Raw genomic sequence first — 71,405 nt, forward strand, 5'->3', positions numbered from 1 at the left:
CCATGAGGCCGCTTCCAACAGCCGAAGCCCCTCTTTGAGGCTCCAAACACCTGAATTTCTGGGCCTGCCCAGGCTCGGATCTCTCCCCTAAGTTAGACAGCTTTTTCCTCCAGCTATACCCATGGGGCCCTGTGGGGTTCTTCTTGGAGTGCTTTCTCTTGCTGAGGCCATCAGAACACTGAGGGGCTCTGGGCCAGCTGAGCCGGGAGCCTATGGAGAGTAGGAGGCTGTGTCGTGTGGGGTAGACGCTGGGATGAGTGGCCTGGCACTCTCTTGTGCTCCAGAAATGTTTGGTGAGAGAATAAATGATAGCAAGGGTGTACTGGAAAATGAGCTATTAGAGTACAGTAGTGGGAGGTCTGCTGGGAGGTAGAAGGTTGACTTTGCCTCCTTGGCTGTTACATACATGGCTGGGTCTGCCGTGTGGAGTTCGAGATGAAAGAAGGAGTTTGTGTTTTGTGAAGGCATGGGCTGGTCAGTCTTGCTGATCTGCCAGATCTAGAGTAGACTGTATGTCGAGTGAATGAATAAATGAAGATCTAAGGGGAGCAATGCAGTGCCTGAAGCCCTTCCTCTCTACCTTGTCCTTGGAATGGCTTTGTGGATGACTCACGTCCTGCTGCCCACTCACTTTCTCAGCCTAAAACCACATGTCCTGGGGTGTGGTGGCAGTGAGCTGACCTTCCCCTCCCAACCCTCCCTGTCTGCCACAGGATCTTCATTGTACACAGTTCCTGAGTTTCCAGCAAGTTGCCTTTCTGGGTAAGAGCTGAGAAATGTGGTCCTTGGAGAAAATGGAGACCCAGTTTAGGTCTCCAGAGAGGTCTTTCTGAACAAGTGTTCAAGAACACTGGGCTGTCCTGAAGCTGGCTCAGAGGAGAACCAGAGACTTCAGGACCATTTCAAGCTCTAAGAACTGTTGTTCTGCCCCCTGTCTGGGTCCTAGGCTACTCACACCCAAACATGTGAACTCAAAACCAAAGGAAAGAGACCAGGCGATGAGAAGTCAGGGAGAAGCCACATAAAGTGTGGAGTGGGTGGCCTTGTCCCCTACTCCTTGGGCGGGCAGAGGAATGGACTGACCCATTTGCCTGATGCAACCAAAATACGGCTCTTTACTGCTATGGGATACTGGCCTGAGACCAGTCTCAACCACTGTCTCCACATCAGAGCTTGGCTTTCTGGATGCTTGAAAGCACCCTCCCTGTATATTCCTTCTTTGTCTGGAACTTTCCCTGGACCTGGTGAGGGCATAGCTGTGGATACTGGGTGCCCAGTCCTATTTGATGGGAAGTGAGGAAGTGTTTGAAGGCAGAGGCCAGCCATATCCACAGCAGGTGGGAAATTGGAGGTGGTGATGATGATGTGTGGTCCTTACTTTATTATTTATTATTAATTAATTAATTCTGAACCTATTGCCTATAGGAATTGACTACAGGTGTGTGTAAGACAGATTTCCTTTCTTGAGAAATCTTAAGAGAATAGAGTTTTCAGTAACTGAGACATGGTCAGGCTACTCCATCAACTTTATTTCTGGAGAGACCAAGTGCCCCTGACTTCTTGCCTCTTCTTACGCTGGAGAAACTGGGGACAGCCTTGAGTCAGCTCTCCTAGAAATGCCCTTTCTATTCCAAAAGGGTTTGAGGAGACTTAACATGCCGGCTGTAAAAGCAACAGAGTTTATGAAAATTAGGAAGAAAGAAGGGGGGAAGTAGATTTGTTAAGTGCAAATAAGAGTTAACACCCAAGGGCATCATAGCTGCCTCTGCACTTACTGACGGCCAGGGAAAAGGCACCTACAGACTTGATGTTTGTTAGGTGCTTCACTCATTTAACTGTTGTCTCATTCTCTGGGCCTCAGTTTCTTAGTCCGCAAAATAAGGTGCATCAACTTGAAGTTTACTGAGAGTGTCATATGATATGATACACACAGAGCACCTGAAACACTGCTCGGCACATTGTAGACATTCAGTCGCAATCATAGATATTCCTACCTCGTTCATGTGTGAGCATAACCAAGTGGGAGTGCTGGGTAGAGGGGAGGCGGTTTCCCTTTATTCAAAGGCTCCTGCCTTCTCTTCCCTGCTCCATCCAAATCCTAATGGATAGCCTCTGAAATTGCCTTTGATCTTGGTCTGGTTCCACACTTTCCCATTCCACTGCAGTCCCTCCCCTCCAAGCAGACTATTTCCGGCATGCTTACTTCATGCTCATTGAACAATGACCTCAGATACATTTCCTTGACTGCAAGTCTCTTGGGCTCAGAAAGTGCAGAAGTGGTGTTGCCTCCTCCTCTTGTCCCACTTCTGCAGGCCTGGAGGGCGTGGTGGGTCTGCTTTCTCAGCTCGCGAAAGCGTAGCCTCCACCAAGTTAGTGAGAGATGGAAACATCTCCAAGAAAACACCAAGCCTGCAGTGCCTAGGTTGGTGTTTAGCAGCATGTGGTAGGTTGTATTGCTCTGTGCTCTTTGAGGATGAGGATGGGTGGGGGACCCTTGGATTTGTGAGCTTAGTGGCGGTGACTCTGGTCTACCAAAGTTCCCACAGGCACTCAGGGCCAGGCCCAGGCCTCCCACCACCAGGCCTGTGAGCCCACCATGTGTCCTCTGCTACACACTGGGGCCACAGGTTTTTGTGGCTCCTCATTTTCTTTGAGCAGAAGTGTGAAAGAACTTGCCCCAGATGGCAGCTCTGACACCTGACACACACACACACACACACACACACACGCATGCACGCACACAAACTAGGCCTTCAGCTAGTTTAAGAAGGACAGCATGAATGCTGAGGGAAGACCAGCCATGTGCGAGAACTTTAGAAGGGCTCTACAGGGGCGCCTGGGTGGCTTAGTTGGTTAAGCGTCCGACTTTCACTTAGGTCATGATCTCGTGGTTCCTGGGTTCGAGCCCCGCGTCGGGCTCTGTGCTGACTGCCAGCTCAGAGCCTGGAGCCTGTTTCAGTCTGTGACTCCCTCTCTCTCTGACCCTCCCCTGCTCACACTGTCTCTCTCTCTCTCTCTCTCTCTCTGTCTCCTAGAAATAAATAAATAAAAGAAGGGCTCTACATAACCTGAGGCCTCATAATGGCCCTGTAAAAGTAGGGGCTCTCAACATCTCCCCTTTACAGATGAAGAAAAGAAGGCAGAGAATTAGTTTGCCCATGGTCACAGGACTAGCCAAGAGCAGAGCAGGTAGTTTGGCTTTACAGTCTGTTTAACCATTAGACCAAATGCTCTCTGCCCTCTTTCCCACGTCTAGCGATAAGGTCAGAACGAGTGCCATCTGTGTGTCACCTGGGGGACCTCTTACTCTTCCTTTACAGTTATCAAGGCACTGTAAATTCTCTCATAGGCAGAGTCTTACCTCTTCTCCCCTATGGGAGGACAAAGATGTCAGGACCAAGACAAATCCAGGTCTTTAAGGACTATATCCCATTGATGCTCTCTCCCCTGGTGAGGTGGCCAGGACTCACCCTAATCCCTCATTTCTCTCTTACAGTCTGGTTGGCAGAGGCTACTCTGTTGTCCTAAGAAGGAGAGGACCAGCTTAAAGATGCTGACAGAATTCATCTGTAATGAGGAATTCTCCCTGAGTCTCTGCCTCAGGGCTCTCCCACTCTCTGCAAGCCCATCCCAAAAGGCCTGGACTGTGCTCTCTCACTGATGACTACTTACTGTGGCTGCCCCACCCCTTCACAAAGAGGTTGTCCAGCAAGTATCTGCCAACGTGAAGGGCCAAATACCACAGACCAGCAAAAGTATGCCCATGGACAAGTTGAAAACAAAACAACCCCCCCCAAAACAAAAACACATACTGCAAAAAGTCCTAAACAATTCCCTTACAAATGACTGCTTTGAAAAATGTTTTTAAAATTTTATTATTTTTTTTAAATTCAAATATAATTAACATACATTACTCAGTGCTCATCCTAAGTGTGCCCTTAATCCCCTTCACCTATTTCGAATATCCCCTCCTCCAAATTATTGTTTTAAATGGCAGAACACTAAGGACCTTTAACAGATCAGTCCTTCTATTCATTTTTTTTATAACCTTGAAAGGAACTGAAGGTGAAAGGAGGAGTATATTTTAAGGTGCCAGAATTACATCAGAATTGCATTGTAGGGTCATTGCTCCCGGATATGCACTTTTCTTTATCAGATATAACCTTGGGACCTAGAACTTTGTAACTCTGTAACTGTTACTCATAGAACTCCATCGGATGGGTGATTGAGGTAGGTCAGAGGATACTCCTGTGTAGTTCAAGCCTCCATCGGTGTCCCAGACATAGCAATGATTTACAGCACCTTTGTTCCTGCTATTCAGTGTCCTGCTGCTAGAGATGGCAAAAAGGTGGGGAGGGCTCCAGAACATTCTAAGTCTGTTAATTATTTCTGGTGAAATTCTTCAATCTCACTACAACCCTGACAAGAAACCACGACTTGAATCTCCAGACATGATTAGTTTTGATCTCAAGCTGCGTAACAGAATGCCCCCAAATGTGCACAGCAAATCTTATTAATGTCAAAGCTACATTATATACCCTGTAGGAGACCAGAAATCAATTTTCATGTCAAAAGAATAAGAAAGGTTCTGGGATGCAAAGAGAACATCCCCAATTCACTCTTTCCTACATCCTAAAACAGGCATTTTTACATTAAAAGCAAACCGGAAATCAGCGTTCAGTGCCTACTGAGCTTTGGTCTCATTCGGACACGTTAACTCATTTAAATCCTGCCACAAGGTAGATACTGATTGTTAACGTTTTACATTCGTGACGATGCAGTCTGAATGATCTGGAATTTGCTCAAGGTGACACACTGCAGCAAGCAGAAGTCAGGATTTGAATCTGAAGCACTGTCCTTCCTCCCCGCGCCACAGCCACGACGCAGAAAACACAGGTCCACTACAAGGAAATTAATGACCCACAGCCTTCCTGAGGCTCTGCGCTATAAACGGGGAGACAACCTGGTTCTCGTGACTCTTCAGTCTGTTTTCTCCCAAGTGCATGACTGCGGGAGCAAAGCGACCACGTGAGCCTCCCTCCTCCCCCGGCGAGGGGCAGTGCCTGTCTGGCCAAGGGCAAGTCACAGGTGCAACAACGTGCCAGGACTGGATCCAGAGCCAGAGGGCTCCAGCTCCCCCGCAGCGTCACTGGACGGACGGGAGGGAACTGGGCCAGGTGTGGCCTCTGGACGAGGCAGGTCTTAAGTAGGCTTTAAAGAAGGCTGGAGAAGCGGTCACCACTATGAAATAGGGTCCGCAAAGGGGACACTAGGAATGACCTTGGTAGCCACCCCTATAACTCAGCCTGACGACCTTTGGAGACACAGCTAGGGTCTTCTACGGCCTCCTCCAGTAACTAACCCGAGCGGCGAGACACTTCACGGACGCCAGGGCGAGGCTGCAAAGGAGGTCTGCCCTCCCCACGTGGACAAGCTCCCCGCCGGGGGCGTGGCCACAGGCGCGGGTCTGGCCAATGAGCGCGGCCGAAGGGCTCACCCGATTGGGCACGCTGGACCGGCGTGGGCTGCGCCATCCCCGGGGCGGGGCTCCGGAGCCGGGGCGAGGCGCTGCGGGTCACGCGGGTCGCGGCGCCGGCTATAAGTAGCGGCCGGCGGTGTGGGCCGCCAGAGTGATGGCTGCCGGCGCGCGCTGCGTGCTTTCTCTTCTCTACTGCTGACGCACCCGCGGGTGCTTCTCGGGTGGGTCGCCAGCTCTGCCGATCCATCTCCGGAGCCTCCGCCCCAGGCCGTCTGCTCACGGACCACAGGTGCGTGCGTCTGTGTCGCCGCCGCAGCCTGCGCGTTTGGTCTTCCGCTCGGCCCTTGGTTTCCTCTGGTGAGTGGTGGCGCCACCTTGGAAAGGCTTTCTTCACCCCTCCTCCCCCCCCGCCTCGGGACCAGGCGCCGACGCCGTTGGGCTGGAGGCGGTCAGGTGGGCCGGCGCGGGCGGCGGACCAGGATTCTGGCTTCGTTACTGTCTGCCTGCCTCCCTCCCTCCATTCCGCCCGCGGGCCTTTTTGGCGGTCCCCAGGCGGCGCGCGCGGGAACAGCCCTTTTCCGGTTTTCGCGGGGAGGGCGCGCGCGGGCCGGCTGCGGCCGGGGGTGTGGGGGGGGATTGCCCGGCTGGGCGCGCTCTGCCGAGGAGGTCCCTGGCGCCACGTGCCCACCACCTCGCGCGCCCTGCTCGGGACTGCGGCCGGTGGGCTGTGGGCAGGGGACAAGGCCGGAGCCCCCAGCCGCGTGGCCTGCGCCGCACGGGTTCTCCCAAGGGCGCGCTGCTATTGTTATTTTCTCTCTCCCCCCCGCCCCCCCCCCCCCAGGATGAACTTGCGTCCTTTCTCTTCTCCGCCATGGAATTCTCCTTGCTTTTAGCCCTCCAGAGCCAAAGAAACCCAAGACAACAGATGCTCATACGCAGCGTATAGCAGTAACTCCCCAGCTCGGTTTCTGTGCCGTAGTTTACAGTATTTAATTTTATATAATATATATTATTTATTATAGCATTTTTGATACCTCATACTCAGTTTACACATCTTGAAAGCCGCTCAGTAATTCTCTTATAATTCATAAAAACCACTAGTCTAGAGAATGGCATTTACCGGGGCAACGCTGACTACCAGTCCTATTGCTGCTACTGCTGCTTCTGGTCCATTGGTGGACTACCTATGGATGCTGATCCTGGGCTTCATTATTGCATTTGTCTTGGCATTCTCCGTGGGAGCCAATGATGTAGCAAATTCGTTTGGTACAGCTGTGGGCTCAGGTGTAGTGACCCTCAAGCAAGCCTGCATCCTAGCTAGTATTTTTGAAACCGTGGGCTCCGTCCTACTGGGAGCTAAAGTGAGCGAAACAATCAGGAAGGGCTTGATCGACGTGGAGATGTACAACTCTACCCAACAGCTGTTGATGGCCGGCTCTGTCAGTGCTATGTTTGGTAAGTCCTTTTTCCCTATTACCCCTTGGTGGTGGGTGAGCAAACGGGTAGTTCCATTCTTGTGCTCTCCCTTTCAGATTTTCTTCTCAGAAGGCACTGCATTCCTGAGAATTTTGCCGTTTAATAAAACTTGCCTGTGTTTCAGGTTCTGCTGTGTGGCAACTAGTGGCTTCGTTTTTGAAGCTTCCCATTTCTGGAACCCATTGTATTGTTGGTGCAACCATTGGTTTCTCCCTTGTGGCCAAGGGACAGGAAGGTGTCAAGTGGTCTGAACTGATAAAAATTGGTATGTTTAATTTTAAATGGCTTTTTAATTTTTATTCTTGTCATGTGCGACCAGGCATTATGTGAAATATATGGTGTAAAATGGAGGGATGGAAAGTTTTGAAGATAGAATACTAAAATTTAAAGTGTTTTTTGGCTCCTGATTTTCATCATTTGACATTTTTCTTTTTAATGTGTTCTGTTCCAGTGATGTCTTGGTTCATCTCTCCACTGCTTTCTGGTATTATGTCTGGAATTTTATTCTTCCTTGTTCGTGCATTCATCCTCCGTAAGGTAACCTTTCTCTCCCCTCTTTTATGGCCTTTGATGGGTCACACTGAGTGGTATTCAGACTGCTAGCATTCTTGTAGATGTGATTGATGTGGCCTTGGAAAATTAAAAATTGTCTGTGTTTGGCTACACCTCTTGTATTGTTGCTGAGCTCTCTAAAAGAGGCAAGTTTTTGATAACCCAGAACTCATTCGGGAAGGGAAAATTGAATGAATATATGATGTGCCAAGAAATAGGAGAGGCTGGAAATGAAAAATAAGGAAATTTATTCAGGGTGGTTTTGTACAGGTGTTTGTAGATTACTGTTTTCTCTAAATCACCATCGTAGGTAAACCATTTTGACTTATAAGCTTCAATAAGTCATAATGTGTCTTGACATAATGCTTTTTTTTTTTTTTAGCTAACAGTTCAATTGAGTAGTTTGGGTTTCTGTGCAGTTATTTTTGTAGTGCTGATTACCATAACCAGGCTAAAAGCTTCAGTGGGTGGGGACTCTCTCTTTCACAGTGACTTGACTCTAATTTTCCAGACGGGGTAAAAAGAGCCCGTAAAGGTGTTTTTTTGTTTTTTCCTTTGGACAAAAAAAAATAAAAATCCCACCCCAATTCCAATTAGTCCTTTTATTTCCTGTCCATTTGAAAATCCCTTTTGAGGAGCCCAATATAATTTCTTTTATCAAGAAGTCTGATTATGACTCCAGAATAAATGAAGATGACAAAGGATGTTGTCGTTGGACTGAGTTATTTAGAACAAATGCATTTTTCTTAGGAAACAAAGTTGTCCTTTTTCTGAAGTGAATGCTCTTAGCGGCCCATTGTAAGTTTGTAAAATGTTCCTAAACTGTAGAAATCTGAGTGAAGACAGATAGGTAACTTAGTCCCAAGGGGTAAGAATATACTCAGACCCACTTATTTGGTCTAGTTGTAAGCTTCTGTAGGGAACCTTTTGCACCTGTGTGGAAACATTATGGTAAATTGATTCATTAATTGCTCTTTCCTATGGCCTGAGTCTGACAGAATATAGCAACTCAATACTTTGAATACTTGGCAAATTGAAACATTTATAGATTGGTTAGGATTTGAGAGTAAATAGTTCATTGTTACTACTAATGGACTTCCAAGTTTGGTATTTTTTTTAGCAAGCAGGATTGATGAGTACCAACCCACCCAATCCCCAGAACTGCTGTAGTATATGATAACATGATGGTTAGGTTCAAAGCTCACCGGTAGTCACAGATCAGGTTTTTCAGTGTTCTTATTAGAGTCATATAGAGTACTCCATACCAGAGAATGAGGAGAATTAATAGGACCCTCTGTTATGGATTTCTGCTTTATAAAACTTTAAGTCTTTGTTGATTATTTATTGGGAAGCAGATTGTTCTGATTCTGGAGAGGCTTTGTGTGTCTCCAGATAAGATAAAACTTGTCTTCTTTCTTGGATGGGAAATGGTGCTCTGAGGTACAAAGAGGGATTTTTAGGTGCTCAGTATCTCTCATTTCAGAACTACATGGTAGGTATTTTTCTACCCACAGTTGAGAGCTCAAGTTCAATATACTTCGTAAATATACTTTCTTTATGTAGGTATGAGGATGAGAGCATGATCAAGAGTGATTGGAATAGTGTTTAATAAAAACACTGGGTGACTCAGTTGGTTGGGCGTCCGACTTTGGCTCAGGTCATGATCTCATGGTCTGGGAGTTCAAGCCCTTTAAGCCCTGTGTCAGGCTGTGTGCTGACAGCTTGGGAGCCTAGAGCCTGCTTCAGATTCTGTGTCTTCCTCTCTCTCTCTGTCTGTTCCCACTCATGCGCTGTATTTCTCTTCTTCACACAAATAAACATTAAAAACATTAAAAAACAAACCAATACTGATTTTGAGGACCTTCTTTACCAACCTCCAAACTCCCCTGTCCTCCCTGTGACTCATCATACACTTGTGTTCAGTCTGTCGGTGAGTTTTTAGATGATGAATGTGAATAGTTTTGCTTACTGTTAGATTTAAAATCTCAAAACATCCTTATGCTGGTAACCTTTGGGGGTACTGGCTGTTAAAGTCTGAATATTTGACCATTAAGTTGCTTTTTTCAACCTAAGATCTGTTTTGGAAATTAACATTAAAATTGCTTTGTAAAAATTTTCTGTTTTCTGATGTCTGTTCCAAGGGTGTTGGGTAGTCTAGTAGGAAAATCCAGAATGGAGGTGAGTTACTTCTCCTCAAAGGCTAGGCACAATAAAAAAGGAATAGGAGAGAAGGGAAAGTTACTCTATTTAAATGCTAGTCAGAGAAAATGGGTCTTTGAGCCGTCTCCCTTTTGTTAGGAATCACATTAAATCTAGGACATCTTTTCAAACTCAGAGGAGCTGTTTTTTTCAGAGGGTTATCGGAACATCCAGTATGTAAACAATGAACTATTCTGGTTGAAGATGGAGACTCCCCCCTCTTCCCCCCCAATCTCTCACATTACTGGATGATGAGATATTTACATTATTTCCAGATAAAGTTTCAAGTGTGTTGTTAGATGGGTCATACAGTAATAAAAATTTTATGAAATTGTTAGCCTTGGTTATCTCTTGACCAAGAGGAGTCTGGAGGAAATAAAAGGGAGAAGACCGTTCATGTTTTATCTTTTTCGTAGATTTGTGAACTTCGCTTTTTTTTTTAGACGATGAGCTTGTGTTTCATAATAATCCATTAGTATCATTTCATGCCCTGCCTTCCCTCCTACCAGTTAATTACTGGTTACCTCAGGGAACACATAATTGGACTATACAGAAAAATAAGACATAGGCTACTTCCTCTCAACTCTAATTAGTTTGATTTGATACCATATTACCAAATAATATTTGAAAATCTGTTAAGAGAAGTCCCTACATAATGTTTATACATACATCCCTAATGGGTTTTGCTTTGGGGAGGATCTTACGAATTTATTATGACTTTATTGACTGCCCTTGGAGTGTGTCTGACACTGTTGAGTTATTCCGAGATGCTTAACAGTTCCAGGTATAGAATAGTTCCTAGGTATAGGCTATCACTTTTATTTTGGCCATTTCTCTGTGGCACTTATTTATATTTAATGTATGGATAGGGAAGCTAAAGTTCACTTTTTTAAAAAAGTATTTATTTTGAGAGAGTGGGAGAGAAGGGCAGAAAGAGCGAGAGATGGAATCCCAAGCAGTTCCCAACAGAGCCCAAATTGTGGCTTGATCTCAGTGCTGGTGGGGTCACAACCTAACCTGAGCCATATCAAAAGTCCTGATGTTTCACCAGCTGAACCACCCAGGTATCTCATGGGAAGCTAAAATTCGATATGTTTTTCAATGAGGGCCCATCTCCACTGATTCTGAACGGCATCTTTCCTTTCTGTTCTGTTTTCATCTTTAGCCGCTGTCTCCCTCTTCCCAAGTGTTGATTATCCTAGTCAAGAAGCTTTAGGGGTGCCTGGGTGGCTTAGTTGGTTGAGCGTCCGACTTTCGCTTGGGTCATGGTCTTGTGGTTCGTGGGTTCAGGCCCCGCGTCAGGCTCTGTACTGACTGCCAGCTCAGAGCCTGGAGCCTGTTTCAGTCTGTGACTCCCTCTCTCTGTGACCCTCCCCTGTTCACGCTGTCTCTCTCTCTCTCCTGGAGATAAATAAAACATTAAAAAAATTAAAAAAAAAAAAAACAACTTTAGAAGCACTTTGGATCTTTCTTTTCTTTCCCAAGATTTTCTTTTGAATTGCTATCCAGAGAGCATTAAACCTCTGGAATAACATCTTCAAAGTTTAGCATTCCCATATATTCAAGTTGGTTTTCTCTTTAAGTGGTTAAGCTGGGTGTTTTCCTGTAGAATTAATACAGATTTGTTCTAAGTGGAACTCTTTTATTTCCAGTCACACTGGCCTCTTTGCAATTAATTCCTTCAACATTTTGAGTTTTTGCCTCAGCGTTTTTACATTTGTTGATATCTCTGTCTGGAATATTCTCTGCCTCCCCTCACCCCTTCTGTACCCTTACTTAACGTACAAGGCTTGTTGACTTAACAGGTTTGTGTCTTTGTTCCACTGATAATTCCCAGTGTGCCGCCTTCCATCACTGCCTCTTCCTTACCCCTCTTTATTTTCTTCGTAGCATTTATTGGTACTTTACATTATTCTATATTAGAATGTAAATGTTAGTTCTCTGAGGGCAGGAACTTTCTCATTCTCTCCCATATTTTAGAGCCCAGAATGGTGTTTGTTTGGTACAGTCTGTTGAATGAAGAGGTGACTTAGTGTACAATTGATTTTTATCTTAGCTCTTCGGTAAATCATTAATAATGGTGTATTTGTTGATGCCTAGATAAAATGATTGTTGGCAGGTAATTCTACATGTTTCGGTTTTAAGAAATCTTTGCAGGGATGGTGAGAAATGTCCTAACATCTCATAGTCTGGTTTGTTTTTCATAGTCTATTTCTTGATATCCTTTACAAATGTATAGTACATCTCAGGTGTGTGCTCAGATTTACATCTGGACAATCAGGTACCTTAGAACACTGGGTGTTGAAACTGATTATTTGAGACATTACCAGTCACTGGTATAGGTAACTTTGTTAGAAATATCACCCCCCAGCCCCCGAAAAAACAAACACAAATTTAAGTTCAGGTAGATGTAAAAAATGAGCTCAGCTTTGGTAAGGAGACTTTAAGGAGCAAGGCCAACTGGGCTTTTCCTACTACTATAGAGACCATTAACTGGCCTTGTGTAATTCCTGAACCTGTCCTTTTACAAGGTTCTATGGAAATAAGTTAAACACCCCCTCCATTTTTTTTTTAAATTTAAATTTAAGTTAGTTAATATATAACTTTATAACACCTCTTAAGATATTGATCTTAATCTTTTATAGACAGATCCCGTTCCTAATGGTTTGAGAGCTTTGCCAGTTTTCTATGCCTGCACAGTTGGAATAAACCTCTTTTCCATCATGTATACTGGAGCACCTTGTAAGTATATATCAAAATATTTAAATGTGAATTTAAAGTTGTTTATAAGACTTGCATTAAATGCCCAATTTACCCCTTTTTGCTTTACAGGGCTGAAATCTCCTAGAAGGTGGCTGGCCTGCGCCCATTTCAGAAGGCTGCAGGCTAGTGTATGCTGAGTTAACCTAGATAGTTTTTCAACCAAAGAGACCTGCTCAGATTCTAAATCACTACAGACCTTTACTCTTTATAGTCTTCACAGGATCCACCGATAATATGATCTTCTCCCTCCCTTTCTCCTATCTGTGCTAAAAAATAACTGGAATTGATACTGACCTCAACTACTGAAGAGTAATTAGTTATATTTGGTCTTCAATAAGCAGTCATTTAGGACTGGTTTGCTGGATATTCTCCTTTTTCTTTCCCAAATGGAGCTACTTTTGTTTTTAAGCACTAAATTTACTTCCCTGAATCTGCTTGAATGAGAAGAGTTGGGATCTTTAACACCTGATCTAAGTGCACTTGGAAGAAGAAATTCATGCAGCTAAGAGGAAAAATAATTTGTGAGGATAAAAATTGAAATGATTACTTTTATTTTCGGACTAAGGCAAAGCATGGATAAAACTATGATCCATGTTTAATTTAGCAACTGAAAAAGATTACTAACTTGTAACTTGTCAGGACAGTACATGCTTTTATCAGTTCAGGTTTGCTGTCTAGGTTCTTTTGACATGATGGTCAGGTCAGTGGCTTTTGATCTTTTGACTGTGATCCGCTGGAAAAAATCCGCTGTATGTTGCTGCCCAAGACATATATGCATGTAGAAACTGAGAGAGAAAGAGAAAGAAAACCAGAATAGAACTTTGAAGCTACTTACCTTTACTATGTGCTATTTTCTCATTTTTTCAAATAATTCTCTTAGCTTCTTTTTAATGCTCACTGGAGCCCACTAAATTGGTTTCTGAGTAATGGATTGTAACTTGGTTCTTAAACTTCACTGAAGTAATAAGTCACTGGCCAAAAAAGTATTTTTAAACTTGTCTTTATTCTTGGAATAATTCGGAAAGAAAATGAACAACTTTATGAGATTATTGATCTTACTTAGGGGATACCAGACTCCTCACCAAATGGTACAGGCAAAGAAAAGCGTGCATGCTACATTTCCAATTATGTTTTAAATTGAGTTCTTCATGCTAAACTAAAAAAGTCTCCTGTGATGCTCTGAGCACTGATGTTTTATCTGGTAGCAGCAAAGCTCATAGTTCAGTGAAATTAGAAACAAACTTAATCATTTTTGAAAAAGGAACGTGGGATATTTTTATTCTGTTCTTTGTGGATCATTGATAAGAAAAATTTCCCCTTCTCTCATTTCCCATTTTTGGCTTGGAACATAGATTTAAACTGAGACAGATATTGATTAAGCTTCATGTATATTTTAGTTTGTGTGACTAACTACAGGGTTAGAATTGATAGGAATTAAAATGGAAAGATAGTCGCTGTAGAACTTTAGTTTTGAAGGGACCACATTTATATCTGATTTTTAAATATTAATCATTTGGGGGCAGGGCAATAGATTTTCCATTTTATAAGTAATTTGTTAGTAATCAGAATAAAGCAAAAGAACTGCAGGTAGCCAAGCTATTTTTGGATGAACTACAGACAATTATAACATCTTATAGGCTTAAATAGAATTCTGTAGTGCTTTGCTTCTGTCCTTAGTATAGCCTAGTGGCTTGAAGCCTGTTGGCATTTAAGTGATAAGCACACATTCGATAACTTCCACAGAGAATTCCATCAGTATGACAAATGTGACTCTTGGCCCCTTTTTTTAAACATTAAAATCTGTACGTGCAAACAAAATGTGTGACAGCTACCACCTGGAGGCTAGGGTGTGCAATGCTTCCGTTTTTTTCATTGCTAGTTGCAGATCCTCAGAGTATAGTAGTCCTTGTCTTCTAAGCAAGGAAAGGGAAAAAAATCTAGTTTTTGAAGGAGCTTGGGAGACTTGAATCTAGCAGGCTCAAGTGGAGAGTGGGCCAGAGGTGGAGGTGTGGGTTTCAGTTGACCATTGGATGTTTCTCCTGAATTTGTGTAGTCAGTACAATAAACCATGAGGACCTAAGGCTGGCAGCAGTTATAAAGGGTGATGGGCTGGCTTGGGGGGAACCCCAGAGTCCCCCAAGGAGGGTGTACACGTTGTTGTAGGGGGCTGTTGCCCTGGGGTTTTCAAGATGCACCATTTTATCTCCTAGTGCTGGGCTTTGACAAACTTCCTCTGTGGGGCACCATCCTCATCTCGGTGGGATGTGCAGTTTTCTGTGCCCTTATCGTCTGGTTCTTTGTATGTCCCAGGATGAAGAGAAAAATTGAACGTAAGTAACAAATTGTAGCAGATTGTTTTAACTAGCAATGTGCTTGTTAACTTCTTGTGTATAAAAACTCACTATTTGGGTAGATTGGCAAAGCTAGACGTTTAAATGAGATTTCAGGATATGAGTGTATTCTTCCAAACTAGATTTTTTAATTTTTTGTTTTGAGAGAGAGCGTGTGCACGCACACACACTAGTAGGGGAAGGGGAGAGAGAGGGAGTGAGAATCCCAAGCAGGCTCCACTGCCAGCGTGGAGTCTGACATTGGGCTTTATGCACATGATCTCACAGATGCGAGATCACGACCTTAGCAGATCTGAGTGGAAGTTGGATGCTTAATCCGCTTAGCCACCCAGGTGCGCCTGTCCAAACTATGCTTCTGTTGATTTGAAATGACTGGAGACCTAGTCATAAGAAATTTTTGACATATGCTGGGGGCAAACTTGGCATTAAAAAATTATTTTTAATGTTTTATTTATGTTTGAGAGAGAGACAGAGCGCAAATGGGGGAGGGGTGAAGAGGGAGACAGATCTGGAGCAGGCTCCAGGCTCTGAACTATCAGCACAGAGACCAACGTGGGGCTTGAACTCAACAAACCGAGATCATGACCTGAGCCGAAGTCGGGTGCTCAGCCGAGCCACTCAAGCACCCTGCAAACTGAGCATTTAATGTATTTAATTTACTGTAGTTAGACATCTGTTGCTTGTGGCAGAAATATACAGAGATGTATCTTACATTATTAATTGGGAGGTGTGAAGAGGTCTTATTGTAAAATAAAAAGTAGGTACAAAATATTTTCAAGGAGAAACATTTATCTGAACTTTGTGTATAATTTCAGATTTAGACCTGCAAAGCTAAGTCATGTATTTATATCTGATTTTAGATTTGGTTAATTCTCAAAATTATAGCACAGATTCTAGAAGTAGACATTTTCCAGTGTTAATGTGAAGGAATCATTTAGATCATTACTATCACACAGTAGTAGAGAATAATTAAATACAATAAATTTTGGTTAGCATCAGTTTTAAATTTAAATCTTGTATTCATTTCCTTAGTGGATAAGAGCTCTTAAAGTAATCTTTTCTGCCCTTTATATCTGCAAATGCTTGGTTAGTGATTTCAAGTTTATTGTTCGGAAGTGGATGGATGCAGACTGCAGAGGCCTTAGGAAGAGTGCTGCGTCATGCAGCTGCACGGAGACGCCTCTGAGAGGTTCTGGCATGTGCTAGTCTGGTTGTGCCGAGCGCACAGTGGGAACGAGGCTTGCACGACTTTCTGACCTCGTTTTTCCCCCAGTCTGGGAGAAGATGAGACAAGTCTTGCTAATGTTTTACGTCCTAGTCTGTAGCCTGGTTGTGATGTCTGAATGAACATGTAAACATACTGGGTGGGCATTGGTAGGATGGGCAGAAGCGAAGCTGCCTCGTCATGGCATTTAGAGCCATAAGGTAGAGCCATAAGGCACATCTCTTTCACAGAGGTGGGAATTTAAGTTGTCATCTTTAGTTGCTTTCATTGAGCTCTGTTGCTCTATTTGAACTCCTGGACTGAAATTTGGGGGCATTTCTTTTTTAAAAAGAACATGAACTAGATGCAGTCTAAATTTTCAGTCTGTCAGCTGGAGCTAAGAATGGTTTTTACCCTTGTAAAACAAAAACCTTTGTCTTGTAAAGGACGAGAATACACAACAGAGCCCGCAAAGCCTAAAAAAATATTTTACTGTCTGGTCCTTTACTGAAAAAGCTTGTGACGCCTAAAGCATTACTGATTTCTTCACAAAGGAAAGATAGGAGATCTGACAAATGAAGTAGATAGGAATATTATCCAGAAATTTCACTGAAATATATTTTTGATTTTTTTTTTTTTTAAATGTATTTCTGAGAGAGACAGAGAGCATGAGCAGGGGAGAGTCAGAGAGGGAGGGAGACACAGAATTCAAAGCAGGCTCCAGGCTCTGAGCTAGCTGTCAGCAGAGCCAAGGCAGGGCTCGAACCTGTGATCTATGAGATCATGACCTGAGCCAAAGTCAGACGCTTAACTGACTGAGCCACCCAGGTGCCCCTGAGATACATTTTTGAGATGAGGGGAAAGGGGAAATGTAGAACAAGTTAGTTTGGTCGAAACCAAACAAAAAAATACCCTTTTTTTCCCTAGGAGAAATAAAGTCTAGTCCTTCTGAAAGTCCCTTAATGGAAAAAAAGAATAGCCTGAAAGAAGACCACGAAGAAACAAAGTTGTCTCTCAGTGATATTGAAGCCAGGAATCCCGTTTCTGAGGTAGGATCTGCCACTGTGCCTCTCCGGGCTGTGGTGGAGGAGAGAACAGTCTCATTCAAACTTGGAGACTTGGAGGAAGCTCCCGAGCGAGAGAGGCTTCCCAGCGTGGACCTGAAAGAGGAAACCAGCATCGACAGCGCCATGAATGGTGAGTGGGGTTTCTTCAGTGGGGAAAATAAGAGTTTTACTTTGTTCTCTATACTGGTGAGGAGGCTCACTGTTTGCAGCTGATGCTCTTTGTATTTAATGTGACTGTTTTTGGTCTTGGCCAGGGGCAGTGCAGCTGCCTAATGGGAACCTCGTTCAGTTCAATCAAGCCGTCAGTAACCAGATAAACTCCAGTGGCCACTATCAGTATCACACCGTGCATAAAGATTCTGGCTTATACAAAGAGCTGCTCCATAAATTACATCTTGCCAAGGTGGGAGACTGCATGGGAGACTCTGGCGACAAACCCTTGAGGCGCAATAATAGCTATACTTCCTACACCATGGCAATTTGTGGCATGCCTCTGGATTCGTTCCGTGCCAAAGAAGGTGAACAGAAAGGGGAAGAAATGGAGAAGCTGACATGGCCTAATGCAGAGAGCAAGAAGCGAATTCGAATGGATAGTTACACCAGTTACTGCAATGCTGTGTCTGATATTCACTCGGCATCCGAGATGGACATGAGTGTCAAGGCAGAGATGGGTCTGGGTGACAGAAAAGGAAGTAGCAGCTCTTTAGAAGAATGGTGTGACCAGGATAAACCAGAGGTGTCTCTGCTCTTCCAGTTCCTGCAGATCCTCACAGCCTGCTTTGGGTCATTTGCTCATGGTGGAAATGATGTCAGGTCAGTTGACTCGGAATCTCAGCTTCGCTCTTGCTTTTTTTTCTTTCCTCTTTCTTTTGCAAGCACATGCAGGGGAAGGCCAGGGAGAGGGAGAATCCCAAGCAGGCTTCTTGGCGGTCAGGGCGCAGAGCCTGACGCAGAACTCAAACTCAGGAACTGTGAAATCATGACCTGAGCCAAAATCAAGAGTCAGACACTTAGGGGCTCCTGGGTGGCTCAGTTGAGTGTCTGCCTTCAGCAGTCATGATCTTGTGGTCTGTGGGTGTGAGCCCTGCGTCAGGCTCCGTGCTGACAGCTCAGAGCCTGGAGCCTGCTTCAGATTCTGTGTCTCCCTCTCTCCTTGCCCCGCCCCCACTCTCTGTCTCAAAAGTAAATAAAAACATTTAAAATTTTTTGATTAAAAAAAAAAGAGCTGGACACTTAACTAAGCCACCCAAGCACTCCTACCACTCTTTCTATTTTTATATCACCTTATCCATTTTATAAGGCTCTGCTTGTGATTGTGCTGCTCATACCATCCCATTGGACACTAAATCTAGAAAGGATGAAGTGAGGAGTTATTGACTTAATAAAACAGGCAGTAAAGTTTTTTTCTTTAGAGAGATTACAAAGAATGGTGTTGTCTGCTTAGATAGGATCCAGTTCTTTGATAGTAAATTCTCTGAACGTAAGATGAAAAACTTAATCACTGCCCCTAGGGAATGAGTTTGTAGGTTGTTTGCCTGAGTTCTGTGGTTTGTAAACTGGCCATGGGAATCTGAGTTGTTTTAGGTTTCCTGTTGGAAGATAGGCCACCAAATGCATGGGATTCTTCTCTGAAGAGCAGCTTTTACTTTCTTCTGTGTGTTCTGTTTATTTCATTTCAGATGAGCTTAACAGCTTTGCTTTGAATAATCTAGTAGGTCATTTAGCAAATCGGGTCTTTCCGAATTCTTCTAGTTCTGCCTGAAAAATCATCTTTATCTTCTTTTTTTCAGCAATGCCATTGGTCCTCTAGTTGCTTTGTATCTGGTTTATGACACGGGAGATGTTTCTTCAAAAGTGGCAACACCGATATGGCTTCTGCTCTATGGTGGAGTTGGTATTTGTATTGGTCTGTGGGTTTGGGGAAGGAGAGTTATCCAGACCATGGGGAAAGATCTGACACCGATCACACCTTCTAGGTAAGTTGGTAAAGCAGGTCTTAGAAAGGCTAATGCTCATTTTCTTAAGGTGCGTAGTACCAGGTAGTGTTACCACACAACTCTTCAGCTAAAGTAACTCAAGCTTGTATAAGTTCCTGATAACTCTCAGTGTGTGAACTTTTAGATTTTACGTATTGTCTGGCCCTTAAACATAATTTTGGTCAAATATTCATCTCCAGTGGCTTCTTAGTATAACTTTTCTGAGAAGGGTGTGTGTGGAGTGAATAGCTGTGTATACTTATCCTTCATTTGTCTTGGGAGCTGAGACTGAGGTTTATTAAATTATTCAAAATAAAAGTGCAAACTGTAATAATGGGCTACCAGAAAACCTTACACCTCAAAACGTTAGAGAAGAGGGAAGAGAGCCTCATGTATTTATCTATTGAAAAAAAATTTTTTTAAATATTTATTTTTGAGTGTGAGTGGGGGAGGAACAGAGAGAGGGGAACAGAAGATCCAAAGCAGGCTTGCTCTGTGCTGGCACAGCAAGCCTGATGCAGGGCTTGAACTTACAAACTGAGATCATGACCTGAGCTGATGGCAAACAGAACCAACTGAGCCACCTGGGCACCCCGAGAGCCTGATTTAGAGTATATTTCAGGAGCTGTAGCAAATTAAAGATTGTTATTGAAGGTTTTGTCATAGAGTAGAGCACAGTAAGATTGTGTTAACTTTGAGGTAATGTTAGCTTATTAAAAAATCAATTTTTATTCTTGACAAGTAATCTTCTTATATTTACAGTGGCTTCAGTATTGAACTGGCATCTGCCCTCACTGTGGTAATTGCGTCAAATATTGGTCTTCCCATCAGTACAACACATTGTAAAGTAAGTAAAGTAAACATATTGGGTCTATTGAATGGCTCTAGTAATACGGAGAGGGTTTTTGTTAAGTGTGAAACTGTGGTTTAGAAAGTTTTATATAGTTGGGAGTCTTGAAGAGTTCACAAGTTTAGGACAAGTGACTGTAAGAATGTAAAGGCTTACGTGTTATAATTTTTTGGGTCTAGTACTCTTACGTAAGCAAATGATGTATGTTTTCCCCAGATGATGTAAAAGCCCTTTTGGTATTACTTAGCAAGTCCGTGAGGCTTGTTGAAGGGTTGAAGGGCAGTATATTTATAGAAAGACGATATCCAGAGCCTCTCCGAATTGAAGTATGGAGAAACTTGTTGAATTCTAACTTTGTTTGATGGCCATGCATTAACTGTGGGAAGAGGACGAAACTGCTTCTTTAAGGCAGTTTAAGTTCGTTGATCTTAAAAAGGTAGAGTTTATCAGTCATCCAGGATATCTCCAGGTGACTGGCTATGAGGTCATATCTGCCTCCCTCTGAAATGATATTTGGAAAACCTAAAACTTATTAAAGTAGTTCTATATACATACGTGTGTGTGTGTATGTATATATATACACACATTTTTTTTTTTTTAATTTAAGTTTATTTACTTTGTGGTGGGGGGTGGGGGAACAGAATCCAAAGCGGGTTCTGTGCTGCCAGTGCAGAGCCCAGCAAGGGACTCAGACTCAAAGACTGCAAGATCATGACCTGAGGCCAAGATTGAGTTGGACGCTTAACCAACTGAGCCACCCAGGAACCCAAAGTAGTTCAATATTATTAAATAGCAGTTCCTTATTAAAGTAGTTGATTAAATTCCAGTAGCTCAGAAGAGAAAAAGGAAGTGTTTTCCAATTTTACCCCAATTAGCACAGACCTAACAATTAGATTTTTATATTGTCTTTGTCTTTCTGTTAGTAATCTTATTACAACTGGTCTTTCATGGGATCGGACTCATCCAGCAGTCTGGGGCTCCTTCCCTACATAAATAAGATCATGTGTTTATTACCAAAATGCCTTTGACCTTTACTAACCAGTTTCCTTGATCCCTTTCTCTGCTAGGTGGGTTCTGTTGTATCTGTTGGCTGGCTCCGATCCAAAAAGGCTGTTGATTGGCGACTCTTCCGCAACATTTTTATGGCTTGGTTTGTTACAGTCCCCATTTCTGGCGTTATCAGTGCTGCTATTATGGCAGTCTTCAAATATGTCATCCTCAGCGTGTGAAGCTGTTTGAGATTAAACTTCCTGTCAATGTTTGGGGCCACCTTACACATTCCTGCTCCTTTGAAGAATGATCACAGTATTACAGAAGACTGACAAGAGTCTTTTTTAGTTTGGGAGCTGTGGGAGGGAAGTGTTACTTGTGCTATAATTGCTTTTGTGCTAAATATGACTTGTCTCAAAATTAGCTATGTAAAATAGCCAGGTTTCCACTGGTTCCTATTAAGGTCCCTTTTCCTTCTGGGCTGTGAATTCCTGTACATAATTCTCTACTTTTTGTATCAGCCTTCAATTCCATTATGTTTTAACGTCTCTGAAGATAACTTGTGATTTTTTTTTTTTTTTTTTTTTAAACCATTCAGAGCCATTTGACCAGTGTGCTCTGCTTTGGTAGTTTCACCAGCTTCTGCCCTAACATGCACAGGGACTTAACAACAGAAACATAACTGAAGCTTCCCTTGTAGTCTCTTAGAGAAATAGAGCCATTTGTACTCTGCCCTCCTGTCCGGTAGTGGCAGGTTCCTTGGCATATGTGGGAACTTCTTATAGGGATGAGGTTCTTTGGACACAGTGAAGATTTAAGTAGTAACTTCTTTGCAAGCAATTCATTGACTATTATTGCTAAAAAGAAGTAGGAAGAAAAAGCCTTCTGGCAGTCTTGGTTATTTCTTTAAGATTTCTGGCATTGTGGGATGGATGAATGAAGTGGAATATGAACTTTGGGCAAGTTAGATGGGACAGCCTTCCATGTTCATCTGTCTACCTCTTAACTGAATAAAAAAGCCTACACTTTTTAGAAAATTTTGTTCTCATGGTTTTTGTTCATATTTGAAGCATCTGGGCTCCAAATCAGTTAACCCTATGCCATTCTTAGGAGAGTGTGAATGTCTTAAATGAGAACTACTGACCAACTTAAACTTCCCCACTCCTTCCTGTTAAGTTTCTTGTGATCCCAGAATATACATGACATAACTCCATAGGCATTGTTATAACTATTTGACATTTTAACTTTTTTCTCCGTTTTTTAAAAAGGTTATTTATTTGTTTTGAGGAGGGGGAGGCATTTGCTAGTGCATGTTGGGGAGAGGGGGAAAGAGAATCTTAAGCAGGCTCTGGGCTGTCAGTGCAGAGCCAGACACAAGGCTCAAACTCCTCAACTGTGACATGACCTGAGCTGAAATCAAGAATATGTTGCTTAACCTACTGAACCACCCAGGTACCCCCATTTTTCCTTTTAATAGCACAGCCTAGACACTTCTACATTAGTATGTATAAATCTACTCATTGTTTGACAGCCACAAAGTTTTCCTGTTTGGAAAGACTATTTTACCAAATTCTTATTTAGATGATTCCTAGCTTTGCTATTATGAAGGATGCTACGACAGATGGGGTTTATGGAGCTCAGCTTATTTAAAAATTCTCTCTGTTCTGAGTTTTGACCCATTATCTCTTTTACCCTTGATCAGAAAACTTAACGAAAAGTACGTTGCTTTGCAAACTACGTAGATGGCTCTTGCCCTGAGAGTTAAGTTTTAGGAGGATGCTTTTGAGAAGCTACCCTGTACCAGATGAAGTTACACCTGCTTGACCTACGCCTGAGACAGATTAGATCACTGGTTGGATACATGCCATAGAATGGCTTAGTCTGTGTTCACCATTTAAGGTCGGGAACTGTGTTCAGCTTTTTATGCACCTTTAATCCTCAAGATTTCTTTGAACAGGTCTTATCATTCTTTTACAGATGGTAGAATCTGCCTGGGGAACCATATCTTTTCCCAGTATTACGTGTTAGAGAATGGACATCAGTTTAGCCTTTGGGGCTGCCTGAAAGTAGCCTTGTAACTTTTTGAGGGAGGAGGGAAGAAGGTATGTATGTTAAAGGGGAATCTAGCATTAATCTCTGAACTGAAGGTTTTGGAGGAAACCCTCCTGCATTTTGGTATTGGCTTCCTTTCCTGGTGCTATATGACCTCACACAAGCCCAGATCCTATCTTCCCTGTGATAAAATGGAGAATAGTAACCCTTCTCAATGTTTCCCCCTTGGCTTAGGAGAAAACAGTGGAGAAAATACTTGAATCAAGGATGTGCTTCTCTAGGAAGAGCAGCCAGGTCTGGGGAAGAGGAACCCTAAGAGCTAGGAAGAGACCAGAGGGAGTTTGTATTTCCATGTAGAGTAATGTCTGATATGGGCCAGGGATACATGGTTGGGAGAACCTTGTCCTGTTTCTTGAGAATAGATATTGGCTTTTTTTTTTTCAAGAGAGCAAGTGGGGAAGAAGTGGGGGTTGGGGGGCAGAATCTCAAGCAGGCTGCATGCCCATGACCTGAGTTGAAGAGTCAGAATGTCCAGTTGACTGAGCCATCCCGTCACTTGATGTTGCCTTTTTTTTTTTTTTTTTTTTTTTTTTAAGTTTATTTATTGAGAGGGAGTGGTAGGAGCAAAGAGAAAGGGAGAGAGAATCCCAAGCAGGCTCCTCACAGTCAGCATAGTGTGGAGCTTGAACTCATGAACAGCAAGATCATGACCTGAGCCAAAACCAAGAGTTGGATGCTTAACCTGACTGGCCACTTAGGTATGTTGCCTTTTTTTTTTTTTTTTAATGTTCATTTACTTTTGAGAGGGAGACAGGATCCCAAGTGGGCTCTGCAATGACAGCAGAGAGCCCGATGCGGGGCTCAAGCTCAACCTTGAAATCATGACATGAGCTGAAGTCAGATGCTTAACCGACTGAACCACCCAGCTGCCCCATTGCCTTTTTTAAACAAAAAATGTTTAGGGGCGCCTGGCTGGCTCAGTAATTCTTGATCTCTGTGTTGTAAGTTCAAGCCCCACACTGTGTATATAGATTACTGAAAAAGTAAAATCTTACAAGTTTTTAAAATCAGGGCTGTATGTGTGCATAGTAAGGAGTCCTGTGATTCAGCAAGGCTTGTAACAAATTGGTTTCCCACCACCATCTCTCCCTTTCCTGATACTGCTACACTCTGTTCTTCTGTTGGAATATTTGTATGTAGCTGAATAATTACACATTTGTATAACTACTTGGCCCTTCCCGGCTTTCAGCTCTTGACTCCCCATAGTGTAAAATGAGTTGTAGTTCTAGTTGTCTTCAACTTTTACCATACACAGACCTTAACCTGCCACCTTAACTGTATAATTGGGTCTTAATTTTGGTAAGATGATAGAGTATTTAAAAGCTGAGTCTTTTATTTTAATTAATTTTTTAAATGTTTATTTATTTTTGAGAGAGAGAGAGCATGAGCAGGGGAGGGGCAGAGAGAGAGGGAGACACAGAATCTGAAGCAGCCTCCAGGGTCTGAGTTAGCACAGAGCCCCGACATGGGGCTCAAAGTCACAAGCTGTGAGATCATGACCTGAGCTGAAGTTGGAGGCTTAACTCGCTGAGCCACCCCGGCACCCCTAGAAGCTGAGTCTTATAGTTAATACAGTGTAATCACTTTTCCTGTACAAGTTTTTGTTTTCCCCTAGAGTGGCCTTTTTTAGGTTCTTGTCACTAATCCATTCAGTACCACTTGTCTGATTTCCTCATAGGACTACCGGAAGCAATGGGAATGTTACTAATTTATTAGGGAAGCCTCTCTCACAGATTATCTATTCCAATCTAGAAGACAAGTTTCACATCTGCATCCTAAAATTTCCCTTTTCGTTCTGGGAGTTGTTTTACTGCCATTGTTAGATTTCCTATTGCCTGTAGTCCTGTGTTTGTTTTTCATGCTTTATGCCCTTGTTTTTATGGAGAACACTCTGTAGCAACTTTCTGGGAAAGAATGTTGGGGAGGATTTTGGGGGGACTTTTCATGGCTGGAATTTTTTTTTATTATGTCTTCACCTTTAGTTGATAATATGCCTATAAAACTAGGTTTGAAATAATTTCCCTTACCAATATTGAAGGCATTGCTTTCAGCACTGCTGTGGAAGAAGTCTGAAGCCTTTCTGATGTGTGTGTGACCCATTTTTCTGGAAGTTTGTTAGGGTATTTAGTTCTTAGTATTAGAGACCTGACAGTGAAGAGTTGGTTTGCTTTTTAGTGGACTGAGTACTTTACTCTTTGAAGTCCAGAAAATTACAGTTTTCACTTCTAGGAACTTTCTGAATTAGCTTGATATCCTCTATGTGGTTTTTGTTTTGAGCTTTTTAAGCGACCCAATTAGTCCTAATTTCTGAGTGTTTGCTCAGTACATTTTTGTTTCTCCTACCTTGTCCTTTTTTTGGAGGGAGATGTCCTGAACTTTGTCAGATCCTATTAAAATTTCTGCTTTTTAATTTCCAAAATCTTTTTTTTTTTTTTTTTAATGTTTATTTATTTTGGAGGGAGAGAGACAGAGTGCAAGCTGGGGAGGGGCAGAGAGAGAGCGAGAGAAAGACACAGTATCTGAAGCAGGCTCCTGGCTCTGAGCTGTCAGCACAGAGCCCACCAACCACTATATCATGACCTGGGCTGAAGTCAGGCGCTTAGCTGACTGAGCCACTCAGGAGGCTTTTAATTTCCAAATTAATTTCCAAAATCTTAAAAAAACAAAAAGCAAAAAAAGAATCCTATTAGTGGATGCAGTCAGTATCTCTGAAGATATTAATGATAATTAGAATATTTTTCTACCTAGTTTTCACTGTGGCTTTTCACTCCAGTCTCTCTTATGCCAGTGGCTTTTCTCAGTGACCTGGTGATCTCTCGTCTTTTCCCGTTTGTAAGAGCGAAGCACTAAGATGCTGGTGGGAAGCTCTGATTGTGTGGGTAGCCCTTGTGGGACTGTGTGACCTTTGTCTTGGGCAGTGGTTCTTCCAACTCCCGGAATAGATGGCAATATTTAGAGACCTTCATTGTTGGCATGGTAGGGGGTTGCTTCTGGCCAGAGAGGCTGTTATAAACATCCTACAGCACACAGGGGTTCCCCACGAAAGCACAGAATTACCTGGTCTAAAATGTCAAAAATCTGAGGTTGAGAAACCCTGGTCTAGGCTGGTCTGGTTAGACAGTTTCCTTGGAAAGTCCCAGAAAAGAATCAGAAAGGTAGACCTGACTTCTCAAACTTCTGGCTCTCTGTGGGGGAAAAGTTCACTGTGTATTTTAATCTTTGTGTCCAGTACAGGAGTCCTTGCTTTGTGTGGCTTAATTATGCACGAATTTGTTACCACAGTTTAGGTAAATAACACCAGTCCCCCTACAACATGGTTCAAATTATTGGCTGTGGTATATTCACTGAGTGATTGCATAAAGTTACAAACTTGACCACTAGTTCTTCAGTCTACCCATCACATTCACAAAAGAACAGATGTGCAGCTCTATGAATGGCTTATCACATCACTTCTTTCAAAGTGATAGGGTGCTGTTCATCTGTTAGTTTACTCACCCAGGACAGATTCCCCCAGTGGCAGAGACACTAAGCTTTTAGCACTCCTGGGTGTTTGAATGAAAAGGTGAAAACTTTTTTTTTAACCATCACGTACAACTTTCATTGATCAGCCAGTAGACGGGTTTCTTTCAACTTTGTAAAATTTTTTTAAAGTTTATTTTGAGAGAGGTGTGAGCAGGGCAAGGGCGGAGAGAATCCTAAGCAGGCTCCACAGCCTCCTCAGCACAGAGGCAGACGCGGGACTCAATCTCATGACCCTGAGGTCATGACCCGAGTTGGACCCAAGTTCAAAGGACTGAGCCACCCAGGCACCCCAGATGGGGGAGTTTGTTGGGGGGATTTCGGCAAATGGGATGCACGAGTGGGGGAGGGGCAGAGGAAGAGAGAAAGAGAGTCTTAAGAAGGCTCCAGGCCCGGTGCAGAGCCTGACATGGGTGGGGGCTATATCTCAAGATCAACTGTGAGATCATGACCTGAGCCAAAATCAAGAGTCAGATGCTCAAATGAGCCACCCAGATGCCCCTTTTATTGGAGTATTTTAAAACAAATCCCAAAGTTAGCATCTTACTTGTGAAATACTTGGGGACATGCCTTAAAAGGTTGTGTTTTGTTGTTTTTAATTATTGACACATTGTGCTCGAACAGCTTCTTAGACTTTGTCTTTTCTGGTTTTAACCTTTCTTCCATGATCTCTTCTGGAGGTACCATTTCCTCAAATTTCCTAGCTTTTTAGTGGCCAGCTTAGCTTCAGCCTTTTCGGGTCTGCCACGTCTGTCTACCTTTGCTGCCTAGCTGCCAGTTCTGTGGTTTTGTATCCACGCCTGTTGTCTGTCTCAACACAAGTCCCTTACTACCACTTTGGTGGTGTTTCAGAGGAAGTGAAGATTAGTATTTCAGTCTGTGTTTACTTAGGAAATATTGATACTTTAATACTTTTTTAAAAGTGTATTTATTTTAGAGAGAGAGCATGGGAGGGGCAGAGAGAGATAGGGAGAGAGAATCCCAAGCAGGCTCTGCTCTGTCAGCCCAGAACCCTGTGTGGAGTTTGAATTCATGAACCATGAGATCATGACCTGAGCCGGAATCAAGAGTCGGATGCTCAACCAACTGAGCCACCCAGGTGCCTCAATACTTTTTAAAGTGGAGCATATATTGGAATGTTGATTGAAAAAAGTTTTTAACAGCTAAGCATGGAAGGTAGAGAATGAAGTTCACTTGCTTTCCCCTTTCTCAGTCCCATTATGCAAAGGTAACTGTCAGTAGCTTGCATGTAAGTAAATTGTAGTTACTGTCAAAAGCTTGCATGTCTTAGGCATTTCGCCTATGCATGTGTGCACAGGTGTGTGTGTACATGAAAAATCTTTATTTGAGAGATGAAGCTGTTTAGTCCTTGGTAAAGCCCCCTTGGTGTCTAGAAGTTAAATGGTGTCATTCACAGAATAAACAGGTCAACGTTGAGTCACCTGTTTAACCTAGTGTGGTACAGAGAAGTAGATAAATGTTACACAATCATTTACTTGTGTTTACTGGCAAGTTGCTATGTCCTTTGCATACTGGGCTAAGCTTTAGGCTAAGCTAGTACTTTAAACAGTGCACTTCCAAGACTGGTAGAAAAAAAAGGACTGGTTCTCACTTCATTCCTTCACCTTCAGGCAATATAAATAAAGCCTTTAGAGACAGAAATGACAAAGTTAAGATAGTTGCTGAGTGTTATGTGGAAACTAATTTGACAATAAACTATTTGTAAAAAAAAAAAAAAAAGTTAAGATAGTTGCTCATTAAAAGCTGAATTGTGTTTATTCCCTGTAAAATGTAGTGGTGTCAAGATGCCTAGTCTGTTAAAACTTTTTCTCTGCTGTGTGCCGTGCATAAGATTTTCATACACCTTAATTGCCAGTTGTTTTCCCTTGCCTGATGCCAAAATTCTGGTCAGTGCTACAAATTGTGGGAAGATTATTGAGCTGTACTCATGTTGTGAAAACTTGATTCTCTGTAATACTGTTCTCTCTAAGTTTATTTTGAGAGAGCGAGAGCACAAGCAGGGGAGAAGCAGAGAGTGAGGAAGAGCTGTTCTCTGCCTTTCTCTTACTTGAGAGATGTAAATTCCGCCCTTTGTTTCACCTGAGACGCAGATATTTGAAAAGCAGATGGTCAGCTAGCTGGAGATTCTGAGGTGTTTACACCAAACTATTTCTTTTGTAACAGATGGAGACTTTTGAAAGTTTATGAATAGATTTTTAAAAATAACTACTAAAATAAAACACTGGAGCTGCTTGGCAGTAGTCCTTGCCTTTCTAATGATTGGTATCTAGTATAAACCCCTTTTGTTAGGGATTTCTCTCATCTGAACATACCGTGGTGTGGTGCAGAGTGCTATTTATTAGAAGGACAAGATGGTTATTTTCTGGGGACTGCTGATAGAGCAAGGTTTCCCCTCCCAGAGTATTCCTGCTAAAGACCTAGATAGCAGGTTTCTACTTCCCATTCATTCTATTTCTAGAAGCAAGCAAATGTTCTCTAATTGCAGGCTTGGGCTGAATGCCTCAATAGTGTTTCCCACTGTGCTAATTGGAAAAATATAATTCTTAGCTAACTGTGTCCTGCTTTGCAAAATAATCGTTGGCAGCTGAGTTGCCAGTTTGGTTCCTAAAGTGAAGTGTACTTTTTAGGTTCCCTGTAAGGATAATGGACCTTTGGAAATTCCAGGGAGAGCTTACGGTGTGTCCAAGGACCATTAGAGATCAGACGTTGGCTCATAAGAGCTCAGTGCCTATTGATGTCTTTATCTAGAAGCCTTTATTAAATTTAATTTCAACTAAAATTTTTTTGTAGGTGGCAGGTTCCGGAAATGTTAGTCAATATTTCCCATTAGTTGAATGGTCCTATGATGAGCCTTGTGTGTGCCTTCTTGATTTGGAAGGGAGATAATTTTCTTTTAGCTAAGGTCGTGGCTTCTGGCAAGCTCTTCATCGGTATCAAATATGGTTGGCCTTGTCAGCTTGTGCATATAGAGTAGATGTGATACTTCTGTTTAGAATCTTTGGTTTTTCTCAGAGTTCCACATAGGGTCACTGTCTAGTATAGAGAAGGGCTCTAAGTTTAAAGTTTCCATTGGGATCAGAGATCTTAAGGAGAGTTGCTTACCTCATGTGTACAGTATTCTATAGTGGTTAGGAACATAAGATTTGGAGCTGGATTTATCTGGATTCTAATCCCAGCTTTAGCACTTGCTAGTAGTGTATCCTGGCTGTCTAATCTTTCTAAGCTTCAGTTCCCTTGTCTAAAGATTGGTGATAATATTAGTACTTATGTTACAGGATTTTCGTGAGATTTATATGAAATAATATGATGTGGAGGGTGTAATGCCTGACACTTCATAAGCAGTATGTAAATAGGGTTTATTAACTGATCTCCTCCTCCAAATAAATATATGTAATTTTCTTGACATGGTAATGTTCAACTTGACATTAATTCTCTAATGCCTTTCCTTGACTGGTGTGAAAATATACTTTGACTATACCTTTATTTCTTAAGTCTGAAATAAAGGATTTAGTTCTGGTGGAGTGTCTTTGAAGAAAAGTATATAGGACTCTGTATAAAAGGGATTAGGTTAAACTGAATGAAAGGAAGTCCTAAGAACAGAGAAGAAAGTTTATTTTTTTCCCCAGGTGAAAGAGGCTTAAGGGCTGTTTTAATGGCATTATGGTCATCAGGGTAGATAGACTCTTTCTATCTTGTCCCATCTTCAGCGTGTAATTACTGCCTCAGGACTTAAAGACCCAAACATGTCGGTTTTCTCATTATTGCTAATATTAATTTTGATCACTCAGTCCTGATGAGCAGGAAATAGCAAGTAGTTTAGATGCCTTGGGAAGATATGTGCACATCCTGGAGGGTGGGCTGTAAACCCTACTCTTGGTCCTAATTTCTTCTGCATCTGAATCCAGCCAGAAGGCCAAAGTCATGGGTGCTTTAACAAAGAATTTAATAAAAGAGTTAACTAGGTATAGAGTGTTAACCTGCAACTGAAATGGCAGAAAAACATCTACAGTATTGTAGATGTAGCAGCTACAGAGGCTGGGGAAATAAAGATAAGATGGGGGAATTATTAAAACTTTAGAAGCTTGGAGAAAGAGGCCTTGTGAAGCTGAAACTCCGACCTCTGAGGAAGGGTTGCTATTGGCTGGTGCCAGGGCTGCACTAGCGAGGAGGGCATGCTCAGCGACTAAGGTATGTGAAAAGGCAGGTTCTGTGAGGGCTGAAAAGCCACAAACAGTACTCTTCCGGCCACTGTACAGTAGGGAACTGCTGCTGTCAGAGTGAAGAAATGGGAGGTGACCTTCACAGGAACAGGAAGCAAGCAAGGAGTAGGTTCCTTCTCCTGCGGTCTCCTCATAGCTCCCCCTAGTGGCAGACCGCAACAGGGGAGAAGCTGCAAACAAATGGGGTTGGGTGAGTACCAGCCCCGGTGTCGCCACAGTGCTTACAGGCTCTGAGATATGAGCTTAACCAACATAGGGGTGTCTACCAGATTTCTCCATTTGATTTGATTTGATTAAAAACATATTTTTTCTAGATTTTATTTTCAAGTAATTTCTACACCCAGTGTGGGGCTCCAGCTTCCAAACCCAAGTTCAAGAGTCGCATGCTCCACCAACTGAGCCAGCCAGGCACCCCAGATTTCTCCATTTTAAAAGAATCTTTGGAATTAATACCTGATCGGTGGAGTGAAAGTGAGATTGTGTGACTATCCTGTGCCCTAGCAGTCTTTAGCCCAGTTGCCTTAGTATCCACTGGTGAATCTTGCCCTGAATCAGTTATCCCTAGGATGGTTGTCAATAATGATTTTTCTGTTTTTCTCATTCGTTGTATGTTTATTAGTTGGCGATATTTGGTAAAGGAGAGCTTTCTCTTCTCCCTCATTGCTTGCCCTGGAAAATTTGGTTTTCATTTGCATGGCCACATACCCCACTAAGAGCTGGAGTTGTGATACTAAGTAAGAGCTGGGATAGAACAGACACTGGTGTAGGCAGCTAGCACTCTGTCACAGTTCCCGGCCTAAGCAGTCTTATTACTGCAGTTGAATCTATAATTGACTTAAGTTGTAAAAGCTTTAGAAAGAATAGGAAGCAATTAAGTGTTTTACATGTGGGAGGTTGAGGGGAAACAGCCTGAATTCACCCAGTGTCTGGTGTTTTCAGGGTCATTCATCATTCTCCTAGAAGGACTAAATGGGCCAGTGGTTCTCAACCACGACTATACCTTGGACTCCCCTGGAGAGATGAGGCCGGGGTTCCAGCCAGGAGCATTGGGATTTCACAGGTATAGGTGTGACCTGGGTGTCAGAATCGCTCATGGATTCTAATGTGCTTCCAAAGTTGAGGACTCTGAAACAGGCAGCCTAAATTGGTCACGTAGGGTAAATGCGTATTCTCTGTTCCATTCCATTGAACACGAATGAAGGAACTGAACTAGGTGTATTGCCATGCCTTGTTTTCAAATCAGCACTTTCAAAAATCTGTCCACTGTTTGTATTTGACCACATGGCATATTTGTAATTTGACTTCTCCCCTTCAAAAAAAAAAAAAAAAAAAAAAAAAAAAGTTGACTGTTGTCAGAATGCAGCCTGACATGGCTAGTCCAGATCCAGGCAACCAGATTTAGTTATGACTTTAGTCACAAATTCATTTGAGCTTCTATAAAAATGGAAACACCATTTTTTTATCTCATGCACAGAGTGAGAGAGAGAATCCCAAAGGTGAGTAAAAACTAAGGGGTGGAATGTCGGAGTAAAAATGACAGAAGTTGCTACTGTGTTTAGAGCCTTTGCCACATCCCCACCATCATGGTACATACTCAATATAAAGCAGGTCTTTAAAACTTTTTAAGGTTTGATGTGAAATATGAAAGACATGGAAAGGGTTCTGTAAAGAATAAAATAACACTTTTGTACCCACAATGTAGCTTAAGGTTCCAGGTCCTCGGGGCACCTGGGTGGTTCATTCCAGTTAAGTATCTGACTGTTGATTTCAGTTCATGGTTTGTGAGATCAATGCCCCATATCGGACTCTGCGCTGACACCTTCTGAACCTGCTTGGGATTCTCTGCCTCCCTCTCTCCCCCCACCCCTCTCAAAAATAAGTAAATAGACTTAAAATAAAAGGAGGTTCTAGGGCCTGGATTGTTTTCCCTTTGTTCCACGTAGGGCCACTAACTACTTGTGTTCATTATTTGTTATGTAATAATAGATGACCAGAGCTACAGCTAAGATAGAAACGGAAGGGAAGACATTTCTTACCCTTCATGGATATTGAAAAATATGTATATTTAATGCATTTCAAATCCACCTAATAGTACTATTTGGAGTTCACTTTTCTTTCTTTCTTTCTCTCTCTCTCTCTCTCTTTCTTTCTTTCTTTCTTTCTTTCTTTCTTTCTTAACTTTTTAATGTTTTATTTATTTCTGAGAGAGAGAGAGAGAGACAGTGTGAGCAGGGTAGGGTCAGAGAGAGAAGGAGATACAGAATCTGAAACAGGCTCCAGGCTCTGAGCTAGCTGTCAGCACAGATCCCGACATGGGGCTCGAGCCCACGAGCCATGAGATCATGACCTGAGCTGAATTCGGACACTTAAACCGACTGAGCCACCCAGGTGCTCCTGGAGTTCACTTTTCCCATGTGCTATGAATAGTACATTTATAATATCACCTACCCATGACTTCCAGTCTACTATTTTCATTTTTCCATGTTCTGTTCTAGTCTTTGCTATAACAGAATATTTTTTTTTTTTAATGTTTATTTTTGAGACAGAGGGAGAAAATGTGAGCAGGAGAGCGGCAGAGAGAGAGGGAGACGCAGAAATCTGAAACAGGTTCCAGGCTCTGAGCTGTCAGCACAGGGCCTGATGCAGTGCTTGAACTCATGAACCATGAGATCATGACCTGAGCCTAAGTTGGACATTTAACCAACTGAGCCACCCAGGCACCCCTGGAATATTTAATTTCTAATTAAATATGTAATTATGAAATAGATGCAATTTAGATTGTCTCATAATCTTTAGATGGATTTTGTCAAGGGGGGAAATCAGTATTAGGATAATACAAGATCAGTCAGAGCTCACGTTGATTTAGCACTCACTTTGCTTTCACTCATTTAATACAATAACTCAGGAAGTTACCTATTACAGATGAGACGACTAAGACATTCTAGGGGTTAGGAAACCATCCAAGGTCACAGTATACTAGGGAATATGACATTACGGTAACAGAGAAAGCTAAAAGGGACATTTTATCTGGGGCCCACATAGAACAGATTCAACATGTGAGGCTGGAGCCTTCCCAAATCTGAGCTCAATGGACTGCTAGATGCCAGTTGGACTCTCCTACAGTGGAGGAGTGCTAGGAAAATGAGTAAAGGAGTGTGAAAATGTTGGCTGTGTGCTTCGGCGATAGCTCCTTCAGAAAACTGCAGCCAGCAGAAGATCTGGATACCATAAAGGCGACACCACTGAGACTTCTGCATGTGCTTGGAGAAAAGAGTCCTTATTAAAACCTGTGACCTGTGCTTTTGGCGTCCTCAAAGCCCATACAAATAATTGAAAGAAGAAAATTGAAAAAGAATGAGGTTGTTGGCTTAGTAGATGGTAGAGATGCCTCAATTCCCCATTTCTGGGGTTTTATTGCCGAGGTCTTGTACTTTTTTTTTCTAATGTCTATTCATTTTTGAGAAAGATATAGAGACAGTGTGAGCAGGGGAGGACAGAGAGAGAGGGAGACACAATTGGAACCAGGCTCCAGGCTCTGACCTGTCAGCACAGCCCGATGCAGGGCCTGAACCCTGAGATCATGACCTGAGCCGAAGAAGTCAAGCACCCAAGCACCCTGGGGTCTTGTACTCTTGATGAGGTCTCCCATATCAGTGAACCAAGGTGAAGTGTTGGACCAAAGCAGTCTGATTTGTCAGAAGAAGTACAAAGATCTAGACAATGCTGCCATTTCCTGCCTGCGTGGCTCGCAGCTCCGGCATTCCCATTACAAACCTGTGGTCTGTCGCAGCTTGGTCTACCCTGACTGCAGGAGGAAACTGATGGTGTCATGACAAACCTGAGTTTGCCCCCACCCAGTGTGAAGGAAGGGACTCCTCACTCTCACCTTGCAGAACTTTCAAATGGCAGAGTTCATGGGTAGGAGCCACTGGTCTACTTGATGATATAAAACTGCTGGGACAAGTAGATGAGAAATCTGCTTTGGAACCGGAGAGAGAGAGACTGTTTCTAGAATTGCCTTTGTAAGGCTGCTGGACCAACACCAGGGCTTGCTTCCAGCTTGGTTCTCCCAAGCAGCCCTCCTGGCACCACAGAGTAGCCAAGTACCTCAGGATGGACAGTGGCCACAGCAGGAAGCCTGCATCACCAGGGCCCTTTATGCTAGAATAACTGCACTTGTGTCCGAAGACACACAACGCTGCACACAGCCCCTGTCACTTAGAGCTTGTGTGTGCCCTTTATCAAGGGGCTGGCTGGAATAGGCAGTGAGAACCTGCCTTTGCCTGCTCTTTGGGTTCTAGTTCCTGATTGCATTACATGCATTTCCTGGGCCTTTCTTTAGCCTTACACTGGGGTGGACAAGGGCTTTTGAATCCTGAGCTTGGGAAATAATTATAAGGATGTTATGAAGCCAAGTGATGTTTGAGTCCGTCTAAGATTTAGGAGGCAAATTTCCTCTAAAGACACAAGGATTTATCAGCAGATTTTAAGATCTGGGCTCCAGGCTGCTTCCCTTCCAGTTCCTTCAGGAAGCAGGTGCAGTAGATACTCGAGGGCATCTCTGCAGCCATGCCCTCCTCCCTTTCCCCCTTTCCAGCAGCCCCAGATTTCCGGTGGAGGACATGAGTGGTTCCAGCTCCAGGCCAGTGAAGACAGGCCGTTCTGTCTTCCTCTGGGAGTGTGGTCTGGGAGAAGGCAACCCTGACCTGTTCATCCCAATAGTCCTAGTGGAGGTGGGCCCGTTCTCAGAGGTGAGGAGGGCCTAAGTACTCTGTCCTGAGGAGTTTACCATCAAGCAGTCATGCCCATGTGAGTATGATCTGCCCACTGAGCTTAAAGGACTAAACCCCTATAGGGCTGTATTCAGTTACTCAAGACCAAGGGAGGTAAATAATCACAAGTGCCCCATTCTCTGTTCTTCCTCTGTCCTCACTTAATATCAGCAGCTCAAAACACTGTCCCCTTCCCTATTTGTGTTTTCTGTCACTCCTTCCCCTTGGGTCTCCCCAGATGATCCTGGGGAGGTGGCTTCCAGGTGCTGTCAGATACTTTTCTCCTATCAGCCTCAGGCAGCCATGTGCCCCACCCAGTCTGGGACTTCTTGACAGGAAGGCAAGGCCTCCTTTGCCCCAGAATCTGCTTAGGTCTCTTTTGTTCCTTTCCCACCTAGTTGATCAGTAAGATTAAGTATCCTCTGTGAAAGACATTTGACAAAGAAATGCACTTCTCTCTTTTTTTTTTAAAGTTTTAATTCCAGTTAACATACAGTGTTCTGTTAGTTTCAGGTATACAATATAGTGATTCAGTAGTTCTGTACCTTACTCAGTGCTCATCACAATAAGTGCACTCAACATCCCCATCATCTATTTCACCCATCCCCCCAGCCACCTCCCCTCTGGTAACTGTTTGTTCTCTATAGTTAAGAGTCTGTTTCTTGATTTGTATTTCTTTCTCTTTTTCCCCTTTGCTTGTTTTGTTTCTCAAATTCCACACATGAGTGAGAACATACGGTATTTGTCTTTCTCTGACTTACTTCACTTAACATTATACTCTATCTGTCCATGTCATTGCAGTTGGCAATATTTCATTCTTTTCTTTTTTATGGCTGAATACTATTTTCCAATATATGTATCCCATTATAGGTATATACATATACCACATCTATACATCTATACACACACATATATACAATATGTGTGTATATATATGTGTTTGGGTGTGTATATATGTACACACATGTAATTCTATATCTCACATCTTTTTTATCCACTCACCAGTTGATACTTGAGGTGCTTCCATAATTTGGAAGCTATAATTATAGCAGCTATTATAAATAATGCTGCTATAAACATAGGAATGCATGTATCCCTTTGAATTAGTGTTTTTGTATTCTTTGGGTAAATACCCAGTAGTGTGATTGCTGGGGTGTAGGGTATTTCTATTCTTAACTTTCTGAGGAACCTCCATACTGTTTTCCATAGTGGCTGCACCAGTTTGCATTCCCACCAACAGCATAAGGGGGGTTCCTCTTTCTCCACATTCTTGCCAGTACTTGTTGTTTCTTGTGTTGTTGATTTTAGTCATTCTAAAATGTGTGACAGGTGTGAGGTGATACCTCATCGTAGTTTTGATTTGCATTTCCCTGATGGTAAATGATGATGAACATCTTTTCATGTGTCTCTTGTCCACCTGTATGTCTTCTTTGGAGAAGTGTCTTTTCATGTCTTTCCCCATTTTTTGGAAAACACCATTTCTTTTTTTTTTTTTAAAGGTAGTTACTGTGTCATTTTATTTTAACTTGCCAAATTTTCCATAATAAGCATGAGTTACCTTCAACATACTCAAATACCTTTTTTTTTTTTTTTTTTTACAAATAGTTTATTGTCAAATTAGTTTCCACATAACACTCAGTGCTCATCCCCACAAGTGCCCTCCTCCATGCCCATCCCCCCCCCCCCCCCCCACCCCCATCAGCCCTCAGTTTGTTCTCAGCCTTCAAGAGTCTCTCATGGTTTGCCTCCCTCCCTTTCCCCCACCATTTCTGCCCTTCTTCTCCCCCTTGTTCCTCCGTCAAGTTCCTCCTAATCCTCCTATACGGGAAAACACCATTTCTTAAGTGTTCTCTAAATTTGATTATTTTAGATTCCACATATAAGTGATGTCATGCAATATTTGTCTTTCTCTGCCTGGCTTATTTTACTTAGTTCTCCAAGTTCATCCATGTTATTGCAAATGGCAGAAATTCTTTTTTTTTTTAAGTTTATTTATTTATTTTGAGAGAATGAGAGAGAGAATCCCAAGCAGGCCCTACATTGCCAGTGTGGAATCTGACATGGGGCTTGATCCCACAAGCCATGAAATCGTAGCTTGATCTGAAATCAAGAATTGGTCCCTGGGGCACTTGGGTGGCTCAGTCGGTTAAGTGTCTGACTTTGGCTCAGGTCATGATCTCACAGTTCATGAGTTCCAGCTCCGCATTGGGCTTGCTGTTGTCAGCACAGAGCCTACTTTGGATCCTCTGACCCCCTCTCTCTCTGCCCCTCCCTAGCTTGTGCTCTTTCTCTCAAAAGTAAAAGCATTAAAAAAAAAAAGTTGCTTAACTTTCTGAGCCACCCAGGCACCCCATGGATTTCCTTTTTTAAGGCTAAGTAAAACATTATTCCATTATATATATTATAATAATGGAATAATATATATCATAAGATATATATCACAATTCTTTATCTAGTCATCTGTCAACTGACACTGGTTGTTTTCATAGGTTGGTTATTGTGAATAGTACTGCAATGAACTTGGCAGTACAGATATCTCTTTGAGATGCTGATTTCATTTCCTTTTTTTTTTTTTAGATTTTATTTTTAAGTAATCTCTACACTGTGGGGCTTGAACTCACAACCCTGAGATCAAGAGTCACATGCTCCCTGGACTGAGTCAAGCAGACACCCCTGATTTCATTTCCTTTGGATATATACACAGAAGTGGGACTGCTGGAAGCACCTGGATGGCTCTGTCAGTTGAGTGACCCTTGATTTTAGCTCAGGTCATGATCCCAGGGTTATGGGATAAATCCCCTTGATGGGCTCCGCACAGAGCATAGAGCCTGCTTGAGATTCTCTCTCTCCTTTCTCTCCCCTTACCTCTCCCTCTCTAAAAAAAAAATAGTGGAATTGCCAGATCATAGGGTAGTTTTAGTTTTAATTTTTTGAGGAAACTCCGTACTGTTTTCATAATGGCTGTGCCTATTTATATTCCCCATAACAGTGCACAAGAGTTCTCTTTTCTCCACATCCTCACCAACACTTATTATCTCTTGTCTTTTTTTTTTATTAAAGACTTTTAAAAAAATGTTTATCTCCCCCCACCCCCCCACAGATGGGCATAGAGGAGGGCACTTGTGGGGATGAGCACTGGGTTTTATATGGAAACCAACTTGACAATAAACTATTTGTAAAAAAAAAAAAATGTTTATTTTTGAGAGAGAGAGAGAAGACAGCATGAGCAGGGGAGGGACAGAGAGAGAGGGAGACACAGAATCTGTAGCAGGCTCCAGACTCTGAGCTGTCAGCACAGAGCCTGACACGGGGCTCAAACTCACGAACTGCGAGATCATGACCTGAGCGGTGGTCAGACGCTTACTGACTGAGCCACCACGCAGATGACCCTCTTATCTTTTGATAATAGCCATCTTAACAGGAATGAGGTGATATTTCATTGTGGTTTTGACTTGCATTTCCCTTGATGGTTAGTATTGTTGAGTTCCTTTTCATACATCTGTTGGCCATTTTTATGCCTGTTCAATTTCTTTGGCCATTTTAAAATTGGCTATTATTATTATCATTACTATTAAGTGTATGACTTCCTTATATGTATTGGATATTAACCCCTTATCAGATATATGGTTTGTGGAGTTATTCTCTGGAGGTTGCCTTTTCCCTTTGTTGATGGTTTCCTTTGCTGTGCAGAGATTTTTAATTTGGTGTAGTACCACTTGTTTATTTTTAATTTTGTTGCCTGTGCTTTTAGAGTCATCAAAAGAATCATTGCCAAGACCAATGTTGGAAGAGCTTACGCCTATATTTTCTTCTAGAAGTTTTGCAGTCTTAGGTCTTATGTTTAAGTTTTTAACCCATTTTGGGTTGAGTTATATATATATTATAATACAAGGGTCTAATTTCATTCTTCTGCATGTGAATATCCAGTTTTCCCAATACCATTTGTTGAACAGACTATCCTTTCCCTATTGTATATTTTTGGCACCTCTGTGAAAAATAAATGGACCAAAAATTAATTGCCATTAATTGATTATATATTGGGTTTATATCTGGGCTTTCTATCTGTTCTATTGGCCTATGAGGTTTATTTTTATGCCAGTCCCATACTGTTTTGATTACTATAGCTTTGTAATATAGTGTGAAATCAGGAAGTGTGATGCCTCTAGCTTTGTTCTTCTTTCTCAAGATTGTTTTGCCTTTTTGGGATCTTTTCTGGTTCCGTACAAATTTTAGGATTGTTTTTTATATTTTTGTAAAAAATTCCATTGGAATTTTGATAGGGATTGCATTGAACCTGTAAGTCATTTTGGGTAGTATGGACATTTTAACAATATCAATTCTTCTATGAACACAGGCTATTTTTCCATTTATTTGTGTCTTCTTCAATTTCTTTCATCGGTGTTTTACAGTTTTTGGTGTACAGATCTTTCACTTTCTTGGTAAAATTTATTGCCAAGTATTTTATTCTTTTTGATGATATTGTAAATGGGAGTGTTTTCTTAATTGCTTTTTCCGATAGTTCATTGTTAGTATATAGAAACACAACTGAGTTTTGTATAATGATTTCATGTCCCATAATTTTACTGATTTCATTTTTTTGTTGTCAATATTTTGTTGGGATTTTTATGATAAAAAATTAATGTTTATATATTTTTGAGAGAGAGAGAGCATGCATGGGAGGGGCAGAGAGAGAGGGAGACCGAAGATTTGAAGCGGGCTCCTCACTGACAGCAGAGATCCCAATGCAGGTCTTGAATTCACAAACTGTGAGATCATGTCCTTAGCCGAAATCAAGAGTGGGATGCTTAATCGACTGAGCTACCCAGGCACCCCTTGGATTTTTTATATATAATATCATGTCATCTACAAACACATAATTTTACTTCTTCTTTCCTTTTTTTTTTTTTTTAATGTTTTATTTATTTTTAGGAGAGAGACAGAGACAGCGTGAGCAGGGGAGGGTCAGAGAGAGAGGGAGTCACAGACTGAAACAGGCTCCAGGCTCTGAGCTGGCAGCCAGCACAGAGCCCGACGCGGGGCTCGAACCCACGAACCGCGAGATCATGACCTAAGCGAAAGTCGGACGCTTAACGGACTAAGCCACCCAGGCGCCCCTACTTCTTTCCTGATTTGGATGCTTTTTGTTCCCTTTCCTTGCCCAATTGCTGGCTGGCACTTTCAGGATTATATCAAATACAAGTGAGCATTCTTGTCTTGTTCCAGAGGAAAGTTTTCAGCTTTTCACCATTGAATATGATGTTAGCTGTGGCTTGTCATGTAAGACCTTTATTGTATTGGGGTACATTCCTTCTATACCCAATTTGAAAGCTTTTATCATGATAGTACATTCGAGTTTGTCGAGTGCTTTTTCTGCATCTACTGAGATGGTTGTTTTTATCCTTCATTCTGTTGATGTGGTGTATCATGTTGATTGATTTGCATATGCTGAACCAGTTTTGCATCCCAGAGATAAATCTCACTTTGATCATGGTGTATGATCTCCCCCCCCCAACTTTATTGTAATATAATTGGCATATATGTATGGTCTTTTAAATATGCTCTGTGGGATTTGGTTTGTTAGTATTTTTTGTTCTTGTGATGAGAACTTTTAATTAAGATTTACTCTCTTAGCAACTTTCAGATATGCCCTACAGTATTATTAACTGTAGTTGCCATGCAGTACATTACAACCCCAAGACTTATTTATTTTATAACTGAAAGTTGATACTTCTTTTTTAAAGTCAAAGTCTTTTTTTAATGTTTATTTATTTTTTTAATTTTTTTTAAATGTTTTATTTATTTCTAGGAGAGAGAGAGAGAGACAGCGTGAGCAGGGGAGGGTCAGAGAGAGAGGGAGTCACAGACTGAAATAGGCTCCAGGCTCTGAGCTGGCAGTCAGCACAGAGCCCGACGCGGGGCTCGAACCCACGAACCGCGAGATCATGACCTAAGCGAAAGTCGTATGCTTAACCGACTAAGCCACCTGGGCGCCCCTGTTTATTTATTTATTGAGAGAGAGAGACAGAGAGAATGAGCAGAGGAGGGGCAGAGAGAGAGGGAGAGAGAATCCCAAGCAGGCACTGTGCTGTCAGTGCAGAGGCTGACGCAGGGCTCATTCCCACGAACCGTGAGATCCTAACCTGAGCCGAAATCAAGAGTCTGACACTCAGCCGACTTAGCCACCCAGCTGCCCATGGAAGTTTGTTCTTTTTGACTCCCTTCACCCACTTTGCCCACTCCCAGGCCCCACCTGTGGCAACCACTAATTTGTTTTGTGTATTTATGAGCTTGGCTTATTTTTTTTTAGATTTCCTATATAAGAGATCATATGATATTTTGTCTTTCTCTGTCTTATTTCAAATGAGCATAATACCCTCAAGGTTCATCCATGTTATTGCAAATAGTAAAATTTCATTCTTTTTTATGGCTGAATAATACTGGATATTGGGTCTGTAACTCTTTTCTGGTAGTGTCCTTTCTGGGTTTGGTATTTTTCTTAACATATAAGGAGCTATTAGAAATAATGAAGAAAAAGATAATAGACTACAACAGAAAAACGAGCAGTGAAAATGTATGACTAAGAAGGTTATTAAGAAAAGAAATACATGTGGTCAATAAACCCATGAACAATGTTTAATTTTAGCAATAAGCAGAGAAATACAAATGTAAAGGTAGGAACTTTGTTTACCTATAAAACTGGAAAAAATGAAAAAATGATAAAACCCCATCCGTGTTAGGAGGGTTGGAGAAATGGGTACTCTCATGTATTGTTGAAGGAATGTAAAGTTACATCATTTTGGGAGGCAGTTGTCAATATTATAAAAAAACTAAAAAAGGACGATCACCAAAGTATGCAAGAAGAAGAAAAAATCTACAAAACCTCCCATTGTAGCACTATTATTATAGATATAAACTGGAGAAAAATTCAATGCCCAATAATCAAAACACTGTTAAACATCTGCTCAACGGAGTACCATGGAGTCATCAATGGTAATGTAATTGCATAAAGGATATTTCACTGGGATGAATGTTTACTATTCAGAAGGGAAAAAAATCACAACATTTTTAGTAAAAGAAAAAAATACACGTATTTTTTTGAAAATAGAAAAAGACCAAGTAAAGACAGCAAACAGTTGATGAGATTACCTCTGGTTGGGGGACTGGATTACTGGTTATTTTTTTCTGTGTATTTTCAGATATTTCTAAAAGGTGCTATTTTGTGAAAAGAAGTTAATGTTATCTTAAGAATTTTGTTTTAATTTTGGGAAAGACAGAGACAACATGAGCAGGGGAGGGGTGGTATAGAGAGAGGCAGAGAGAATCCCAAGCAAGTGTCCATATTGTCAGCAGACAGCCTGATGTGAGACTCAAACCTACGAAACCGTGAGATCATGACCCGAGCTGAAACTGAGAGTTGGATGCTTAACCGACCGAGCCACCCAGGTGACCCTGTTATCTTAAAAATTTTAGGCAAAGTGGTCGTAGAGTATGAAACAGGTTCTCTGCCAGGGGTTGCAGTCTTGGCTCCTGGTCTCTGAGCCAGGCCCCATCCTTCCTCCTCTGTGGCCTTGGTCTTCTCATCTGTAAAATGTGGACTGGATGAGGTAGACTCTCAGATGCCTACAGTGTCAGCTGCTGTTGTCAAAGGCTGATGAATCCTGTGAGGATTTTGTGCCAAAAGATTCCCTCATTCTCATTCATCAGGAGTTAGCAGTGTGGGGGATGTCTGGCTGGCTTAGTCAGTAGAGCATGTGACTCTTGGGGTTGTGAGTGTAGAGATTACTTAAAAAATAAAATCTTAAAAAAAAAAAAGCAGTGTGGGTCTTAAAAATTTATGACAGATAATTTATCTACAAAATATTTACAAATATGTTTCTTCTATCACTCGGGTTTTGGCCAAATACAAGGTAGAGAGGTGTCAGGGCTCATTTTAGAGCTTAGCAAGCTGAAGTCCACTGAGAGGGACATCATTTAGGTTTGAGGCTTTCCTGTCCAGGGCTGCTTTAACTGAATTCTGATAACCCCTGGGCCTTTGTATGTACAGGGAACCCAGACTCCTTTATTATTAAGTCACTGAGGAAAACTGGGCTGAGTGTGAAGGAGAGAAGGAATCTGAGCAACGGAACAAAAGTTTAATCAATGTAAAGGCTAATTTAAAAAATTCAGAAGACGCTGCTGCAACAGAAAAGTCCCGAAACTCCTGGGGAAAGGATGATCTTGTCTTGCTGGTGGATCATCGGGGGGATATAATTTAATTTAATTTGCTTCAGGTTTTGGATTCTTTGTTCTCCTCATTGTGGGAGGGAAGGTGGGTTTGGACTACCTAACACATTCAGCTGAAAAATGCCCATTTTTATGTCTGACAGGGATTTTCTGAGCCCGCCTGGGTGTGCGCACATGCTGTGAGGTATAGGAGAAGGAAACAGAAGATAACTGTGATAACTGTCCATCTGAATAGCTCTTTACTGCACCTTCTTGGATTTCTAAACTAGCTCTTTCTGATAGAAGTATACTGGGAGCCTGTACGTAATTGTAACAGGTCTAGTAGCCACATTTTATTTATTTATTTATTTTTTAACTTTTATTTATTTTTGAGAGACAGAGAGACAGTGTGAGCAGGGGAGGTGCAGAGAGAGAAGGAGACACAGAATCGGAAGCAGGCTTCTGGCTCTGAGCTGTCAGCACAGAGCCCGACGCTGGGCTCGAACTCATGAACTGCGAGATCATGACCTGAGCCGAAGTCGGCCACTTAACCAACTGAGCCACCCAAGCGCCCTTAGTAGCCACATTTTAAAAAGTAAAAAGAAATAGGTGAAACTAATTTTAGTAATATAGTGAATTTAACAAATATCAAAAATATTATTTGACCATGTAGTCAATATAAAATTGAGACATTTATGTTTATTTTTTGGTACTGAGTCTTTGATATCTGGTGTATTTTTTATACTTAGACCACTCCTCAGATCACACCAGCCACACCTCAAGTTCTCAATAGCCCCACATGGCTGGTGGCTACCCTACTGGGCAGTGCAGCTCTAAGCTCTAAGAGGCAGGCAGGACTTCTTTCCCTCCTTCTTATAGCAGGAAAAACAGGCACAGAGGGCCCACAGGTGTGCCCAACGGAATAGGGACAGACCCAGCCTTCCCTCTCCTCCTTAGCTGCTCCTCCCGTAATACCTGCTCTCCTCCACAGCCTGAGGCACAGTCCCGGCCTCTTTGGAGCTCACAAGTAAGCAGGGGAGCAAAACCAATTAAGTTCTAGTGCAGTGACAAGCTGGATAGTGTAGCAGGGTTCAGAGTAGGGAGGGGACCCTGGAGGCTCGAGGAGACAGGTCAGTTATCTCTCAGCAGCAGGACAACCTGGACTGTGAGTGTCAGCTGAGTAGGTCTCCCTGACAAGCTGCTCAGGTAACAGATTCCCAGAGACCTTCTTGGGGATCCACCTGCCAATTTTCATAAATCTTGGTGATGTTAATCTGTGCACAGCATTTTGCGTTTCTAGGAGGATTGGCCCCTCTAGAAAGACTTAAAATATCCAGTAGAAAGAAGAGGCAACCCTGAAAATAATGATAATATTATATGATGATAATATGTGTGCATTTATGATATGATATGTATATCTTATCATAGGATAATAGCAGTGTGTATCTACCAGGGTACTATCTCCCCAGCATTCCTGGGAGGCAGGTTGGATACACAGTATTCCCTGTACTGGAGGACTTCCCCTACTGTTCCCAGCCCAGTGGGATCTTTGGCGACCTGTCCCCATGCCAGGGTCCTGCTGTCTGGCTGCGGGGTCTACAGGCTGGTTTTCCTGGGTGTGGCCAACCGAGAGATTATTTGGTATGATCTATGAATTTTGGCGATTTTTTTAACTATTTTTTAAAATTTAGAGAGAGAGAATGGGCACAGGGTTGGGATGGGGGAAGAGAGAGAAGGAGAGAAAGAATCCCAAGCAGGCTCCACACTGTCAGCATAGAGTCCGTGGCAGGGCTCGAACACACAAACAGTGAGATCATGACCTGAGCTGAAATCAAGAGTCCGACGATCAACCGACTGAGCCCCCCAGACGCCCCTCTAATGAACACTGTATTACAGTAAAAGCAACTACCTACCAAACATGAACTCATAGCTCAAGAATGTAAGCCAGGAGACAGAGCAGGGTGCAGAGATAGAGCTGCTGAGCAGAGGAGGGGGCCGAGAATGGAAGTACTGTGTGTGAAGCCAGCCCTCCGCTCACCATAGAGACCTTCCACGATGTCTCCACAAGCATCACAAAGATCCAGATAATATCATAGCCAGTTCTAGGAGAGAGACGCCCCTCTCTCTGTCCAAAGAGTTTTGTCTGAATTAGATCTTCAAAGTGCTTTTCTGAACTGGTATAACATTTTACAGCATGACCTTGAGCCTGGAAAATAATATTTTCCCTGTCTTTAAAGTTGCTGTGAAGATCAAGTGTGATGATTTAAGTGAAAGCACTGTAAATCTTCGGGCTACTAATACATGTAGGTTGTCACTGTGTTTAATGAGTATTATTAATTTTCTTTAACTTAGCTGCAACTGATGTTAATTTTTGGAGCCTCTGAGAAGATTTTGATGAGAATCTCATCAAAAAGCCCTTGCAATCTTAAATTCCCTGGTTAAAAATATGAATCTGCCCTTGGCCCAGAGCCCATCTTTTTGTTCTAACATATATATGTCTCCATGTGGAGCTGGCTGGAGCTGAGACTCACTGTAATCTCTCCCTCTTGACTGCTCCTCTTCTTACCATCAGGATAAAAAGGTATTCCTCACATTCCTTTAATAATTTTTAATTTTAATTTTTATGTTTATTTTTGAGAGAGAGAGAGAGAGAGAGAGAAAGGGTGAGCACAAATTGGGGAGGGGCAGAGAGAGGGGGACAGAGGATCCCAAACAGGCTCTGCGCTAATGGCAGCGAGCCCAATGCGAGGCTCGAACCCAAGAACTGTGAGATCATGACCTGAGCCGAAGTCAGATGCTCAACCGACTGAGTCACCTGAGTGCCCCTAAAAATTTTTTTTAATTGAAGAATAGTTGGCATATTGGTTTCAGGTGTGCTACATGGTGATTTGAAAATTATATGCCTTATGCTGTGCTCGCCACGATTAGTGTGGCTACTACCATCTGTCACCATATGAGGTTGTTATCATCTTATTGGCCGTATTCCCTATGTAGTGCTCTTCATCTCCATGATTTATTTACTTTATAACTAGAAGTTTGTACCTAACTGCTCCATCTTTCTAGATGTGCTGCCCAAGTGAGCACCTGCACACCCTTTTGAAGTCAGCTGTTAAGGCAGTTCTTGCTGGGCCGCCCTGCCTCTCTCCCTAGGGCCTGGAGATCAAGGATGAAGGGTAGGGCCTGGGTGCAGGACTTTGGACCTCGAGTGAAGAGTGAGTGAGTGAGTTAAGGGCAAGGGCCCGGGGCCTCCTTGGCTTTTCTCCCCACCCCAAGAGTGGGGTCAGACCACTAACTACTGGGCAGAGGTACTCACTGGGTGCGTTGCCCTGGGAGATGGAATGTGCAGCTGATGGTGGCCATCACGATGATTACTTTCTTGGGTCTGCTTTTTATGATGTCGCTTGCCTATTTCCCGGTAGGGATGAACACCAAATATTGAAAATAAAATGGAAGCTCTGGCCAACCCACACACCTGATGCTTTCCTGATGAACGTGTCCCAAGTTCAGGGCCAGGTAGTTGGCCCTGCTATGGGCAGTAATCTAGAGACTGTCTCCCTTCCTTTTCTGAAGGGAGGGTAGGGAGAAGAGAGTTATTTCATCTGCTCACCTTTGCCTGGTGTCCCTCTGTACCTGGGGAAAGTATGTAGAGAGATGGATAGAGGCTCTGTTTGCTCTTCTCTTTGATAATTGAAAACTTGGCATCCATCTGGCCATGTCCTGAATCCAAATGTGTGATCACGGGAGTCATACGCTTCCATCATTCATTCATAAATACCACCACCAAGCATAAGCACAAAAGGAAATGTACCCTAGCATATCAGTTTCTCACTGAAAATCCCTGCCTCTATTTTTAAAAATCACTTTTATTGAGGTACACTTTGCATACAAAAGCATCCATTTTAAGTATGCAGTATGATGAGTTTTGACAAATGTATACGCCATTGTAAATAACAGCACAGTTGTGGGAGAGCAAATCCGCATCACACTAAATAGTTCCTCTTCCACATTTGCGGTCAGTCTCTTCCATTCCTGCTTTCTGTCACCATAGTTCTGCCTTTTCTAGAATTTCACATAAATCACATCAGGCAGTGTGTACTCTTTTGTGTCTGTCACTCAATATGTTTGTGAGATTCTTCTGTGTTGCCATGAGTATCAGTGGTATTTTTCTTTTGGTTGCTGAATAATACTCCATGAATGGGTATACCACAATTTTTAGAATCACTCTCGTATTTTTGACTTTGCCAGAGATGGCCTTTTCCATTCCCTCTTCTGGGCCAGTGGAAGCCGCCTCTATAGGTACTGGATCTTTATCTCTCCCCTTTTCCTGCTGACCTGGACTCATTCTCCCTTTTCCCTGCCCCCCTTCTTTGCCTTAGATGTGTCACAGAGCAAGCCCCTCTCCTGTTGGTTGTTTAAGGTTATATTAAAAATAATCATTTATTGCATAAGTAATAACAAGAGATGCCAAATAAAACACTTAAAAAATGTGCAGTCCTGACAGCCCACTAAATTAAGATTTTCACCTGACTTTAGCAGACTACCAATTCCTCACCACTTGCATCTTCCAAAGGCCACACTTTTTGCCAGAATGCATATTTTACTTTATCTTTTTTCTCATGTAGGCACTCTGATATATTTGTGGATGCATCACATTTCTTTTCTAAGCACTTATTTTAGACTGTAAAAACATTTAAAAATAATACACGACTATGGCAAAACCAGATTCAAACAGTACAGAAGAAATGTCAAATGAGAAGTCGTCTTTCTCCCCACGTTGTCCTCATTCCTCAGGGCAGCCACTAGACGGGTGGGGAGACTCGCTCCCTGCGTTTACAATGTCCAGTATGCATGTTGCCTGTAACCCAAATAAAACCAGGCCTCCGTGTTCTTGCCTCACCACAGAGGTATGTCTGTAAGAAACACAAATGCGGGGCACTTGAGCGGCTTAGTCGGTTCAGCGTCTGGCTTCAGCTCAGGTCATGATCTCGAGGTTTGTGAGTTCAAGCCCTGTGTCGGGCTCTGTGCTGACAGCTCAGACCCTGGAGTCAGCTTTGGATTCTGTGTCTCCCCTTCTGTCTGCCCTTCTCCCGCTCATGGTCTTACTCTCTCTTTCTCTCAATAATAAATAAATGCTAAACGCGGCCTTGCATGTGAAAATAGTGGAGGGATTTACCAAAGGTCACTTGCGAGCACTGCAGAGAGGCACACAGCACACACGCGTCTCAGGATTCTTGGTTGTAAGCAAGGGAAATTGCTGTTTTCTGTCAGACAGTCTTAGGTGCCCACATCATCTCTGGAGAGCTCACAGCTGGGAGCGTCTGCAGGTGGGACGAACCCCCAGAATCATGTGATGGAGTTGGTGTGGTTAAAATACCCTGGCCACTGATAAGGGTACTGGTGGCTGCCTGGGCCGCGGCAACTGCCATAAGGGCCACCTGTCTACTAAGCAGGTTTTAGAGTGCTTCCTGTCACTGCTGTGTGATTCAAACCCTGCGTGAGTCTGTCTGATCCATGGAGAAACGTGTCCATACCCTATCTGCAAAGTGTCTGACTTTGGCTCAGGGCATGATCTCACGGTTTATTAGTTCGAGCCCCACGTGGGGCTCTGTGCTGACAGCTCGGAGCCTGGAGCCTGCTTCAGATTCTGTGTCTCCCTCTTTCTCTGTCCCTTCCCCACTATGCTCTCTCTCTCTCTCTCTCATTAAAAAAACAAGTCTTCTTTCATTGGTACCCCATAGTCTCTCTGTCTTTCTTCCAGACTGTCTCCTTAACTCCATCTTGCTCTTCTCTCTTCTCCCACTGCCTGTGGAGCTCCCTTCTTCTGAGGGGGCGGTGGGAGACTCTGAACGCTTATACTTCACTAATTTTATCCTGGCCACATTTACATGTGAGAGGGGCCAAAATATGCATGCATGTTTTATACAAATGATGTCATTCTCTGCACAACGTTTGGTGCCTGACTTTTTGCAGCATTGATTAGAGATCATTTCACTGTAATACAAATTGAGAGCTGCCTTACGTGTTTTGATGGCTGAAAGTGAATGAACTAGTGAATGTTATTTAAGATAACATTTTTCAAAGTTTATTTATTTATTTTGAGAGAGACGGAGAGAGTGAGAGTTGGGGAGAGGCACTGAGAGAGGGAGAATCTCAAGCAAGAATCTGCACTGACAGCACAGAGCCTGACACGGGACTCGAACCCACGAAACTGTGAGATCATGACCTGAACTGAAACCGAGAGTCAGATGCTCAACTGACTGAGCCACCCAGGTGCCCCTCATCATTTTTAAAGAATTTTATTTATTTTGAGAGAGAGAACATGAGCAGGGAAAAGGCAAGAGAGAGAGGGAAAAAGATATGGGAAGAGAGGATCAATCCCAAGCAGGCTCTGGGTTGTCAGCGCAGAAACTAATCTGAGGCTCAGTCTCATGAACCCGTGAGATCATGACCTGAGCCAAAATCAAGAGTCAGACAGTCAACCAACTGAGCCACCCAGGCGCCCCTAAGATGTCATCTCTTGATGAACATTAAGTTGTTGTCAGTCTTTAGGAATTCAAACAGTGCTGTGTCCTGTGCTCGTGTATAACTGCCCTGTGAGGAGGGACGTTGCTCAGTCCAGCTGGGGAGAAATACTAGCCCTTCGCACTCTTGGGTGTGTAGTTAGGGTGGGCTGTGTGAGCCCCCGGGGGGCTGCTGCTAGTGGGGTCCCCATAGGTGTGTGGGTGGGTGTAGACACTTGAGTGAGGCTTGGCAGGAAATCTACAGTGGGAAATGTCACTACCCAAACATTACCCATATCCACAGAGTGCTACATCTCTTGTTCCACCATGACCACGGGTGTTGGCTGGAGGAAAGTCCCCAAAGACCCTACATTAGAGGAAGTGGCTGGGACTTGTTTGGCAATTTGACGCAATATCTTTTGGACATTTAGCCCCTGAGCAACTCAAATCCTCATTTTGAGGATAGATTTGTAGACTGGTCCTTCATCCTTAGACTGGAATGAGGATTTTCAGTTCCCTGTCCCCTCTGCGTTCACTCTTTTTTTGCTGGATGCAGCAGCCCCATTTTCTTCCATGTGTCCAAGATCAGGTGCGTTCTAGGGGAAGCAGCCTCCATAGCCAAGTTTGAGGGCAAGTGACTCCATCTGGACTGTGGCTCCTGCGTGGACTGAGGCCAGAGCCCAAGAAGTGTGGCTAGTGCTGACTCATGCCAGCGTCATGCTGCCACCTGGCAGACGCTTGCTCTCCCGGTCCCCTCAGCTGCCCTTTGTCCCACCTTTCTGACTTGGGTTTCAGCTATTTTGTTCTGTGACTCCAGCTTCTCATCACTGCCTTTTTCTGCTTGCCCATGTTGTCTTCATTGCCAGAAACCAGCCAGCCTGAACTTGACGTCTGGCTTCCATACTGAGGCTGTGACAGTAATCACAGGAACCCCCGAGCCCAGCTCCTCAGGGCCTGTGATTGCCCAGCATCCCTTTCTTTGGTCCAGCAGAGTCTACACTCTGTGTCTGCAGTCTGTCCAGGCCGCCACCATGGCAGCTTCTTCCTCCCCGCAGCGGGCCCTACTCGACCCTCCTGTACTTCCCTCACTCCTGCGCCCAACCTGGAAGCTGTGGCCAGAGCCAGCCTTGGCCTTTCTGGTGTGTCTTCTCCTGCCTGAACCCCATTGTGCTCTCCCTCCAGAGCTCCAGTGCCTCATCCAGATTAGATGCTGGAGCTATCTAACCCCAAGAGATTGAGCTTCATTTCTCCCCAGTGCTGTGGCTTTCCTCTCTGGTCACCGTGAGGACAGGTAGGCTGATTCTGGTGAGGCTTTGGGGGGTGGAGGGAGAGGGGACGGGGAATGGATGGGCACATCCGAGAAGCGGGAAACTGGAGGGAGGGTGAGCCACTGGGAGAGAGCAGGAACCCCTAAAGAAGGAAGTGAATCATAAACGTGGGTCTGAAGGCTCAGACAGTGACTTCCGAGCTTCTGTGATTTGAGGGTCCTGGAAAGTACTCCCTACTTAGCGCTAGTTCTTTTATCAGCCTGGGTAATACAGGATCTTTGGATCCCTTGTGAAATGAAAATAGTGAATCATGAACACTGAACAATCTGGACAGGGGCACCTGAGTAGCCCAGTTGGTTAAACTTGCTACCAACTTGACTCTTGATTTCAGCTCAAGTCATGATCTCATGGTTTGGGGGATTGAGCCCCATGTTGGGGTTGGGATTCTCTCTCCCTCTTTCAACCCCTCCCCTGCTTGCACTCTTTCTTTCTCTCAAAATAAATAAACAGTAAAAAAAGTAAAATCTGGACATTTGAACTTGTTTATCATTAAGTCCTAGCAAAGAGCAAGCACAAGAGAATGAGAAGAAGGAAAGAAGGAAGGAAGGAAGGAAGGAAGGAAGGAAGGAAGGAAGGAAGGAAGGAAGGAAGGAAGGAAGGATCAGAAAATCTGGATTTGAGATCCAGCTCCCCACTTATGACTGAGCCACCTACACAAGGTATTTGAACTTTCTGGACAGCCGTTTTCTCGTCCCTAACAGGGGTGTGCTAATCACCCATGATCTCTATCTTATAGGAAGCCTGTGGGGAGGGGGCAGGGAATCAAATGCTATAGGAACTTTGAGTAGTTAAGCAGTAGATGGAGGTTAGTCATTGCTGCTACTTTCCTCCTGGGAAGAGACGTGAGCTCTCTGCTACTGGGTAGGTGGGGATAATACACTCTCACCCCCTGTTTTCTAGTCTTTGGGCTTATAGCTGGGTGGGTAGGGGGAGCAGAAAGGTGGGGGAAGGCTTTTTCTGGGTGGGCTTGTTCAGAGAAAGAGCTGGCATTTGGATTTAGACCAGGAGCCTGTGATGAGGCCCCAGGATCAAAGCCATAGAAGCCAGGTGTGGGGGGTCAGGCTGATGCTCTCTGGACTCTCAGGTTTTCTCTGTTTCTAAGTTTAAGTTCATTCTGAAGCTTAAAGGCTATGAATGGACCCTGAAGTCCTAAAGGAGAATGCCCAGGGGCATTCAACTCGATTTCAGCTCAGGTCATGGTCTCAAAGTTCATGGGTTCGAGCCCCAAGTTGGGCTTTGTGCTGGTAATATGGAGCCTACTTGGGATCTTCTCTCTCTCTCTCCCTCTCAAAGTAAATAAATATTAAAAAAAGGGGGGGGTGCCCACAACAATGACATTAGAAGCACCTAGAAAGGCACCGTCTACTCCAATTTTATCTGCACCGCAGACAAACCCTTGCCTGTCTGCTGTCTGAGGGGAAGCTTCTATCCCTTTTGGGACGAGATGGGGGCAGAGTGCCCATGCAGGATCTGGGAGGGCTCAGGGAGAGTCTGGGCCCGAAACAGGAAATAGATGGTGGTTTCAAGGATTAGGAGGCTGGTGTGGCTAGAGGAACGAGAGCCAGGGCTGAAGGGGTGACAAGGTGGGAGGGGCCAGCAGGGGCCCGGGATGGAGGACTTGAAGCCTGCTTGTAGGGGAGGGTTTGATGCTGTCCAGCAGCCCCAGGCTTTTCACTGGGGTTTGAGGTCTTTCCAGCTCTGTCTGGAGGATGGGTGGAAGCAGGTAAATGAAGGCCTGGTTGTGCCCAGTGACCTGGAAATAAAGCTGGGAGAAGAGGCAGCCCCTCAGTCACCCTCCCCATCCCCGAAGAGCCCCTCCTCAAAGCTCCCACTTGTGTCTCCATGGAAATTAGGCATTGGGCCTGAACATAGGTGCCTTAGGTTTTCCCTCCCACGTATTTGTGGTTACGGTTTAGACAGAGACCCCGTAACCTCGCAGAGTCCTCGCATTCCTAGACTATCCATTCTGGCGGTAAAGTAGGCAGCAGGTGAACAGGTGAAACGGGGTAGCCTCCAGAGAGACCTTCCCCTCCTCTGGGACACTCATGTGACAAGAAAGGGCTGAGAAGATGTCCTATTTAACAAGAAATCCGGTCACTGGCTTTGGAAATCCCCTGGGCTGCTGGTGGGGCCCGAGCAGAGCCCCACTCTGAATGCTGTGGTAGATCCCAGTGCCAGCAGTCAGCTGGGCTTTGGGGCCCCAGCAGTTGTCAAGCCAGGGAGTGTCTTGGGTTCTGGAATGCCCATGGGGGCCTAGGTGCCTGGGGTGTTGACTATGGTTGGAGTGGGGACTGTGGCAGCCAGGCTCTCTGGTCAGGAGGAGTCCATGCTTCCCAGGCTCTCTGTGACTTTCTTTCCTTCTTCTCCAGGAAGGCCTCCATGGATGACTGTTTTTTAACAAATAGTCAATGCATTAAAAGAAACAACCCTGGGGCACCTGCTGGCTCAGTCGGTTAAGCCTCTGACTTTGTCTCAAGTCATGACCTCACAGTTCGTGAGTTTAAGTCCCACATTGGCTGGCTGCTGTCAGCGCAAAGCCCACTTCAGATCCTCTGACTCCTTCTCTCTCTGCCTCTCTCCCGCTCTCTCTCCCTCTCAAAAATAAACATTAAAAAAAATTTGATTCCTGCCCTCCAGGAACCTGTAATCTAACAATAGTTTTAAGAAGAGAAAAATATTAGATTTCTTTATTAAAATAAAATAGTGAGATTTAAAAAATTCAATACATTTTTACTTATAAAAGTAACACACAATGCAGAGAGATTGGAACCCTGTGTATCACTAGCAGGAACATAAAATGGTGCAGCTGCCATGGAAGACAGTGTGGCGGTTCCTCAAAAAATCACACGTACAATTACCATATGATCCAGCAACTCCACTAGGAAGTATGCAGTTACAAGAACTGAAAGCAGGGACTCACTTGGACAGATAGGGTTATACTCATGATGATAGCAGCATTGCTCATAGTAGCCAAAAGGTGGAAACATCCAAGTGTCCATGAACAGATGAATAGAGAAACAAAATGTGATGTAGCCACACAAGGGGAGACTATGTAGCAGTAGAAAGGAATGAAATTCTTTTTTTAAAATAATTTTTTAGTTTATTTATTTTAATGTTTATTTATTTTTTAGAGAGAGAGAGAGAGACAGAGACAGAGCACAAGCAGGAGAGGGACAGAGAGAGAGAGAGGAGGACACAGAATCTGAGGCAGGCTCCAGGCTCTGAGCTGTCAGCACAGACCCCGACGCAGGGCTTGAATTCATGAGCTGTGAGATCATGACCTGAGCCAAAGTTGGATGCTTAACTGACTGAGCCACCCAGGAGCCCCTAGTGTATTTATTTTGAGAGAGCATGAGCTTGAGCAGGGCAGGGGTAGAGAGAGAGGGAGAGAAAGGATCCCAAGCAGGCTCCACGCTGTCAGTAAGCCTGATATGGGGCTCAAACTCACCAACTGTGAGATCATGACCTGAGCCAAAATCCAGAGTATGGTGCTCAACCGACTGAGTCACCCAGGAGCCCCTAGAATAGGCAAATTCATTTATAAAGGAAGAAAACAGAAGATCCCAGGGACTAGGAGATGGAGGAAATGAGGATTATTGTTGAATGGGTACAGAGTTTCAGTTTGGGATGATGAAGCATTCTGGAGATGGATGGTGAGGATAATTGCACAGCAATGTAAATGTCCTTGATGCTGCTGAACAGTATACCTAAAAATGGTTAGAGTGATAAGTTTTACATTATGTGTATCTGACCACAATAAAAATAAAGTAAGATAAAAATAAACATGCACACGGTAAGCATAATTTATTCAAAAAGTGTTTTCCTCTTGGTGTTCCCCCTCCCCTCCCCCCCAGCCCCTAATTCTGGCCTCAATCCTCAGAGTTACCTGTTGTTAGCAGATGCTGGTGGATCCTTCCAGACATTTTCTATAGACTGCTTGTCCTTCATACATTTTATCTTTACATGCATAGAATCATGCTGTTCACTCTACCACAACCTATTTCTTCACTTGCTAAGATCATAGCTGTGTTTCAGTTTTAGTATAGACACATCTACATCATTCTGCGGAGGGTCACATTTGAGCATACAGTAAAACCTTGGTTTGTGAGCATAATTTGTCCTGGAAACATGCTTGTAATCCAAAGCACTTGTATATCAAAGCAAATTTCCACATAAGAAATAATGGAAACTCAGATGATTCATTCCACAACCCCAAAATGTTCATATAAAAATGATTATAGTACTGTAATATAATACAAAATAATAGATAAAATACAAAATATAAAGAAAAATAAACAAATTAACCTGCACTTACCTTTGAAAATCTTTGTGGCTGGTGGGAGGGAGACAAGAGAGAGGAGGGTTATTGTGTAGGACGACTTTCACTATTACTAATGGAATCACTGCTCTCTATTGGCTCAATGGAATCTTTTTCGTTTCTTATTTTGTTAAACAAAGAACCTATCCAATGACCCAGAATGAAGCAAAGCATTCCTGAGTTTACTCTTAAATGGAAAAGCAAAGGACTGTCCATAGGTGCTTTGAAGTGACAAAAAATACACTAGTGCCAGTTGTGGGCACCTTTCAATGATCTGAAAAATCATGGATTTCTGCCAAACACTGTGGTCTGAGATGGAGCATCAGAGCATAGGAGATGATCACCCACAATCCCTTAGAGAGAGAGAGAGAGAGAGAGAAGAACCATTGGCTCAGCTGTGATCATGTGACATTCGGCATCACGTACTATTCATATTGCAAGTGACTGTTCATTTATCAAGTTAAAATTCATTAGAAAAGTCTGATTGTCTTGTGGAAAACTTGCAAAACAAGTTACTTACAATCTAAGGTTTTACTGTACTCCATAATTTAACCGCTCTTCTGCTGATTTTGGTAGCTTCCAGCTTTTCCCCCTATAAACTATGTTGCACTACCTATCTTTATATGTCACATTAATTACCTTTTGCATAGCCATGGGAATATATCTGTTGGGTACATTCCTAGAAAGGGGACTCCTGGGTCAAAGGACATGTGCATTAAGTGTTGCTAGATATTGCAAAATTGCCCTGTGAAAAGGGTGTGCCTGTTTACGTTCCCGTCAATGGGCTCCTTGGTTCTTCCCTCTTCCTTCCCTCCCTGACTGACATCCTTCCTGCCTGCTTTTCTTCTTTCCTGTCTTCCTTTCTCCCTGCCTTCGCTTCTTCCCCTCCTTCCTTCTTGCTTTCCTCCCTCCCTCTCTTCTTCCTTACACCTAAGAAGCAGACAAGCAAAAACTTTGCTTTCTCCATAGTAACATAACAGGAATAGAAATGAAATGTACATCACAATTTATCATAGTTTGGTGGTTCAGCTGGCTCTCTGGCATCTAGCTACTGGGTGTGTTCATCATTTTACTTTGTCATATTACCACACTCCATTAGCGTTTGGCATGTTTATACAGCTTAAATTATCTTGCAACGTTTGGGTCTTAATGCATTTGTCTTGTCCCCACTAAGTTAAAAATACATCTTTCATTCTAATAATGACTTGTGCTCAGGGTATAATTGTATATCTGGTTGTAATCACACTTTCTTTATATGATCATTGCCTGTAGTTTTTAATTTCATCTTTTGAATAAGAAATTCACATGGCTCACAATCCAAAAATATGAGCCCATGTACTGTGAAGTTTTTTTCTCTTATTCCCCATCTCCAATTCCTCCCACCTGCTCTATCCTCTAAAATCCTATTTTTAGTTTCTCATGTATTATTCCAGAGTTTCTTTGTAAAATACAAGCAAATACAAATATAGATTCTTATCTCCTTTTTTCCCCCCACAGAATGTGGTGCACTAATTGTTCTGCAACATTTTTTCCCTCCCTACTTATGGGTATACCTTGGAGGTCTTTCCTTATTAGGAGACGAAGAGCTTCTTTATTCTTTTTCCATAGTTCCACGTATGTAAAGCATTCCGTTATGGAGAGACCTTATTTATTTAACCAGCCCTCTATTGGTGAGTATATACTGTTTATTTCACTATTACAGACAGCGTTGCAATGAGCATCCTCGTACATGTGGTCACTTTGGATGTAGTTGATCTGAAGTGTAACAGTGGAGCTGCTGGGTCAAAGGGTTTCTCTTAATTTTGTCAAACGCTGCCAAATGGCCTTCCCAAAGGGGCTGTACCACTTCACCCTATCACAACGAATGTGTGTAAGTTCCTCTTCCACAGCCGCTCCAACAGGGTGGATTCTCAACTTGTTGGATTTTTGCCAGTCTGATAGATGACAATTGGTATCTGCAGTTTTTATTTTAAAAAATGTCTTTATTACCGTATGCATATATTAATTTTATAACAAATGATAAGTATTTATTTTTGTTTTGAGAGAGAGACTAAGCACGCACATGAGGAGGAGAGGCAGAGAGCAAGGGAGAAAGAGAATCTTAAGCAGGCTCCATGCTCAGCACAGAGTTTGGTGTGGGGCCCGATTTCACGACCCTGGGATCCTGATCTGAGCTGAAATCAGGAATCATATGCTTAACCAACTGAACCACAAATGACAAGCATTTCTGATGTGGTTCTAAAAATCATGGGCCTAGCAGAATGAGGTGGATTTCTGTGGATTTCTATGGATTTATGTAGAAGCATGTCCAAGTTAACAAATGATTTAAGTTACGTTACTGAGTAATGATATTCATGCCATAATTCTATGCATATAATATGCATACATGTGTCTATGTAGTTGTACATAGAAAAAGGTCTGGAAGGATTAGGTGGACTTAACAGCACTTACCCCTGGCCAGTGAGAATAGGGAGGGAACTTATAATTTTTACAGTACATTCTTCTGCAGTTTTTGCCTACTTTTTAAGAAATTTAACTTATTTAAATTAAAACACCAAAAACAGTTCACCCGTTTCACCCATCCCTACCCCCTACCTCTGGCAACCACCAATTTGTTCTCTGTATCTAAGCTTAGTTTCTTCATTTAATGTGTATATTTTTTAGATTCCACGTGTAAGTGAAACCCTATGGCATTTGTCTTTCTCTGTCTGACTTCTCTCATTAGCAAACTGCCCTCCAGGTCCTGCTGTTACAAATCCTGTTTATTCCACTGGTTCCCAGATTTATTCAATTATATCACTTTTGCTCCATGGAGTCCTAGTAACACCCTGTTGGTCTCCGGCTCTGGGGGACACAGGGGGCTCAGAAGCTTGTGCTAGTCCACCTGGGTGTGGCCCCTGCACCAAGAGCTTGTGCAGGTCATCAAGCAGAGTGTTCCAGATCAGTGACTCTGTGACCCAGTGTCATCTGCAAACGTGCTGTGAACACAGCACTTCTCCTGGGTCTTTGGGTTTTGCCAGGGTGTGGAAAAGGCCTCCGAGAAGGTGAGCCTCCCCTGAAAATCCCAGCCGCGGGTTCCTGATGGTGTGGGCCACCCTCACTGCAGCTGCTCGCGCAGGACATTCTATACCCAGCATCTTTGCTTATGAAAGCCAGCGATCGCTGTGGGCTCCAGGCTTTTCTAGACAGCAGCTTGACTTGAACTCCATATCCCATGCCCTCTAGAAATCCAAAGCACTCCCCAGACTTCTCACCATTTCCCTGGGGATTATGTTCTCCTGTCTTCTCTGACTTCAACTCCCACCCCCACGGGTTCTGTCTCTGTTCCACACATCCAGATGGTAAATGTCAGCGCTTTATTTTTTAATTTTTTTAGCCTTTTATATTTCTACAAGGGACCTGCTCACACAAAGCATGTGGGGTACGGGAGGCTTTTCTGAAGATTTGGAGCACACCTGGGGATGTGAGGAAGACAGAGGAGGGGTCCTGGCAGCCAGTGGCACATTAGGCAGCCCCCTCTTTAAACTGCCCTATCTCGGGGGCACCACTGGCTTCCTCTGCAAATGTTGCTGCTTTCCCTCGGTCTCCTTTGCTCGCCGCCGTCTCTCTACCTTCCTCTCAGGAACAAGACTCCTGACTCATGCAAGAGAAGTTCAGCTCTATCTTTTGATGTCACCTTACTGGAAGGGGTTTCTCTGTCAGGCATGATCTGCACAACCATGTGAGGTGGCCTGGCCTGTTGGAGCATGAACCTTTTTTTTTTTTTTTTCGCTTTGTAACTGTTGCTATTTGGGGTTTCCAGTGCTTTCTGGAAATTCTGCTTTCTGAGGCTCTAGGTATGGGCCTCAGGGCATCCGAATGTGGGAAGCAGTTGGAGGAAGAGGAGTGATACTGTGCTACACGAAGGAGAAAGGATTGGAAAAGGGCAATTAAAGGCAATGTAGATACAAGGAAAACAATTCAAGCGGTAAAGAAACGAGTATAGAGTGAAAAGCAAGTCTCTCCTCTCCACCATCAGTTCCTTGCTTTGCTTTCCTAAAATAACCACTGTTACCAGCTTCTTATTGATTTTTTTGAAGATATCTAATGCATATATAAGCATAAATTATATGTATTATGTATTCTTTCTCTTTTAAAAATAAATGGTAGCCTGCTTTACATAAGGCTTCTCTTTACCTTTTTTTAAAATATTTTTTTTATTTACAAATAGTTTATTGTCAAGTTGGTTTCCATATAACAGCCAGTGCTCATCCCCACAAGTGCCCTCCTCCATGCCCATCCCTCCCTCCCCCCCTCACCCATGAGTCCTCAGTTTGTTCTCAGCATTCAAGAGTCTCATGGTTTGCCTCCCTCCCTCTCCCCCACCATTTCCCCCCTTCTTCTCCCCCATGGTCCTCTGTTAATTATTTATTTATTTTTGAGACAAAGGGAGAGCAGGAGAGCACGTGTGAGTGGGGTAGAGGCATAGGGAGAGAGAGAATCCCAAGAATCCCGAAAGAGAGAGAGAGAGAGAGAGAGAGAGAGAGAGAGAGAGAGAGAGAATGCATGAGTGGGGTAGGGGCAGAGGGAGAGATAGAATCCCAAGCAGGCTGTAGCACAGAGCCAGACATAGGGCTCAATCTCATGAACTCCAAGGTCATGACCTGAGCCAAAATCAAGACATTCACTTAACAGAATGAGCCACTCCGGCACCCCACTTTTGCCTTTTTAAAAACATTTTTTTAATGTTTTATTTATTGCTGAGAGAAAGAGAGAGAGACAGCGTGAGCAGGGGAGGGTCAGAGAGAGAGGGAGATACAGAATCCGAAGACAGGCTCTAGGTTCTGAGCTGTCAACACAGAGCCCGACATGGGGCTTGAACCCACAAACCATGAGATCATGACCTGAACCGAAGTCGGACGCTTAATCGACTGAGCCACCCAGGCGCCCCCCCACTTTTGCCTTTTAAAAATTTAACAGTGTATCTTTACTATTTTCAGTGGAGCTACCTATAAATATATAGACCTAAATACATACAAACATATGTATTTTTTCTTGTATTTGCACAAAAGGCAAACCTAGATGATCCCCTCTATCAGCCACCAGGGAAACTTCTAGGGCATGGGGGTTGCCAGTAAGAGGAAGGATTCTGGTTGTCGAACATTCTTGATATCAGGTTCAGTACCAGGAGATGATGATCCATACTAAGTATGGTTTCTGAGGGCTCATGGCTGTGATCAATTGTAATTATGTTCCCAGGTATTTTCTGTCCACTCCATAGAAGATTCTGTACCTCTCCTCCCCACCCCCCACACCCCAGTGTGACCTTCAGTGCGTCCCTGTGGGAAGAGTGGACACTTCACCTCAACGGCATCAGACTTGACCACATTACCTCCTGCACCAGCTAACGGAAGTGAGTGGGGGTGATGCCTTCCATGTCTAAGTCAAAGCCATTGGAGCCAGGGTGGGCTTCTGCTCAGTCTCTTTGTCTTTGAACATGAGAAGGGATACAAGGGTTGTTAGGTCTGCTTGAGTCCCAGAACAAGGACACATTTGGGAAAAAGCCACAGTTGACCCACATCTTATGAGTAATGTGGGTGAGAAATAAGCCTTCCTTGTAATAAGCCCCTAAAACTCTAGGATTGTTTGTTACAGCAACCTCACCTTGTGAAAGCTGACTTATGCTGGGAAACAGTGTAGGGCTGTGCTTAGTCACCGAGTCCAAGATGGTTCGCTACCTGCTAATGGCAGCCTCTGTGTTTGATCTGGATTTACCCCCAAGTGATAAGGTTCTGGTTGTTACTACCAGAGTCTAGATATGCCATGAGCAGTACGATACCCCCCATAGTGCTCATGGCAGTATCAGTTCCTCCAAATGCTGAAAAAACCATTTGGCAATGTATGATGAGAGTCCTAAAATCATTTGTCTTCTGGAAATCTAGGTCAAGGAAATAATCGGAGATGTGCAGGGAGGTTCATAATAGAGTTATCTGAAAAGTTGGAAACGACCTAAATGCCCCATAGGGCATAGTTTATACTTTATTCTATATGATGGATACTATGCAGCCATGAAACTCAAGTAGCTGAATATTTAATGGATGGGGGAGATGCCTGCACTTAATACTGAGTGAAATCAGCAGGATACAGACTATATCCATGTGGCAATCCTGATTTATATAACAAATATGAGATCGTGCTCTTTATAATTTCGTATATTTTTTCACTTACATTATGTGAGTAAGCATTTCTGCCAAGTGTCAAACATGTAAATGTGTAGAGGACAAGGCTGTGAGGAAATAAGCAAAAATAGTGGTTATCTCCGGATAATGTTTTCTTTTCTGTACTTTCTGTATTTTCCACATGTTCTATGATGAATATGTATTACTTTCATAATCAGAAGTAAGTAACGGCTCTTTAAAAAAAAAAAGGTATCATTCCGGTCACCTCTAGGGCTGTGCCTGAGCACCGTGGCTGCCCTGGGGCCTTAACTGGGGCTCCATGTCTAAGAATAAGCCCGTGTGTTTAATTAGGTCAGTCTCCTGCCGACCTAGAATCTTTCTGCACAGGGCTTAGCTTGTGCTGCCCAGAACCCCAGAGACGCATCTGGGCTGCCGCCCTGGGCCTCGTGGGCTGCTGCTATGCCTCCCTTAGTCTGGATGTGACAAATTTGTGGACTGTCACCCTGCCCGGAAGGAGTAACCACCCTCATGTCTCTCCAACATGGCCCTTTAAAAAGTAACATAGACCTAGCTATTTTATGGAAGAGAAAAGTAAGGCTCAGGAAGGAAACACTGGAGGCATTCTTGGTTGATAGTTATTTGGAATGATAATGGCCTCTATGCCCAGCACCTATGGTTTGTCGCTCCCTGCGGCCTCCTCCATAAGTCCTGTGTCATCCACACGCAGGCCCTGGCCGCTGGCTGGTGGGCAGATGGGGAGGGAGAATTCTCAGAAATCTCACTGGGGACGGGGGAGGGAGAATTCTCAGAAATCTCACTGGGAACTCTATCCAAGGGTAAAAGGAGCCTGCAACCAGCCCGACTGTAAACAGGGTTGGCAAAGGTCGCTCCCCTCAAATGGTGTCACGAACATCCGTGTCCAGGTTTGGCCCTTCTGAGGGTGTGCGAGCAAGTGGTGGTGGCTGTGGTGTCCACAGGATGGCCCAGTGAGCGCTGGGGGTCAGACCTGCGCACAGCCCAGCTCGGGACGCCCGGCAGCCTCGTTGGAGCAGGGCCTGTGAGTTAACCACTGCTGCCATCCCCTTGCATGAACAGCTCTCCGACCTGTTTTACAACTATCTATGTCAACTATCCAGTGATTTCTGTGTCCACGGAGCACAGAGCTCCCTCCCCTCCCAAACTCTGTCAGGCTCCCTTGGACCTGCTTTGGCCCCACCCTTCAAGGCAACACTTGGCCACATTTGAAACCTTAAATTCCATCATCCCTAATTTTTTTTTTTAAAGTGAGGTACAGCATCCATACAGTAAAATATGTGAACCCTTCTGCTTCATGCTGTAAGATTCAGCCCTGCTAGTGTGGGCAGTGCTGTTTATTCTTCACTGCTGCTTCCATGGGGTGAACGCGTCTGCCCTGGCCCTGACAGGCATATGTGTTGTCTCTAGTTTGGGGTTATTACCGATAAAGATGCCATGAACATTCTCAGCCATGTCTGTTGCTGGACACACATCGTCTCCATCACCCACTTTCCTTCATTCGCCGTCTTTTTGCTCATTGACACCCCAGTCTGGCACCCCCACCATGTTTTCTGGCATTGGCAGTTTGGCAGCTGTGCCCAAGCTCATTTCTTCTGTGGCAAAGAGTCCTGCAAAGGGCAGCCTCTCCCGCGCCGCTCCCACCTCCCTGCCGTCTGCTCCCACTTAGCTGCTGTCATCTTGCCACTGATGGCTCACCAGTCCAGGTCTCCTATGGAGGGGACATTTGGGGCTTCTCTGACTTGGCCTTTCTGTGTCACTGTAACTGCTTCTTCCAGGCTCCCTCTTTCCTCTCGTGGTTTCTGGGACAGCCCTTCCTACTTCTGTCCTACAAACCTGGCTATTCCCTCTCAGCCTCCTTTGCTCTGTCCTCTCGTCTCCAACCCAGTGTGGTTGTTTCCAGGGCTCCGTCCTCAGCGCTCGTCTCTCCTGAAGGGTCTCCTGGATCATGAGCTACCACTGGTACCGATGCAACATCCCTCCTCTTCAATCCCTAGACCCCAGCGTGAAAGGATTTCCCAAACTCATTTGGTGGCAAGCCTTGTTTGGACCCTGCTGTGAGCTTGTCTGTTGTCTTTATATGCCCACTTCGTGTGAATGAATATTTATATGTTGGCTGCAGGAATGTCAGTGTGTTTGATCGTGGGCTGTTGTCCCAGTCCCACCAAGGGTGTGATCGTGCATATATGCAGTAAATCATGTGTTACCTTCTTAAATTCAGGAAATGTTGAGTTCTGAAGTATACCTGGCCCCATGGGCTTTAGGTGAGGGTTTATAGACCCAGGCCTCTCTCCCTGCCTCATGTTCTCCCAACAAGCCCCTTCATTTCCTGCTGCCGTCTCTGGGTTGGTGGCCCACACTGCGGTACCTCTCAAGCATTGTAGTTATGAGCTTCTTCCTTCTGTAGGATCACCTGCAGTTAATTGGTCCCCAGGCCCTGACTAACCCAGTGACTGTCTGGACAGCCCTCCCCTCTCAATTAATTCAGGCATGCCACAGCTCCTGCCTGGGCTACTGCAGTTACTTCCCGGTGGCTGGCCCATGTCCTAGCTGGCCAGTCCTGGGCACTGCCACCAGAGGCAGCTTTGAACTGTGGGGGATCATATCCTCATTCTGCTCAAAATGCTTTCAGGGTTTCCCACCACCTATAGGGTCAAGGTCAAGTCTTTTAGCAGGACACAGGACCTTTCCTGATCTGGCCTTGTTTCCCTGTCCTACATCTTTGGGTCCCCCCAAAACAGTTGTGGGCTCATTGTACCCCTTCTTCCTTTTATTCCTGTAGTCGCTCTGCTGGAGAGGTCTTGTTCTTTTCAAATCTGCTGGACGTCACCTTCTCCTGGAACTGCCCTCCCCCTAACAGATACGTTCCCCTGTCCCTCTGGCTGGCTGCCTCAGACCTCATGGACAGCATCATGCTGTGTTCAGGACCTGAGTGCTAGATATTGGCTTATGCAGTGGGCGGCACCATCAGGGGGTTCATCTCTCAGTGCCCAGTGCCTGGCTTAGAGCAGGTGCTCATAAAATGCAAAAAAAATGAAACAAAACAAAACAAAACAAAAAAAAACCCAAAAAAACCCCACAAAAAACCCCCATTACTTAGCATTTGTATTCTATTTTCATTTGGCATAAGTATTTCTTATGTCATTTTATGCAGTTTTTAAAAAAAAAATTTTTTTTAATGTTTTACTTATTTCTAGGAGAGAGAGAGAGACAGCGTGAGCAGGGGAGGGTCAGAGAGAGAGGGAGTCACAGACTGAAACAGGCTCCAGGCTCTGAGCTGGCAGTCAGCACAGAGCCCGACATGGGGCTCGAACCCACGAACCGCGAGATCATGACCTAAGCGAAAGTCGGACGCTTAACCGACTAAGCCCCCCAGGCGCCCCTATGCAGTTTATTTTTCATTATTAAGCCACATATCAGAAAATTTAGATGCTAAAGACATGAAATTAAATATAATCTTGCTTTTTGGGGTGTCTGGGTGGCTCAGTCAGTTGAGCCTCCCACCTCAGCCCAGGTCATGATCTCACGGTTTGTGAGTTCGAGCCCCATGTTGGGCTCTGTGCTGACAGCTCAGAGCCTGGAGCCTGCTTCAGATTCTGTGTCTCCTTCTCTCTCTGCCCCGCCCCTGATCACACTCTGTCTTTCTCTCTCTCTCAGAAATAACAAATGAACATTAAAAAAAATAAGATAAATATAATCTTGCAATTTAACCAGGCCCTGGGTGATTCATATGCACATTAAGCCCTTGTTTGTTTTGAGTTATTTTCTCCAGTGCTTTTGTGCATGCGTTCTGTAAATGGTAGGCATGTCAGTTCAAATGCAATTTTGTGTTCTGTTTTCTCTCTCCGCGGACAGCACTATACCTTCAGCAGTTTTTGAGTTCGTCTTCTTAACCGCGATTAGTCAAGTTTGTTCAATAATTGAAAAATAACAGATTTGCTCTTTTGTTGCACACTGAAGTGGCCTATGCCTTTCACGAATCATCTTTTTGCATTTAGCCTTTTCTCTTTTCTATATGACTTTGTAAAGGATGGCTTCTCAGAACTGGAGTGTTCAAAGGAAAAGGACATTTTCGTGACTGGATCTGCATGAAGCCCGCTGTCCCTCAGGGCAGTGATTGCTCACTGCAAACACTGTGAAGAGGGTGTTGTCATTATAGGAATGTGGCCCCTGGGACAGACCCAGGTCCCATGCTTTCTACGTGTCCTGCCTGATGCAACAGGAGATAGTGGCCAGGCTTGCAGAGGGTTTACAAGCCCAACAAAAACATCTGGCCGTGGACCCCTCCCTTCCTGCCCTCCGTTGCTTTCTACCTTGAGCAGAGCTCCTGGCCCAGTGCAACTGTATGGATTTCTAGTCTCACCCCTGTGCTCTGTGTGGCTACCAGGCCAATTGGAAGAGGGACCAATGACCCCAGAAGGGAGGTGACTGTCTCCCTCCATGGTCCCCACCAGCTGGAATGGGGTGGTGACTGAGACTCAAGGGCAGACTGCAGGAAAAGTGACAGGAAGGGGATGTTTCCCCCGGAAACTTCCAGAAAGATGGTGGTAGTATTGTCTGGGGTGGCAGCAGGGCTTTCAGAGGAAGGTCAGTGAAGGGAAAAATGAAGGCTCAGGGAATGACAGAGGTTTCTAGAGCAAGTCCTTAACTTGGTGCAGCCTGTTTCTGTCTGTATAAAGAGAAGAGGGTGGTAATCACAGTAATAATATCCACAGCACAGGGCTGAGGTGAGAATCAAATGAGAAAAGGAACTAAAGACACAGTTTTTGGTAAATGCTGGGCATTTCCATGAGGGACAAGGTTCCCAAGGCCCAAGGATAAAGTGGCTTCAGCCTCCATGTGTACCCACTATATCTAGCATTGGTTTGATTTGTTAAATGTCTTTTTATTTATTTTTTCTTTTTCTTTTTTTCTTTTTTATTTAATGTCTTTATTTTATTTTTGAGAGACAGAGACAGAGAGCGAGTGGGAGAAGGGCAGAGAGAGAGGGAGACACAGAATCTGAAGCAGGCTCCAGGCTCTGAGCTGTCAGCACAGAGCCCAACACAGGGCTCGAACCCATGGACTGCGAGAACATGACCTGAGCCGAAGTCGGACGCTTAACCAACTGAGCCATCCAGGCTCCCCTTAAATGTCTTTTTAAAGTGAGGTCCTGAAACTTTGTGGTACATTAGACTCACCCAGGGATAAAGCACGCCCAGTGGTTGGGTCCATCTCTGGACCAGTTACATGTAAATCTCAGAGACGGAGGGTATCCCCCTGCCACCCTGCCACTTAGCACTGGCTCTGGGGACCCTGGGCTCGAATGCCCCCCTACCTGCACTTGCCTGACTCTTACTCATCAGATGATTTATAGCTCCTCAGGGGATTTGCACATGTAGGCTAATGCCCCACTCTTGCTCCTCAAATGTGGGGCAGGCCAACATGATTCTGGTGATGATTTGGGCACTTGTTAGAAAGGCAAAATCTCAGGACGCTTGGGTGGCTCAGCTGGTTAAGCATCCAGCTTTGGCTCAGGTCATGATCTCATGGTTTGTGAATTTAAGTCCCGCATTGGGCTCTGTGATGACAGCTCAGAGCCTGAAGCCTGCTTCGGATTCTGCATCTCCTTCTCTCTCTCTGTCCCTCCCCCATTTGTGCTTGGTCTCTCTCTCTCTCAAAAAAAAAAAAAAAAATTAAAAAATATTAAAAAAAAAAAGAAATGCAAAATCTCAGGTACCACCCCAAACCTGCTGATTCAGAAGCTGTATTTAACCAGACCCCAGGTGATTCCCATGTACATCACAGCTTGAGAAGCACTGACTAGCACACTGTTGGGAAGGGGGGACAGGACCAGAGCACAGATGTTGGTACCTGGCCTCTGGGTTCTGTCCTTGCTCTGCTGCTTGTTCGTTTTGTAACTCTGGGCCAGATGCAGAACTCCTCGGTGTCTTGGTTTTGTCACCTTATAAATTCAGAATAGCTATAGGCCCGTCTCATGGGATTATTATGAGGCCCGGCTCATGGTACTCACAATGCAAGGATTCTTTACTGTCACTATGACAAATCTCTTCCTGAAGGGGCTCTGAAATGCAGTAAACTTCACAAGTGTGACAGTGGTACAGGGGTCACAGCCAAGAGGGCCCTGTGACAGCCCCGAGGTCCCTCCCTAGTTGGACCTACAGTTAGCCAAGGGGCTCTCCGTCTCCTGGGATAGGAGCAGAGACTGGCCACCTCAGCAGATGGCAACACGCGAAGGTACAGGCCCCACCTGTGCCTGTGCATGTCCCATCGGGCCCCACCAAGAAGTGAGGGACAGTAACAGCTGTCAACTACCAGCACGGCCAGGTATAACCCCCACAATGTTCAGTCAATCCTAGGAGATAGCTGGGAGTGCACTTGGAGAAGTGGCCCAAGAAAGTGCTGAAGTGACAGAGTATATTTAAATATCACTGGATGACCTTCCTGTCCTCAGGTGAAATGGAAGCTTGGGATAGAACCCTAAGTTCAGCTATAGGAAAAAAAAAATATTTTGCCATGTTAATTCCCAGTGGGAGGGCTAGAACTTCCCAGTGATTTTCTATAACCGGGTACCCCTCCCTTTGTTTCTGACTAGATAGGAATCATGCAATATGGGAAAGGGTACTTTTTATTTATTCATTTTTCACTGTGCAAATTGAATTATATTTTTATTTATTATTATTATTATTTTATAGTTTATTGTCCAGTTGGTTTCCATATAACACCCAGTGCTCATCCCAACAAGAGCCCTCCTCCATGCGAAAGAGCACTTTTTAAAAAGTTCCCCCAATATGAGCAGAAAGCATAAGATTATGAGTGAAAGGGACTCTGAAAGTTCTCCTGATTTCTGAAGCTTGATTTTCCTCTGACACTCTCAATAAAGCCTTATGTTTATGGCCAACTTTCTGTCCATCTGTCCACTCATCTAATTGTCCATCCATCCAACTGTCCATCTATCATCTATCTATCTATCTATCTATCTACCTATCTATACATCCATCCACCCAACCATCCATACAACTATCCATCCATCCATCCATCCATCCATCCATCCATCCAGTGAAGGAATGTAGCTTTTGTGCCTCTATATTTTTGCTTTATCATTCTAATAGTTGCTCATCTGGCATTGTAAAGGAAAGAACTACTCCATTGAAATATGTTTTTTCCAGATAGTTTTTATCCCTTTAAGAGTGTCTAATTTCACTTAGTTTAGTAACTTTATTTTTTTTTAAGTTTATTTATTTATTTTGAGAGAGAGAGACAGTGCATGAGGCGGGCAGAGAGAGAGGGAGAGAGAAAATCCCAAGCAGGCCTAAGCTAATGAATGGTGAGATCATGACCTGAGCTGAAATCAAGTCAGATGCTTAAGCGATTGAACCACCCAAGCTCCACTAGTTTTGTTATTTTTAGAGAGAATTCTTTTAAGTGCATCATAAACTTATCTTCCTTTTTATTTATTTTTATTTTTTAAAGTTTATTTATTTATTTTGAGAGAGAGACACACACACGGAGAGAAAGAGAGACAGACAGACAGTGTTGGGGGGGCGGGGGGAAGAGAATCCCAAGCAGGCTCCATGCTCAGCCTGGACTCCAATTCAGGGCTTGCTTGATCTGATTCTCACAAACCGTGAGATCATGAACTGAGCTGAAATCAAGAATCAGACAGATGCTCAATTGACTGAGTCACCCAGATGCCCCTTGTCTTCCTTTTTAAGAGGACATGCTGCATCATGTGTCTTTTTGGATAATCGAGATCAAAGTTCTAAATGGAAGTCTCAGTGCTTTGTTGTAAAATCACTATTGTGGGCCTTCAGGGCTGTTTACAGCTCCACACTAAATGGTCTCAATTTACCCTGCTCTCGCTTTTGTACTTTTTTCTGAGGTTTTTCTCATCTGCCACTTCTTATAGTTTATGGCATGCTTTTAAGCAATTATTCCTTTATGTGGTGTTGGATGGGAAATTTATAACCAAGTGTGTTAGAGTCGTTCATAGAGCAAGAGTCCTGAGTTCTTTATGTATTTCTTAAAGTCTCTTTTATTATTGTTTAAAAAATGTATTTATTTATTTTGAGAGAAAGAGAGAAAGCATGAACAGGGAAGTAGCAGAGAGAGGGGGAAAGAGAGAGAATCCTAAGCAGACTCCACACTGTCAGTTCAGAGCCTGAGTTGGGGCTTGAACTCACAAACAGTGAGATCATGACCAGAGCCCAAACCAAGAGTCAGAGATTAACCGACTGAGCCACCCAGGTGCCCCAAGACTCTTTTATTCTTCAAAGTACATGAGTCTCCTGCCTTTGTAACCCCTATGTTTGTCTCATCCTGGGTTGAAGGGTTCTAGGTGGTTGAAGTCCTTGGAGGCATAAGCCTTAGAAATGGAGGTAGTACAATATTGATGGATTGTTCTTCCTTGATCATAACTGCTTTCCTTTTAGAAGAAAGGAGGGGACACCAGAGGCTAACACAGACCATTCCTTCCCCAGAAGAGGAGATGGGGGCCCAGGTGGGGCCAGCTGGATCAGTGGTGTCCAAAGTGCTTGAGGGATAAGGAAGCTGCTGGTTCCCACTGATAGTGTGCAGGTGGCTGGGGAAGGACTCATCGCCTCCTGCTCGCTCCTCATGGCGATGGTCAGTGGGGGTGGGGAAGAGTGAAGGGAGTCCCAAGGGGCGCCGCAACTCTGGTCTCCTCTCAAGGCCTGAAGCAGGACTGGCACCGGCGGTGAGATGGGCACTTGGGGTGGAGGTTGAGGTCACCTCAGCTTGTTAACACCCTGTTTCCTGACATACTCCTCATAACACAGCAGCCCCACAGGTGACTCCTTTAAATACACAGATATGGTGACACTCAAAACGCTGAGGAACCCCTGTGCTTGCATGGAGACCCCCTTCTCTCTAGGTGACAGGCAGCAACCTGTCACCTGGAAACACTGACAATATACCCTCAGGCATCCCCTTCCATATGGTGACCCGTGCTGCCCATTATGACAAATGCATCTCTGAACTTGGACACAGTGACCTCACTCAAAACAGTGACACTCTTGGCTGACAACTGCACACCCACGGGGGTGCCCACAGCGCACTCCCACATGATGAGCCGCCGCTTCTCAGAGGCTCCCTGTGCACACTTCCACATGCTCACAAGCATGTGCTCAGATGCACTCAGACCCAATGGGGTTTGGGGCACTGGTGGGCTGATTCCAACATTCTTCTCCCCCTCCCCAGGATTTTCATCAATTGCAGCTTGGCGCTGGGGAAGATTCGCTGCTTTGGCTTTGGCTTTGACAGGGACTACACCCTGGCTGGTAAGGAGGGAGGGAG

The 71,405-nt window shown here is 43.8% G+C and overlaps 2 protein-coding genes across 3 annotated transcripts in view; both read left to right on the forward strand.

Annotated features, from left to right (window-relative positions):
- The first annotated feature begins 5,647 nt into the window (after positions 1-5,647).
- SLC20A1 (solute carrier family 20 member 1) lies at positions 5,648-21,944 on the forward strand. Of its 2 annotated transcripts, none has more exons than XM_039231691.1 (11): positions 5,648-5,768; positions 6,321-6,934; positions 7,080-7,220; positions 7,407-7,492; positions 12,352-12,448; positions 14,680-14,799; positions 16,952-17,221; positions 17,346-17,904; positions 18,882-19,067; positions 19,830-19,914; positions 20,985-21,944. In XM_039231691.1, the coding sequence occupies exons 2-11, from the start codon at positions 6,589-6,591 to the stop codon at positions 21,144-21,146; spliced, it is 2,052 nt and encodes a 683-aa protein (XP_039087622.1). In that variant the 5' UTR covers positions 5,648-5,768; positions 6,321-6,588; the 3' UTR covers positions 21,147-21,944. The 2 variants fall into 2 exon arrangements, with proteins under 2 accessions (XP_039087622.1, XP_039087621.1); XM_039231690.1 differs by having other exon boundaries at positions 5,654-5,836.
- Positions 21,945-71,145: 49,201 nt separating this feature from the next.
- Positions 71,146-71,405, forward strand: part of NT5DC4 (5'-nucleotidase domain containing 4) — a gene marked incomplete at its 5' end in the record, with an annotated part of 4,987 nt that continues 4,727 nt past the window's right edge. The window contains 1 exon segment of the mRNA XM_039231701.1: positions 71,146-71,389. Within this exon segment, the coding sequence (XP_039087632.1) occupies positions 71,146-71,389 (244 nt within the window).

Source organism: Hyaena hyaena, unplaced genomic scaffold (assembly GCF_003009895.1).
Source record: "Hyaena hyaena isolate Hyena2069 unplaced genomic scaffold, ASM300989v1 scaffold_57, whole genome shotgun sequence".
NCBI lineage: Eukaryota > Metazoa > Chordata > Mammalia > Carnivora > Hyaenidae > Hyaena > Hyaena hyaena.

Bases quoted from the DNA above. Each gene is read 5' to 3' on its own strand.
- SLC20A1 (XM_039231691.1), top strand. From the start codon at position 6,589: ATGGCATTTACCGGGGCAACGCTGACTACCAGTCCTATTGCTGCTACT. The intron at 12,449-14,679 runs GTAAGTATATAT...TTTATCTCCTAG, and splicing joins CATGTATACTGGAGCACCTT to TGCTGGGCTTTGACAAACTT. The intron at 19,915-20,984 runs GTAAGTAAAGTA...TTTCTCTGCTAG, and splicing joins TCAGTACAACACATTGTAAA to GTGGGTTCTGTTGTATCTGT.